The sequence below is a fragment of the Bidens hawaiensis genome, unplaced genomic scaffold (genome assembly GCF_021521415.1).
Source record: "Bidens hawaiensis isolate Kalapana, Puna unplaced genomic scaffold, B.hawaiensis_p1.1 tig00000142_1, whole genome shotgun sequence".
Classification (NCBI taxonomy): Eukaryota; Viridiplantae; Streptophyta; class Magnoliopsida; order Asterales; family Asteraceae; genus Bidens; species Bidens hawaiensis.
In genome coordinates this window covers 1,957,431-2,029,519 of record NW_027491019.1, presented here as the reverse complement: position 1 = coordinate 2,029,519, position 72,089 = coordinate 1,957,431, and the positions used below count along the sequence as shown (strand labels likewise).

General features: G+C 37.5%; 1 protein-coding gene and 1 long non-coding RNA gene across 2 annotated transcripts; both read right to left on the bottom strand.

Moving 5' to 3' along the window:
• Positions 1–42,493: 42,493 nt before the first annotated feature.
• Positions 42,494–54,619, bottom strand: LOC143574971 (ATP-dependent DNA helicase Q-like 4A). The gene is made up of 26 exons (XM_077059482.1): positions 54,614–54,619; positions 54,396–54,463; positions 54,099–54,278; positions 53,655–53,712; positions 52,941–53,348; positions 52,363–52,528; positions 52,143–52,266; positions 50,843–51,236; positions 49,742–49,873; positions 49,554–49,640; positions 49,348–49,475; positions 49,048–49,168; positions 48,804–48,955; positions 48,274–48,409; positions 47,461–47,584; positions 46,781–46,851; positions 46,624–46,692; positions 45,830–45,955; positions 45,587–45,745; positions 44,727–44,807; positions 44,488–44,649; positions 44,351–44,406; positions 43,784–43,922; positions 43,577–43,674; positions 43,226–43,303; positions 42,494–43,092 (listed from the first exon to the last, which is right to left on the bottom strand). Exons 1-26 carry the CDS (start codon positions 54,617–54,619, stop codon positions 42,699–42,701), a joined length of 3,717 nt encoding a protein of 1,238 aa, XP_076915597.1. The 3' UTR covers positions 42,494–42,698.
• Positions 54,620–56,472: 1,853 nt separating this feature from the next.
• Positions 56,473–63,701, bottom strand: LOC143578771 (uncharacterized). Its single transcript, XR_013143333.1, has 3 exons — positions 63,344–63,701; positions 57,160–57,253; positions 56,473–56,547 (listed from the first exon to the last, which is right to left on the bottom strand). It is a non-coding gene; the product is annotated as an uncharacterized LOC143578771 (long non-coding RNA).
• Between the last annotated feature and the right edge of the window lie 8,388 nt (positions 63,702–72,089).

Genomic DNA, 72,089 nt, shown 5'->3' with positions numbered 1-72,089 from the left:
ATGCAATGGTTATTATTGGTGGAGAGAAAGATGCCTTTGAATAAAACCAAGTCTTTCTCTTTCATTCTTTCATAACACACATAATTTCCAAGTAAACTTTTCTCTCTTCCTCTCTTGGGTATTTTCATCCAACATAAGAAAAGAAGAAGAAAATTTCAAGTGCAAATCCTAGCTAGAAGTGGTGTGTTGTTGAAGCTTGGGGTATGCTAGCTTGAGGAGCTTCCATATTCAAGTTTTTACCTTTCAATCATCATCTCTTTCACCTGGTTTTGTCATATTGAAAGGTAGTAGTAACATGCATGGACTTATAGTGACATGTATGTATTTGATAGTGTGTAATTCGTATTTGGATCCGGGTTTGGGTTTTGCATGTTTAAAATTGGTTTTATACATATCATATTAACAAGATTTAAAACTTTTATATCCGCTGCGTTTTTGGTAAAATAGGGATTTTATCACTTTGATAATCTTGTTAAAACCCAACAATGGCATCAATAGCCGCTTATACGAATGCATGCTTCATTAGACCCAAAATTTTTCGGGTTTATGGTGGGTTTCACCATTTGGCCGAAAATTTTTGGGGTTTTGGTTACCCCATGGTTTTTCAAGGTTATACTTTACATGCATGTGGTAATCTTGAAAAACCAAGTCATTTGGATGATTGTTTAGTTTGTTTGGACAAAACCTGAAACTTTCGGTTTGCTTAAGCTTTGGCCGAAAGTTTTGAGGCAAAAAGGGGAACCATTTTGGTCTTGTATTATTGCATATTTGGATGTGTAATAGATGTTCATAACCTAGCCATAGCCTTGTGTTTGGTTGAATGATTGTGTTGGTTGTTTGTTCATTCGATTTGGTTGTAATATTTATTTGGGTTTGTAATCTATTTATTCATTCATTTGGTTTGTAATAATAAGTAGATTAGATGTATTTCTTTTACTAGAAAAACGTATTAGGATATATTTTTTAAAAGAAGATGCATGGATGGAAGCCCAAATAAAATGTTGGAGACCACAACACCGGGGTAAACACTTGGATCATATGGATGCGGAATCAAGTGGGAGTTCACCGACACAAGTGCATGTTCTTTTGGGTCCCTTAGGAGAGACTTTTTGACACACTTGTCCTCGGTCAACAAGTGTGGTCAACATTAGGAGGCTATGGTTATGAACTTGTGGTTGTGTATATTTTATGCTTGCATGGTTGATTTACTTATGTTTGTATTATTTGCAATATGGTTTTCTTAAAATCAACTAGCATAAAATTGGTTCCTTAGAAATCGTTAGGTAATAAAAAAATGGTTTTATTAATAACTAATAATTTCATATAAAATGTGTTTTATTAATAGGAACTTTGAAAATGGGTTTTTCAACTAAGTACCATACATTTGAATGCATGCAAATGAAAGGTACAATAAATAGTTTTCCAATCTAGAATTTAGAAAATTTAAATCCCTTTTTAAAACAAGTTAAACACCATCTTTTTATACGACACTTAAGTCACTTGTAGACTTGAAAGTGAGTTAGGATCACCTAAGCACTTTTAAGAAAACTTGTGATCTTAAGGTGATTTTACAAGTACTTTTGGCATTAGGATCACCTAACCACTTGTATGAATAAACTCACACGTGTGTATAAGTAGGACGACTTGATTTGAAACCATGACTATAGGATCACCTTAACATGGCGTTCAAAGGTGTTGATGGGATTAAACGTACCAACTAAACATATGATGTTTAACCGATCCCATAAAACTAGAAGTTGCAAAGGGTTGCAATCGTCAAACGTTGACTACCTTGTTAATTTGAATAGTAGGATAAAGGTCACCTAACTATTATTTGAATGAAACGTTGGGTTCTAGATTTTAATCAATAATTGTCTTGGAGACATTAAAGGGTATTAAAATTTTATTAATATCGAAAATACTAATTTGAACTTTGTTAAAATTTCTTTTAGATGGCCGCAAACAATGCACCAAACGCTATTATCCCACCCGTGCATAACTTATCACTAAGATCCATTTTGGATAAGGATCGTCTAAACTATAAAAACTTCATGGATTGGTATCGAAACTTGAGAATTGTTCTCAAGCAAGAAAAGAAGTCTTATATTTTAGATGATCCTATTCCCGATGAACCAAACATTGACGATTTAGATGCCTACGCGAATTGGTTAAAATACACCGAGGATTCGGTGCAAGTTTGTTGCCTCATGTTGGGAACAATGATTCCTGAGATCCAAAAGGATTTCGAGAATCATGGGGCGTATGACATGATTACCCAGCTTAAGGAAATGTTCCTTACTCAAGCTCGGGTTGAGCGATTCGAAACGGTTCGAGCGCTTCATGCATGTCATATGGAAGAAACCCAATCTGTTTCATCTTATGTACTTAAGATGAAGAGCCACATTGATCGGCTTGAACGGCTTAACTGTCCCGTCTCAAAAGAGTTAGCCACGGATTTGATCCTAAATGGCTTAACTAAACGGTTTGAGACATTCGTCATGAACTACAACATGAACGGATGGGACAAAAGCATTGGTGAGCTTCACGCAATGCTTAAGACAGCTGAAGCCGGCATGGGTAAAAAGGTTTTACCCGTTCTTGCGATCAATGAGGGTGGCTCAAAGAAAAGGCATCACCCGGAACCAAAGGCAAGGGTTGCCGTTGGCAAGGGGCAAGTCAAGAAGGGGTTCAAGGGAAAGGCAAAGGCGGAACCAAAACCAAAGAAGCTAAAGGTTAGCGCTGAGGATCCGTGCTTTGGTTGTGGTGAGATAGGTCATTGGATGAGAAACTATCCAACCTATCTCAAGGAGTTGAAAGCTAAGAGGGATGCGGGGCAAACCTCAGGTACAACTTTCATGATTCACATTGATCTTAATATTATTTCTTCTAACACATGGGTATTGGATATTGGATGTGGAACTCATATATGCAATTCATTGCATGGGTTCAAAAGAAGAAATGAAGTGAAGAAAGGAGATATAAATCTTTTCATGGGCAATGGAGCAAAGGTTGACGTCCAAGCCCGAGGAGATTATGTTTTAAAACTTCCAAATGGTTTGGAAATTATTTTGAAAAACATTTTATATTCCCCTAGTTTGACTAGGAATATTATCTATGTTTCTGTATTAAGACAATCTGGTTATGACTTTAAGTTTGTTGATAATGGTTGGATAATGTTTTTTTATTTTAAAGCGATGCCATTTAATGGCATTTATGAATTAATTCATGATGACTCATACATTGATAACTCGTTGTACCAAGCTAACACCAAAAGACTCAAAATGGATTTGAGTAATACTTTTCTTTGGCATTGTCGTCTTGGTCACATAAACAAGAATCGTATTCATACACTTCGAAAGAATGGTCTTTTGAAATCAAATGTTGATTCATTTGATGAATGTGAATCAAATTTATTGGTAAAGATGACCAAAGAGCCCTTTAATGGAACAAATGAGGGGGCGAAAAACTTATTAGGTATCATACATTCGGATCTATGTGGACCTTTTAGGACAATGACAAGAAATGGTGAAAGATACTTCATTACCTTTACCGATGATTATAGTCTCTATGGGTATGTGTTCTTGTTAAGACACAAAAATGAGGCCTTTGAAATGTTCAAAGTCTTCCAAAATGAAGTACAAAATCAACTCAACAAAACAATCAAAGTACTACGTTCTGATAGAGGATGTGAATACCTCAATGATGCATTTCTAGAACATCTTAGGAGTTGTGGGATTGTCTCATAACTTACTCCACCTGGAACACCACAACATAATGGTGTGTCCGAGAGGAGGAATCGAACTTTATTGGACATGGTTCGATCCATGATGGCTAGAAGCTCATTACCTCTATCATTTTGGGGTTTCACTGTGATCTCCGCTGCCCGTATTTTAAATATGGCACCAACCAAGAAAGTGGACAGGACACCTTTTGAAATATGGCATGGAAAGGCTCCAAAATTTTCATATTTAAAGGTATGGGGTTGTGAGGCTTATGTTAAGATCTACACCCCTGACAAACTTGAATGTCGATCCACTAAGTGTATATTTGTAGGATATCCCACGGATTCGATGAGATATTATTTCTACAATCCAAGCGAGCATAAAGTGTTTATAGCTCAAAAGGCTAAGTTCTTGGAAAGAAGGTTCCTTATGGAAGGAACTGATAGAACTGTAGAACTCGAAGAGGATCGAGAACTACAAGCCGATACACGTTTGGTTGACGCTAGCAATCAACAAGAGGTTGTTGAGGATGATCAAATGGTTGATCAAAACACACAAAACATTCACAAATCTGGTAGAGTTATGTTTGATCCCGTACTTGAACAATAACCAACAATCAATAACGATTAACACATATCTCAGATCTGTCAGTTATAATATTATAGATCTATCTCATAATCTACCTTGATTCGGTGTTATACGTATGTATATATATTAAATAAGTTTAACGTGAAGCTTGAAAGAGAGTATAAACTTTAAACTTTTCTGAATAATATTAATTCTCTCAAAACTTCCACTTTTTACAAGTGAACAGTGGTTCACTATTTATAGAAGACGATCTGGTTCGCTAACATCCCCTAGCGAACCAGCATCCCCTTCGTTAAATAAATTAACTTAACGAACCACCCCCGGATTCGTTAACATCCCCTAACGAATCAGGAGGGAATACATTATAATGTCCTAGTTCGCTAACATCCCTAGCGAACTAGACTTAACCTTAATGAACTAGTCTTAGTTCGCTAACATTCCTAGCGAACTAGACTTAAACATAACGAATTAGACTAAAATAAACATTAAATATTACATTTAAATATCAAATAAACATTAATGATAATTACAAAGACTCTAGACGCAAAACTGTGCACTAACAGACACCCCCTCGTCTTGAGCTCTTTGTCTTTAACTTATTTGAAACGCTTTGTCTGCCAATCTCTGCAACTATGAATCCCATGTTCATGGCATACACGAACGACACGTTGGAATTGCATAGCCAGGTCGTAATCTTCTTGGCGTTCAAACAAAATCTGCTTCCTGTGTAGCACGTCATGGTCTGTCTCTGATAAATTAACCAACCACATCGGATCGATTATCTTGATGAGCTCAGTCTATAGTCCTCGACCACGAACAATAACGGCCTCGCCAGTACGATTGTCATAGTACCAACGGTTGAAAGACAGATGAATATCTTGAGGCATTGTCTTCACAGGAACCCTTCTCATTGTCTTTGGTGGCTTCACTTTCAAAACAAGTTTCTTCCAGCCGGTCCTTGGATCAATCTCATCAGTACATTTACGTCTTGGGATCTGAGGCTTGAAGAATTTGAAGCCATGATTGACCTCGAACAGTAAGTGTTGATGAAACCACTCAGCAGTTCGGTTACCCCCACGATTGATAAATGGACGTCTCGCGAGGGTGCGTACGTCCCAACGCGGTAATGTTAAACATCCATTATCCTCTCGTAATATTGGACACCTTTTTCCCATTTAACAATACATACCTTAAGGTCTGAATCGTAGAGCCAGGAGACAATATCACCATGTACCTTAGAAACAGTCTTGAAGGTAGTCATCTGATTTGCCTCAATCCAAGCAGCAGCTGTATCCTTTCTTTCTTTATCTACATACCGATAAGCACTGATGATCTTACCCACTTTCTGGCGTTTGAACCATCTTTCAATGTCATCATCGGTCACTTCTTTGAGTGAAGGAACAATCCGTTGCACAATCTTCTCCAGTTCATTCTCAGTCTCCTTAATTACATCTTCATTAAATACCGGAGCACCTTGATCAACATTTGCGTGTTGATACAAGTCCGGGTACTCTTCAGCTGTCACATCCTCCATTTCAATCTCCTCGTTCTCATAAATAAAATCTGTATTCATAAATAATGAATCAACCTCCATTTCTTCCTCATTGATCACTTCGACATCGGGTCCAGTCTCTAACTCAGTCAACTGATCGTCATTCAGCCCAAGCAGAATCGAAATCTGCTCCCGTGTCAAAGATCTAACCACAAACTCACCAATCTGTATCTCATCTTTGTTCACCATACTTCTAACCATTCCCAATTCATCAATAAATATCACCGTGTTAGCCTCAATCATTTCTATTGGCTTGGCTGCTGTTGGATCTTGATATGAAATTATCTGCTTGTTCGAATCATCAGCGCCACTGACATCAGCACCAGAGGATGAACCGTGCGATTGTTTAGGCTCACCTCCTGCATCAGACTCGTCAGGATCATCATCATCATTTTTGAGTTTCTTGAGGGCATCTTCTTTACAAGTTAATTGTAAAATTAACTCATCTTGTTCTTTTAATTTCACCCCCTGAGACTCAACAATCGCACGCAACGACTTGGTCTCTTTCTGACAGAACGAAATATAGCTCATCATTTTTCGTTGATTCTCCATGAGTCATTCTTGATTGAGTCGGTCAGCTGCCATTTGATTTTCATATAAATGTAGCAGATTAAGCAACATTTCCATTTGACGTCCAGGTGACAAATTGTATACAGAGGGATGAACTGGTTGAATAGGTCCCTGAGGCCGAGTGATTCTCATGAAAGAGACATCACTAGGCGGAGGCGGAGGAAAAGTAGTTGTGCCTCGTATATATATTAAATAAGTTTAACGTGAAGCTTGAGAGAGAGTATAAACTTTAAACTTTTCTGAATAATATTAATTCTCTTAAAACTTCCATTTTTTACAAGTGAACAGTGGTTCACTATTTATAGAAGACGATCTGGTTCGCTAACATCCCCTAGCGAACCAGCATCCCCTTCGTTAAATAAATTAACTTAACGAACCACCCCCTGATTCGTTAACATCCCCTAACGAATCAGGAGGGAATACATTATAATGTCCTAGTTCGCTAACATCCCTAGCGAACTAGACTTAACCTTAACGAACTAGTCTTAGTTCGCTAACATTCCTAGCGAACTAGACTTAAACATAACGAATTAGACTAAAATAAACATTAAATATTACATTTAAATATCAAATAAACATTAATGATAATTACAAAGACTCTAGACGCAAAACCGTGCACTAACAAGTTAGCACCGCACCTGAGAGATATGGATTTTTCATGGATGGATGCTACGTGGTAAATTCGGATGATTCCACCACATACCGAGATGCAATGTCGCAATCTGATTGTGACAAATGGCTAGAAGCCATGAATGTTGAGATGCAATCCATGCATGACAATCAAGTATGGGACTTGGTTGCTCCACCTCTAAATTCCAAACTCGTTGGAAGTAAGTGGGTTTTCAAGAAGAAAACTGATATGCATGGAAACTTGGATACTTATAAAGCTAGACTTGTAGCAAAGGGTTTCACTCAAACTCAAGGGGTTGATTATGATGAAACTTTCTCGCCCGTAGCGATGCTAAAGTCTATTAGGATATTGTTTGCCATAGCCGCATATTATGACTATGAGATATGGCAAATGGATGTCAAAACTGCTTTTCTAAATGGGCATCTTAATGAAGATGTTTATATGGTTCAGCCTGAAGGTTTTGTCGATCCACAACATCCTAACAAAATATTCAAGTTGAAGAAATCAATCTATGGATTGAAACAAGCATCTAGAAGTTGGAATCACCGTTTTGATGATGAAGTTAAGAAATTTGGATTCATCAAAAACGCTGATGAAGCTTGTGTGTATAAGAAAGCTAGTGGGAGCATCATAACCTTTCTGGTATTATAGGTCGATGACATATTACTGTTTGGAAATGACATTCCAACCTTGGAAGGTGTAAAAGCCTGGCTTGGAAGCTGTTTTTCCATTAAGGATCTTGGTGAAGCCGCCTATATTCTGGGAATAAGGATCTATAGGGATAGATCAAGGCGGTTGATAGGTTTGAATCAAAGTGCATACATAGACAAGATCTTGAAAATGTTCAAGATGGAAAACTCTAAGAAAGGTTTGGTACCTATTCAAAGAGGAACGATGTTGAGTGCTTCTCAATGTCCAAGCTCAAAGGATGCGCAAGACAAAATGAGTGGTATCCCATATGCATCTGCTATAGGATCCATCATGTATGCCATGATTTGCACTAGACCGGATGTGTCATGCGCCTTGAGCATGACAAGTCGATACCAACAAAATCCGGGAACTAGCCATTGGATGGCTGTTAAGAGCATATTGAAATACCTTAGAAGGACTAAGGATATGTTTCTAATATATCGCTCTGGTGAGGAGGAACTCGTTGTAAAGGGTTACACTGATGCGAGTTTCCAAACTGATCGAGATGATTCTCGATCACAATCGGGATATGTTTTCGTTCTCAATGGTGGTGCTGTCTCATGGAAGAGTGCAAAACAAGATGTAGAAGCCTTATCCACCACTGAATCTGAATACATCGCCGCCTCCCTGGCAGCTCAAGAAGCTGCATGGATTAGAAAGTTCATTGCTGATCTAGGAGTGGTTCGTACCATTCAGGACCCTCTAGAGATCTTTTGTGACAACGAGGGTGCGATTGCTCAAATCAAAGAACCTCGTGCTCATCAAAAGACGAGGCACATTTAGCGGAGATTCAACTACATAAGGGATGAAGTTGAAAAAGGAAAGATATATTCGCAAAGTTCACACTGATCAAAACATTGCGGACCCACTCACGAAACTCCTTGAAAGGCCGAAGCATGAGATTCATACTTGCGCCTTAGGACTTCGATATTCTAGTGATTGGATTTGATCAAAATTTGTATTTGGATATTGGAACAATTTTATTTTAACTCAATCATATGGTCATGTTCTTAAGTTATGTTCCATTTTTGTATGTTTAAATCCGTGAATAATTTGTATTATTCTAAACGTCCGTAGTCGTTCATAGTTGTGGGAACAAATGTGAAAGTAAGACTATTATGAACTTGGATTGGTAGATATTCATGAGGTATGAATATAGCAAAGGGTTGCTGCCAAGGTTCATAGATATTTATGGGACAAATATTGGACTGACCCGCCCTCAATTTTACTGCATGGAATCCTTGGGATTTGTGATCATAAGTAAATTGAGTAAAGGCGAACTTCATAGTATCCTCCGACCTGAGATACATATTGGGTCTTGATATTCATCGACTATTATACTTTGACTTAGTTCTTCGCTGCTCTGAAATATGTCAGTACATAAGGCTAAGCTCAAGTATAGTACAAGGTGATAGTGAGAGACGTATGTAGTCAATATGGGATTTGTCCCTCTTATTCGTTGAGAGTTAAATGTCTAAGGCCTGACAAGTTAAATCAACAGAGAATGATCACTCTGTGTCTCTGGATTTAACATGACATTTGTGGCAAAAGGATAAATGATAGTTTCACCTAAATCATTTTCAAGTATGGGACTTGAAAGGGATGATGTTATTGAATGGCACTTCGTCATGCGTATTAGGGGTAGTAAACCGTAGTTAGGCGGTATTTGCTACTTGCATCAATCTTCTATGTATCTTGTGCAAGTGGGAGATTGTTGGACTCGGTCTGCCCAAGAGACATATTATAATTGATGTGGCTAGTACGTTATGATCCAAGTCTGGTCATACCCAATAACAAGCTAGACAAACACCGATAATATTTGTTTACATATGATGTGATCATAACAAATGAATATTAACACTTGAGTTATTTGGAAAGAGGTTTCTAAATAAAATGTACTTGTGTAATAAACAAATCATATGGATGATTTATGTTTTATGAGAGAACATTACATAGTGTTATTTAAGTTGGTTGAATAACAATATGTGAATAATAATAACCAAGCATGTATCTTAACATATAATAAGTTTTATAAGTTATAAGTTATAAACTTATAAATATATATATATATATATATATATATATAAAACTTTATAAAAAAAGGAAAAGGAATAATACTCTTTCAAATGTAATATTATTATATGTTTGAGTGGAGACATGCAAGGTGAGTGGAGACATGCAATGGTTATTATTGGTGGAGAGAAAGATGCCTTTGAATAAAACCAAGTCTTTCTCTTTCATTCTTTCATAACACACATAATTTCCAAGTAAACTTTTCTCTCTTCCTCTCTTGGGTATTTTCATCCAACATAAGAAAAGAAGAAGAAACGTTCAAGTGCAAATCCTAGCTAGAAGTGGTGTGTTGTTGAAGCTTGGGTATGCTAGCTTGAGGAGCTTCCATATTCAAGTTCTTACCTTTCAATCATCATCTCTTTCACCCGGTTTTGTCATATTGAAAGGTAGTAGTAACATGCATGGACTTATAGTGACATGTATGTATTTGATAGTGTGTAATTCGTATTTGGATCCGGGTTTGGGTTTTGCATGTTTAAAATTGGTTTTATACATATCATATTAACAAGATTTAAAACTTTTATATCCGCTGCATTTTTGGTAAAATAGGGATTTTATCACTTTGATAATCTTGTTAAAACCCAACATTAAATGTTGAAATAAGAAAAGGAATGGGCCTTAGGTCCATGGGCTTAAGGGAGTATAAATACCTCTTAAACCCTAAACCTTTCCATTTTCTATCCATCTCTACACCATAGCCTACACCTTGGAAAACACACACAAACCCGAACCAAGATCCGAAGGCGAAAACCCAAGCTTGTTGGTGCTGGAACGTCGTGACGGACCAAAACAACATCAAGGCTTAACGGTGTTCGTAGTTCGGCTCGTATAACTTGCTCATATAGGTTCGAAATCGTTTAGAAGTCATAGATCTGTGTTAGTATGGTAAAAACGAATCCAACGAAGCTAAACCTACTGAAATTGATTACAGTTTGATAGGTTAATTGTTAGTGTGAAGAACCCGTAACCTATATGCCTAAAGCTCACCCCATAAACGTGAATAATTGGACGAACAAAGGGTTAGGGTTTGTAGGCGCTTGGATTCCAATCCATTGATACCTAAATCGTGTTATTTGGTTAAGGAACGAAGGTTTAATTGCAGATCTAAGATCTGTTGACTGCTATTGTTCTTGGTGATTTTGAATTTGACCCAGGAGTCAAAGTCTGGATAAGGTTGATCCATTCGTTATGAAAAGGTAACGAATTAGTTAATCAATTCGTTATAGCAAGATAACGAATCAGCTCTCCAGTTCGTTAAGCTCAGGTAACGAATCAAGTACCTAATTCGTTAGCGAATCAGCCAGCGAACCAGATCTTGAAAGATAGCGAATTAAGTTAGCGAGTCAGATAACGAATCAGGTGATTCGTTTCCCATCAATTAGTTAAGTTCTGATAACGAATTAGACCACGAACCAGGCTGTGTTCAGGTAACAATTTAGGCTTAATTCGTCATAACGAATTAGCTAACGAATTAAAATAATAATTTAAATCCTAATGAAAAATGTGTTAAGACAGCTTAACCCCAGCCAGGGGCTCTGCCCCTTGGACCCCGCAGCCAGGGGCGCTGCCCACGGACCCCCGTTCGTTGTGGGTAATAATTAAGCTAGAAAGATTATATGGATAGTGATAGTTAATTGATGCGTGTAATTGTTATACAGTTAGTCGTGCACAACTCAAGAAGAGAATAACGATAAACGGTGAACGTAACCGAATTCAGGTGAGTTTCTAGCCCCATTTCCTTGTTATGTTTTCGGGTTGTGTGCATACTCGATGTGAATGTTAATACACTTACCTTAAATGGTTGGTAAGTGTATGTCTAGATGATGATTGTGATAGTTATGTATGTATGCTTGACAGTACGTGAACGACCTTCGGGTATTGCACGTATTGTTAAGGCAAGTATAGTGTAGTATGTACGATATGTGTATGTGAATAAGGAAGTATGTACGACTATGATATGTATGATATTAAATGTATGGATATGATAATGAAAGGTAAGGTAAGGTTAAAGGGTTGCATACCCTAATAATATATGCGAAGGTTAAAGGGTTGCATACCCTAATAATTTATGCGAAGGAAAAAAGGGTTGCATACCCTAATAATATATGCGAAGGTTAAAGGGTTGCATACCATAATAATATATGCGAAGGTTATAGGGCGAAATGCTCTTTAAAACGTAAGGTACGAATATATTATAAAAGAAAGAAGGAAGGTAAGCAAGTATGAAAGTATGAAAGTATGAATGAAAGTATGTATGTGTGTATGTAGTGTATGTTATGTGATTAACTAGAACTCATTCAGCGTAGCTGACTTTTAGTATGCACGCAGGTGAGTAGAATGAGGCAGCTCGCTTGAGGGGAACACATGGCATGGAATTGAAGAACTGGCATCTCAAGGAAGTGTTATGTTATTATAAAGACAATGTTTTTTGTTTAAACTACTTTAAATGTTTACGCTGATAAGATTTGGAAGCTATGTATTATATTTTGGTTGAAGTTTTAATATTCCGCGAATGTTTTTGTTAACTCTGATATTTTGAACTGTGTTTATGAGTAAATCCAATGTCCAAATGTGAGGCACCGGTAACGGGGCCTTACAATCCTTCTTCTCCAAATTCTCTCAAACTAAGATCCAAGTATCCATTATTCAAGTTCTTATAGTTTGACTCTTCAAGGTCAAAGTAATGCTGATCTTTGTTTCTAACTAACTTTTGTTACTTAAAGCTTGATGTTGCAACATATATATAATACGCACCTCTTGTTTTCCTTCGGCTTTCACTTCTCGGTCACGGTCGGTTGAAGTGTTGTGCTACAAGGCAAGGCTACATGGAGGACTATTATAGTCCTTGATTTATGCTTTAATGCATACTTTAGTTTATGCTTTAATTTTGTTTATACTTATCAATATTGTTTATTCCTTACTTAATTTTAGTTTCCAAATCATTTTTAAAAGTTCAATGGTATTGGGTATGTGGCCACCATTTTCGGTTTCATCCCGAGTCAAGAGCCGAACCAAAATCGAACTTTTGTTTAATACTTTATTGTTAACATATTGTATGAAAGAGTTGAGTATTATTACTTTTAAGTTTATCTTAATGAGTTCTACGGTATTGGATATGTGACAACCATCCTCGGTTTTATTCTGAGTCAAGGACCGAACCAAAGCCGAACTCTTGTTTAAATGCTTTATATTTAAAATGAATTATTAATATGTAACAAGCAATATTTGTGTATTATAATTTTCTAAGTTCATTTTAATAAGTTCTATGGTATTGGGTATGTGGCAACCATCCTCGGTCTTATTCCGAGTCAAAGACCGAACCAAGACCGAACTAAACCGACTTCACTCACTTAAGACACACTAGTGTGTTTTGAGCCACCGAATCTCATATTTTCTCTAAAACTATTCTATAAACTAATTTTAAATTGTTTACTCAGAACACTTGGTATGTTGGATCTAACTTGATCTTATAACAAATTTGGACCGAGAAAACCAAACACTCGCTTAACGGACGTCGAGGTTCTTCTTAATAGAACTACACACTTGGTTAAGCTTCTTTTGATTTCATTGAGTTATCTCATAATATTTCGTAATCTCGGCTTCGAGCTTGACCAATTATCAAGACTCGAACCGGCAAATCCGAACACTCGTAAAATCTCGTTAAGGTATCTACTTAACTTTGCAATATTGCAATTATACCCAAATATTTACTTAACAAAGGTTAAGTAAAAAGCTAATAAATAGAATACCGAGACCCAACTTTGAGTAAACTTACTTTTCAAAAATCATTACTTTGATTCCTTATGTATTTACATTTTAGCCTTCAAACTTTAGTTATTTATGTTACTTGTCAAGTTATTTTACTTTAAAGCTCTTAAAAACCATCTACTAACTCAAGACCCTTTTTAATCTAGGTCTTGCCCGTTGAACTTACTCTTCCCTCGTTTTATCGCAAACTATTCTTCAAGTTACTTAATTCACGTGTGTACATTTCTTCCCCATTTTCACTTTTACACTTTGGGGTAACATGCATATTTAAAACAAGAATGATTTATAATACTCGATCCTCAAACCACAAACGTTAGGGTGTATGATGCTAGAATACTTGCTCTATTGTGTGTTATATGCTTCGTATGCTTTACGTGCACGAGTGTTTATTTTTATGTTGTTGTTGAGCCTCAATAAGTATGATCATACACTCCCCTAACTACTTTAGCCTTGTGCTAGTAGAATAGGGCCTCATTATCCGAGTATGTCGGTTGTTACCTATTAGAAAGGATCCTCATTTACTTATGATTTATATACCTTCAATTGTTGCTTTTATTTATACTTTCATATACGATTTGTGTATTTTGTTTCATATTTTATATACACAAAACTATAAAATTGCTCACCAACATGCGTGTTGACAAATATTATTTTATGCATTGTTACAGGTTTGATTATTACTTGAGTTGGAGTTTGAAGACGTCATTCAATTTGATACCGCTAGGCTATTAGAAGAATGAACAATATTTATTTCTTGTATTTGATGTTTATTTGATAGAACGAGATGTGCTACTTTTGTAATTGAATGAAACTAATGAGTTGTTTAAACATTGTCACTTTAATAGTGTCTTGTGTTCATGGGCAATTCGTTGCCTCCTAGTGTAACGCCCTGGAATTTGACTGGTAAACTAAAATCAAGAAATCATCGGAAACTATACACTTTGGGTTCTGGATGATAAGTTCGGAATCCATATCATTGGAAAATCTGTTTATTTCAGCTAAAAATGTTTATTTCATAAAAAGAACTTTTATGTTTGAAAAATATTAATTTTGTGTTTTCGAAAAATAAAAGGTTTTTATTAAAAAAAAAGATTTCAAGCGATTACTTGAAAAATGATTTTTATAAAATTTTTACTGAAAAGTTCTAGCTCGTTAAAACTTATGAACTCAGCTAGCCTTGACCCGTAGGTAACCGAAACCCGAACCCGATAGAACCGAGTATATAAGCGTAGTGCAAGAATAAACTCCGCCATTTTCTTTCATCTCTTCCACACCCACACCCAAACACCCCAATTCTAGAGAGAGAGTAGTGAGAGAAAGTTGTTCAATCCAAAATTCGAGTTCACCAATCTGTTTATTGTTGTTTTTGGTAAGATCTTCTTGAAAATCATACGTTTTTATCATCAAATCCGGCCCCGAATCGAGCAAAAACCCCAACTTTTGTTTCAAGTGTGTTCTTGGTCAAAAATCGTCATTTTTGGTGTCAAAAAGCATACTTTTGTTGTTATAAACGTTAGGAATCAATAGCCCTATGAATTCCGAGCATTTCCATGTATAAAACATTGATTTTGGGCGAAAAATCATGAAAATCGTCAAAATCCCGTAGGTTTCTCCGTCATCCGGCTTGAAGGAGTCGAATAGGCCCTATTCGGTCGAATAGACCAATCGAACCTGACCCTTATTCGGTCGAACAATCTCCTATTCGGTCGAACAAGAGACCATTCGGTCGAACCAGTGGGCAAACGAACAGACTAACCGAATCAGAATACACATTCGACCGAATACGATTGTATTCGACCGAATGTACATCCTACTCGACCGAACGAGTCCTCAATCTACTGAACGTGTTCTTCCCAGCCCCTTTGACCGAACCAGTACCATATTCGACCGAACAAGTAGCTGGTTCGATCGAACCTGCCCTTATTCGACCGAATGTGCCAGAATCAGCTTGTTTTCAACTTTAAATCTTGGTTTTTGCTCGAGGTCGCGTAGGCTTATACTCTTAGACTTAAAGCGTGTTGTTAACCTATTATGTCCTTGTCTAGACTTAGAGGATCGACGTTTGGCAGCACTCGACCACCCTAGCAACCATACTTAGCCAACAAGGTGAGTTCATAGCCCCCTTTTTCTTTTAAGCTTTTCAAATCATTGGGGTGGAAACATGGTAACTGTACACGTTTTGACAAAACTCATTTATTCAAACATTCTTTATCATAGACATTCTTGGCAAATCTTTTGCAAACAATGAACATTGGGGAAACAAGTAATCATGGCAGGTTACTCATACCTTAACTTTCTCGGAAGTTGTGTATGTCTAATCAGTTATTCAGGAGTAAACATGGGAATCATTGATCGCTTAGGGAACATTGGACGTTTGGAAATCAAAGTCATGTGCCCGTTATACATTATCATGAAAACACATCATTCATTGGACAGTCTAGTGGTCGTGTGAACATAGGCAGTATAGGTCACACTAGTGCATATGTTTGGTCTCCAAGTGGTCGATTGGTAGACAGGCCGTCACTAGATGTGGGATTCTAAAGTGTTCGATTTAGAATACACGTGACCTATGGGGTTCTTAAGTGTTCGATTAAGAATCCGAAGGATTTCCTAAGTGATCGATTAGGAATCCAAGAGATACTAAATTGGACGCTTTAGAATTCTCTCATGGTATCCAAAGTGATCGATTTGGGTTACCATCATGGAAATCAAGTAGCATCGTGTGGTCTTGTGTGGGTTGATGTCTGGTCTCGTGTGATCATTATGCATTATCATCATTATCATCAAGACATGGTTACATATGATTCTTTGGTATCTTTATACATATATCCTTGCTATCATTACACCTGTATGCATGGGAACAATACTTGGGATCATTATACATAACTCTTGCAGTCTTGGTTGAGTTGATAAGCATACCCAAGCATAGTAGGATATGTTGTAGGAGTGGTGGGTTAGCCGATGGTACACCCTATACATAAACCCCTACAACTTAGTCTAGTATGCTTGTGTAGGGCTTATCACTACATTATTAGTTGACCTATCTTTATACCTTGGATTTACAAATATAAACAAGCTTAGCAGAGTAGGTTGTAGGAGTGGAGGGTTAGCCGATGGTACACCCTATATATAAACTCCTACAACCTAGTCTGGTACGCTTATCTTGTCTTACAAACCTTTTCAAAACCGGGCTTTATACCCAAGCATGGTAGGATAAGTTGTAGGAGTGGTGGGTTAGCCGATGGTACACCCTATATATAAACCCCTACAACTTAGTCTAGTATGCTTGTGTATAATCCCTTTTTCCTTAAACCTATGAATTCACTCATCTACTTTATGTAGTTGACGTTTTTGTTACATGTTTTCAGGAAATGAAGCAGGAAGTAGCAAATAGCTGATAGAGGCCTTAGATGGAAGACATTTAGGATTGATGTTAGCATTATCCGTTGTAATGGAACGAATTTGCTACCTGTTGAATTGTTGAAATGTTGACATGTTTTAAGTTTATGCATTTAGACTTTTAAATCTATTGTGCTCAATCAATCACGACCCCGTCGCCACGCCTCGGTTTTCCGCCAATTACGACCGGGGTGTGACAGATTGGTATCAGAGCCAATGGTTATAGGGAATTAGGAAACCGACCTAGACTATAACCTAGGACCCTTGACTCTAGATAATTCATGCATCACTATCACATGCCCACACTTATATGCTTGCTATGTGCTTATGTTCTTATCATCACCCAACTAGAGAGTCGTGCCGCAAGTGCACGAATTGTGGACGATTCGGGCACCTGGTGGAGCGATGCAGGAGTCCTGGCAACCAACTGGCTGTGGGGAATGCTAACCCTCAGCCTAACCCTGCTCGAGGCTGCTTCGAGTGTGGCGCTATGGACCATTACAGAAATCGATGCCCCCGCGTCACCAACATCCCTCCGGCTCGCGGGAGGGCTTTTACCATTGGAGCTGCCGAAGCACGCCAAAACCCCGATGTTATTACTGGTACGTTTATTCTTAACAACAACTGGGTGTCTATCCTATTTGATACAGGAGCTGATAGGAGCTTTGTTTCTTGCGAATTGGTTCCTTTGCTGAAATTAAAAATTTCCGAGTTGGACCCTGCCTTTTCTGTTGAACTTGCTAGTGGAGAGTCCAAACAAGTGAAGTCTGTCATCCGAAATTGCACCCTTACTTATGTCACCACATCGTTCAGTATTGACCTTATACCTTTTCGTCTTGGAAGCTTCGATCTAGTTGTGGGAATGGACTGGCTGTCCAGCAATCACGCGGAAGTAATCTGCGCCGAGAAACTTATTCGTATCCCTTTACCTTCTGGCGAAATTCTAACTATTCAAGGCGAAAAATCGGGTGGATGCCTAAGGATCGTCTCTTGCTTAAAGGCCAGTCGGTACCTTCGAAAGAAGTATCCCGCATTTCTAGCTCATGTTACTCTCAAGGAATCCGAAGACAAGAGACTGCAGGACATTCCAGTTGTGCGTGAATTTTCTGATGTTTTTCCCGAAGATCTGCCTGGACTTCCTCCTAGCAGGCAGGTGGAATTTCGTATCGATCTTATTCCTGGTGCTCTCCCTATTGCTAAGGCACCGTATCGTCTAGCTCCGTCGGAACTTCAAGAATTATCAAATCAGCTTCAAGAACTTCTTAGCAAGGGATTCATTCGCCCTAGCTCGTCTCCATGGGGAGCCCCAGTACTCTTCGTCAAAAAGAAGGATGGGACTTTCCGTATGTTCATTGACTACCGGGAGCTTAATAAACTCACCATCAAAAATCGGTACCCGTTACCGAGAATTGATGATCTCTTTGATCAGCTCCAGGGTGCTACGTTTTTCTCTAAGATCGATCTGCGTTCTGGTTACCATCAGTTGCGTGTTCTGGAAGAGGATATCCCGAAAACTGCGTTCCGAACTCGTTATGGTCATTACGAGTTCATGGTTATGCCTTTTGGAATGACCAATGCTCCCGCCATCTTCATGGATCTGATGAATCGCGTCTGCCGTCCATATCTTGATCAGTTTGTCATTGTTTTCATAGACGATATTCTCATTTATTCTCGTTCGAGGACCGATCATGAGCTTCATCTCAGGCTTATTTTGGAGCTTCTCAGGAAAGAGCAACTATATGCCTAGTTCTCCAAGTGTGAATTTTGGCTAAGGGAAGTTCAATTCTTGGGACATGTCATCAATGTCGACGGCATTCACGTCGACCCTTCCAAGATAGAAGCCATCAGAAATTGGGTAGCGCCTAAAACACCTACCGAAATCCGTTCATTTCTTGGTCTGGCCGGTTACTACCGCCGATTTATCTCAAACTTCTCCAGGATTGCCTTGCCTTTAACCACTTTGACCCAGAAAGGGGAACCTTTCATGTGGGGACAAGATCAAGAGGAAGCTTTCCAAACTCTGAAGAATAAACTTTGCCATGCACCGATTCTATCACTTCCGGAAGGTGACGATGACTTTACCGTTTTTTGCGATGCTTCGAATCAGGGCCTCGGTTGCGTTTTAATGCAACGAGGGAAGGTCATCGCTTACGCTTCTCGACAACTCAAGGTGCACGAGAAGAACTACGCCACACATGACCTGGAGATGGGTGCAGTGGTGTTTGCCCTAAAAATCTGGAGACATTACCTGTACGGTACGAAGTGTGTCATTTATACCGATCACAAGAGCTTACAACACATCCTCAATCAGAAAGAGTTGAACATGAGGCAGCGACGCTGGGTCGAACTTCTCAGCGATTACGATTGTGAAATTCGCTACCACCCGGGAAAGGCTAATGTGGTGGCTGACGCATTGAGTCGTAAAGAAAGGACCCAGCTGTACTCTATTCGGATTCAATCCAACCTTCCTTCCTTAATTCGTGAAGCTCAGAATCAAGCGCTTGTGAATGGTGATCTCAAAGGCGTTTTGTCATGTGGAGCCGAGCAGAAATTCGAAACCAAGTCAGACGGCATCCTCTATTTTCTTGACCGAGCGTGGATCCCGAACTCTGAGCCTCTTCGGACGCTTATTCTAAATGAAGCCCACAAGTCCACATACTCGATTCATCCAGGCAGCAACAAGATGTATCAAGATCTTAAACCCCATTATTGGTGGCCCGGGATGAAGAAAGATATCGCTTCGTACGTGAGGAGATGTTTGACTTGTTAGCGAGTCAAGACAGAGCATCAAAGGCCGTCTGGGCTACTTCAACAACCTATTATTCCTCAGTGGAAGTGGGAAGAGTTAGCTATGGATTTCATCACCAAGCTACCACGGACGCCTAGCGGTCATGACTCAATTTGGGTTATTGTGGACATTCTAACAAAATCCGCCCACTTTATCCCGGTTCGTGAAGACTACACTACGGAAAAGTTGGCGCGGGTATACATTCGTGAGATCGTTTCCCGTCACGGTGTCCCTAAGGGCATCACGTCTGATCGTGACAGCAGTTTTTCTTCCAGGTTCTGGAAATCTTTGCAAAAGGCCTTTGGGACAAGTGTGAAGCTTAGCTCTTCCTATCATCCAGAAACTGATGGGCAGAGCGAGAAGACCATTCAAACCCTAGAAGACATGTTGAGAGCTTGTATCCTCGATTTCGGTAGTAGTTGGGAAGCTCATCTGCCACTGGCAGAATTTTCTTACAACAATAGTTACCACGCTACCATTAAATGCGCGCCGTTTGAAGCTCTTTACGGCCGCAAGTGTCGCTCTCCCTTGTGTTGGTCCGAGACCGGGGATTCACAGATCATCGGCCCCGAACTAATACAGGAGACAACCGATCAAATTGCTTTCATTCAGCAGCGACTCAAAGACGCTCGTTGCCGGCATAAGTACTACGCCGACAAACGACGCAAGCCACTCGAGTTTCAAGTTGGTGACCGTGTCATGCTGAAAGTTTCCCCCTGGAAGGGCATAGTCCGTTTCGGGAAGAATGGAAAGTTCGCTCCTAGGTATGTTGGACCATTCAAAATCCTTGAAAGGATCGGACCAGTTGCCTATCGTCTTGAGCTGCCACCGGAACTCAGTAGAGTTCACAACGTTTTTCATGTTTCGCAATTAAAGAAGTGTCTTGTTGACGAGGCCCTTCACATTCCCGTCGACGAGGTTCGAATTAGCGACAATCTGCTTTTCGTTGAAGAACCCGTCGAGATCATGGATCGCGAGGTCAAGAAGACCAAGCGTAGCCGCATACCGCTTGTGAAAGTTCGATGGAATAACAAACGCGGACCCGAATTTACATGGGAACGCGAAGATCAGATGAAGGAGAAATACCCTCATCTGTTCTCTTAGTCTATATTCTTGTAATCTAATTGTCTAGAAGTCAATATAAATTTGCAGCATGTATCAAATAACTGTGTTATTCAATAAATATCATGTTGCCTTGTTATGCTTATAAGTACTCTTTTATTTGCATCCACAAATTTTGGCTACTCAGGGCTCATGCTGGAAAGCACAAGTCATATCTACTCATTCATATAAACCTTGGGGAAATTTATACATCATTTAAGCCAAAATTTGTCATCATTCTAGCATTCATGGAGCATGGTTGTGTGTATGTGTGTGGTGTCGTGTCAAATTTTCTAGCCGCACGCAATAGAGTATATACATTGATACAAGGTGAGCTCGTAATTATAGTCCGGAATATAATTGCATCAAGGTCACAGGTGTATACGTGTATAAGCAATATGCTATTGTGCAACTAGGAGTCGTGAACTCAAGGTTCGTGTAAGGAATTATTCGACAAAGGTTGAAGGAGTGGTGGGTTAGCCGCTGGTACACCCTATATATAAACCCCTTCAGCACGAGTTGAATATGTCTGAAGCGAAACTTGGAATTAGGGACTTATAGTTAGCGTGGCAGCTGTGAGACATTAAATTCAAGAATTATTGAGGGAATTATTCACAGAAGATTGAAGGAGTGGTGGGTTAGCCGCTGGTACACCCTATATATAAACCCCTTCAATCCGAAATGAATATGTCTGATGTAAAGCTTGAGGGTGATGCCTTGTAGTGAAAAATAGTGTGTCGTCCTGTGTGTCATTAACCTAATAGGAGTCGAATGAGACACTCAAGTAAGGTTGAAGGAGTGGTGGGTTAGCCGCCGGTACACCCTATATATAAGCCCCTTCAGCTTGATTTGGGTGGTATCTGAGACGAATATTAGAAGTAGTGGCGCATAGTGGTCATCATGGGATCATGTAATCTTAATCATCGTTGCATCAAGTATACTAAAAATCTAAATTTCGGGACGAAATTCCTCTAAGTTGGGGAGGATGTAACGCCCTGGAATTTGACTGGTAAACTAAAATCAAGAAATCATCGGAAACTATACACTTTGGGTTCTGGATGATAAGTTCGGAATCCATATCATTGGAAAATCTGTTTATTTCAGCTAAAAATGTTTATTTCATAAAAAGAACTTTTATGTTTGAAAAATATTAATTTTGTGTTTTCGAAAAATAAAAGGTTTTTATTAAAAAAAAAGATTTCAAGCGATTACTTGAAAAATGATTTTTATAAAATTTTTACTGAAAAGTTCTAGCTCGTTAAAACTTATGAACTCAGCTAGCCTTGACCCGTAGGTAACCGAAACCCGAACCCGATAGAACCGAGTATATAAGCGTAGTGCAAGAATAAACTCCACCATTTTCTTTCATCTCTTCCACACCCACACCCAAACACCCCAATTCTAGAGAGAGAGTAGTGAGAGAAAGTTGTTCAATCCAAAATTCGAGTTCACCAATCTGTTTATTGTTGTTTTTGGTAAGATCTTCTTGAAAATCATACGTTTTTATCATCAAATCCGGCCCCGAATCGAGCAAAAACCCCAACTTTTGTTTCAAGTGTGTTCTTGGTCAAAAATCGTCATTTTTGGTGTCAAAAAGCATACTTTTGTTGTTATAAACGTTAGGAATCAATAGCCCTATGAATTCCGAGCATTTCCATGTATAAAACATTGATTTTGGGCGAAAAATCATGAAAATCGTCAAAATCCCGTAGGTTTCTCCGTCATCCGGCTTGAAGGAGTCGAATAGGCCCTATTCGGTCGAATAGACCAATCGAACCTGACCCCTATTCGGTCGAACAATCTCCTATTCGGTCGAACAAGAGACCATTCGGTCGAACCAGTGGGCAAACGAACAGACTAACCGAATCAGAATACACATTCGACCGAATACGATTGTATTCGACCGAATGTACATCCTACTCGACCGAACGAGTCCTCAATCGACTGAACGTGTTCTTCCCAGCCCCTTTGACCGAACCAGTACCATATTCGACCGAACAAGTAGCTGGTTCGATCGAACCTGCCCTTATTCGACCGAATGTGCCAGAATCAGCTTGTTTTCAACTTTAAATCTTGGTTTTTGCTCGAGGTCGCGTAGGCTTATACTCTTAGACTTAAAGCGTGTTGTTAACCTATTATGTCCTTGTCTAGACTTAGAGGATCGACGTTTGGCAGCACTCGACCACCCTAGCAACCATACTTAGCCAACAAGGTGAGTTCATAACCCCCTTTTTCTTTTAAGCTTTTCAAATCATTGGGGTGGAAACATGGTAACTGTACACGTTTTGACAAAACTCATTTATTCAAACATTCTTTATCATAGACATTCTTGGCAAATCTTTTGCAAACAATGAACATTGGGGAAACAAGTAATCATGGCAGGTTACTCATACCTTAACTTTCTCGGAAGTTGTGTATGTCTAATCAGTTATTCAGGAGTAAACATGGGAATCATTGATCGCTTAGGGAACATTGGACGTTTGGAAATCAAAGTCATGTGCCCGTTATACATTATCATGAAAACACATCATTCATTGGACAGTCTAGTGGTCGTGTGAACATAGGCAGTATAGGTCACACTAGTGCATATGTTTGGTCTCCAAGTGGTCGATTGGTAGACAGGCCGTCACTAGATGTGGGATTCTAAAGTGTTCGATTTAGAATACACGTGACCTATGGGGTTCTTAAGTGTTCGATTAAGAATCCGAAGGATTTCCTAAGTGATCGATTAGGAATCCAAGAGATACTAAAGTGGACGCTTTAGAATTCTCTCATGGTATCCAAAGTGATCGATTTGGGTTACCATCATGGAAATCAAGTAGCATCGTGTGGTCTTGTGTGGGTTGATGTCTGGTCTCGTGTGATCATTATGCATTATCATCATTATCATCAAGACATGGTTACATATGATTCTTTGGTATCTTTATACATATATCCTTGCTATCATTACACCTGTATGCATGAGAACAATACTTGGGATCATTATACATAACTCTTGCAGTCTTGGTTGAGTTGATAAGCATACCCAAGCATAGTAGGATATGTTGTAGGAGTGGTGGGTTAGCCGATGGTACACCCTATACATAAACCCCTACAACTTAGTCTAGTATGCTTGTGTAGGGCTTATCACTACATTATTAGTTGACCTATCTTTATACCTTGGATTTACAAATATAAACAAGCTTAGCAGAGTAGGTTGTAGGAGTGGAGGGTTAGCCGATGGTACACCCTATATATAAACTCCTACAACCTAGTCTGGTACGCTTGTCTTGTCTTACAAACCTTTTCAAAACCGGGCTTTATACCCAAGCATGGTAAGATAAGTTGTAGGAGTGGTGGGTTAGCCGATGGTACACCCTATATATAAACCCCTACAACTTAGTCTAGTATGCTTGTGTATAATCCCTTTTTCCTTAAACCTATGAATTCACTCATCTACTTTATGTAGTTGACGTTTTTGTTACATGTTTTCAGGAAATGAAGCAGGAAGTAGCAAATAGCTGATAGAGGCCTTACATGGAAGACATTTAGGATTGATGTTAGCATTATCCGTTGTAATGGAACGAATTTGCTACCTGTTGAATTGTTGAAATGTTGACATGTTTTAAGTTTATGCATTTAGACTTTTAAATCTATTGTGCTCAATCAATCACGACCCCATCGCCACGCCTCGGTTTTCCGCCAATTACGACCGGGGTGTGACACCCAGCATGTTCTGTTGCTTTAGCTCGGGGTGTGACAGATTGGTATCAGAGCCAAGACTATAGGATAGGCGGTTAGACGTAACGGCCTAATATGGTTTTTCTTTATGGTCCTTATACGTGATGCTTATACGTGTTACCCTACTTGATTGTTCATTACACTTATATATTTATTTGCTTATTTATTTAATTTAATCTCCAAAATATACACATGCACACACTCTCATAGTATTCCAAGGTATCCCTACCTTAACGCAAAAAGTAGATTTTTATGTTGTTTTTTTGGATCACAAACTTAATTTGGATCCTGCTATTTAAGATCCCTTAAAGGTTGAATTTATATCGGGTTTGTAGCCATCATAAAGGGTGAAACACTATGAAACGATCATTTGACAAAAAGATTCCAAGAATAGAAGGTGATTTACTTACCTGGGATGGTTGAATTGTAGTGTTCGTCTTCTAGGCCAACGAACCGTGTTATATATGTCAACACTTTAAGTTGGCGAATGCAAGCGATCCGGTTGCCTCTTTATATTTTTGTTGGAAGCATAAGAGCCACGGTGATACGTGGACTAATGTTTTCAACAACCCGATTACCTCCTCGTTTACTTTTTTATTGTTATTATTATGATATTTGGGACAAAACGTGTAAAACACGGTGATTTCGTGCACATGTTCAACTCCCCACTTTACAACGATTTTTAAGATTTAATGTTGGGACAACTATTCATGGTGGTTCATGCAAGTTTTTCCCGCTTTTAAATCCTAACACATTATTTCAAACTTCAAAGATTTAAACTATTTAACATTTTATTTATTTGATTTACTAACAAAAGAAAAAAAAAATTAAACATCCTCATCCTCGTATTTCTAGGACTCACAATCATTAAAAACCTCATACTTACTCATTTTCCTCATACTTATATCAGCTACCCCAAACTTATATCATTTCTCTTTTATTATTTTAGAATGCCTCCACTTCGTCGTCAAACTCGCAAGCCGAGCTCTGGTCGTCGGATGGCCGCTATGGTTGCTAAAGAAATCGCCGATGTGATTCCCGGACTAGTAACTCAAATTCAAGTCACCCAACCCACCGTTACTCAATCCACACCTAACCCCACACCTTTCACTTTGAAAAATTTCACCGATGCCAACCCATCTCATGAACTCCAAAAACTCAAATCCGAATTTTGGGAACTTAAGAAAGAGAGTGGTGACAACTCCGCCTCCTCCGATCGCTTTCATGAGCGTAGTCTCTTGGTCCTCCACTTGGTCACTCCTCTTGAGCGGGAGATTGACAAGTATGTCGGTGGGTTGCCTATGCAAATCAACGACTCGGTGACGAGTAGTACACAGCAAACACTCCATGATGCAATTACCTTAGCCGGTGCTCTTTCCGAAAATCATGTCAAAGCCGATACCGTCACTATCAAAAGCTCAAAGAAACCCAATGAGAAAAGTACACGTGAACCATCAACCCTCACCAAAGTTAACCCACAACCTCAATCCATCAACTACTACAACTCATCTCACCACTCCAAGAAGAAAAGCAAACCCAACTACCGAAACTATGCCGTCACCCACCCATCACAACCACAATCTCAATACCAAGCACTCCAAAACCGAAAAACATATTCCGGCTCTTATCCCTTGTGTAACACTTGCCAACGCCATCATCCCGCTTACTCCGCTTTCCGCCAAGGCACTAAGTGTAACCGCTATGGTCACCTTAGCAACGTGTGTGGGAAACCTCTCGTGGGCAACCCGCTCCACCAAGATTCGCTCCATTTAGCCAAAACCGACCCGCTTCGTTTGCTCAAAACCATCCTCCCCAACCTAGAGCTTGTTTCAATTGTGGAGATCCGAACCATTTTCGCAATGCTTGTCCTCGACTTGCATTTGTTAACCATGCCCAAATCATGCCCACACGCTACTACCAAACTCAAGACTACCAAGTTCAAACCTATCAACCTCAAATCCCGCAACTCTTGGCTCCTCCAGCTCAACCGCTCCAAGCCATTCAGGCCCTTCCTCCTCCGCCACACCCGCAAGAAATGCAAGCTCTCCCTCCTCCTCCAGCTCAACAAGTCAACCACGGCAACCAAGGGCGTGCCTTTATGATGAACGCCAACCAAGCTCAAGTTGCCAACGATGTGGTGAACAGTACGTTTTTAATAAATGAGCATTTAGCTTCAATTTTATTTGATACCAGAGCTGATAAGAGTTTTGTTACTTTTAAATTCGAATCTATTCTTGTTGTACCCCGCACTAAACTTTCTCTCCCTTTTTCTGTCGAAGTCACCAATGGTAGTTCCATCACCATCGATTCGGTCATTCGCGATTGTATCCTCACTCTTTGCAAGCACGAATTCTCAATAGACCTCATCTCGATGCAAATGGGAAGCTTCGACATCATAGTAGGTATGGATTGGTTAGCTTTGCACCGTGCCAAAGTTGTTTGTTATGAAAAATTCATTCTGATCCCGCTCATCAATGGTAAAGTCCTCAAAGTCTTTGGCAAAAAGATTCCTAAGAAACTCAACCTCATGTCTTACTCTCGATATCGTAAATACTTGTGCCAAAAGTATGTTTCGTTCCTAGCCCAAGCGGTGGTGAAAGATCCCAAAGGAAAGATAATTCAAGAAATTCCCGTTGTTTGTGAATTTCCCGGCATTTTTCCCGAAGACGTCTCTGGTCTCCCGCCCATTCGCCCTGTTGAATTCTGAATTGACCTTGTGCCCGGCACAACTCTCGTAGCCAACGCTCCTTACCGTTTAGCTCCTTCGGAACTGCAAGAGTTATCAAACCAACTTCAAGAACCCTCCGATAAGGGCTTTATCCGTCCAAGCTCTTCCCCTTGGGGGTGCTCCAATCCTCTTCTTGAAAAAAGAAAGATGGCTCATTTCGCATGTGTATCGATTACCGTGAACTCAATAAACTCACCTTTAAAATCGTTGCCCTTTGCCTCGAATCAACAACCTCTTCGATCAAATCTAAGGCGCAACTTGTTTTTCCTAAATTGATATTCGATCCGGTTATCGTCAATTGCCTGTTCATGAAGACGACATTCCATAAACCGCTTTTTATTCTCGGTATGGATATTACGAGTTCTTGGTTATGCCTTTCGGATTAACCAATGCGCCCGCGGTATTCACGGACCTCATGAACCGCATTTGCAAACCATTCTTGGATAAATTCGTAATTGTTTTTATCGATGGCATCCTTATCTTCTCCAAGACCAAAGCAGAACATGAACATCATTTACGTTCCATTCTTGACCTCCTAAGAAAAGAACAACTTTATGCCAAGTTCTCCAAATGTGAATATTGGTTAAAAGAAGTTCAATTTTTTTTGTCATGTCGTCAATGATAAAGCACCAGCATTAATGAAGTCGGTGGATGGAGAACCATTATCCTTGTACCTAGCTGTCTCTGGAAATGTAGTAAGTGGTGTCCTTGTAAAAGATCATGAAGGTGAACAACATCTTGTTTATTATGTAAGCAAAAGTCTTCTAGATGCTGAAGCCAGGTATTCTCATTTAGAAAAATTAATCCTTGCACTTATTATGGCTTCTACTAAGTTAAGGCGTTACTTTGAAACACATACATTATTTTGAGAATTAATTATCCTGTTAAGAATGTGCTTAGAAAGCCATAATTTTTAGGAAGGATGGTCAAGTAGGCTGTGAATCTGAGTGCATACGATATTGAGTATGAGACCAGAACAGCTATTAAGTCACAGGCACTCGCAGACTTTGTGGCTGATTTCAGTAGTGATATGCGGAAGGAAGCTGACTTGGAGGTTCAACAACTAGAAGAAACCAATGATCCTTGGATCCTCTTCACAGATGGAGCTTCCAACGTAAGAAGAACATGATTAGGTATCCTACTGAAATCGCCACAGGGGGACATAATACCCCAGTCTATAGCCTGTGAGTTTCAAGCCATCAATAATGAAGCAGAGTATGAAGCATTAATCGCAGGTTTGCAACTAGCTAAACACATGAGGATCAGATATCTTCAGGTGTATACAGATTCATTATTAATAGCTAACCACTTTAATGGATCATATGCTATTAAATTTGAAAAACTAACCAAATATCTAGACATTGTGAAAGAACTGTCAAAGTTCTTCGATTCTTGTAGTATTATGCAGGTACCAAGGGAAGAAAATGTTGGGGCAGATGCCTTGGAAAATTTAGTTTCATCCTTGAAGATTACAGAAGCTACGAAGATCCTGATCATCCATATACTTTCACCAGCAATAGAAGAACAAGAAGTTATGGAGATAACAACTAGCAAGAATATTGTGCTTTGGGGCATACAACAAGAGTATCAACAAATGGTAGCTGGGGCATACAACAAGAGTATCAAGATTCGAAGATTCCAAGAATGAGATCTAGTCTTGAGAAAAGCCTTCTAGAATACAACTAACCTTGCATATGGAAAGCTAGCACCTAAGTGGGAAGGCCCCTACTTGATTGAATCAGAAGCAGGAAATGGGGCATATCATTTACTTACCATGGAAGGTGACAGACTCGCAAGGGCATGGAATGCCATCCATCTCAAGAAGTACTTTTTCTAGTAATAATCAAGTATCCTCAAAGGATCAAATATCCTCATAAGGATTAAGAATCCTGAAATTGGTAATATCTATCTGATTACTTATTCATTTCAGATTCTTATTAATTTAAGGATAATATATTCTTAACGTTTGTCTTTTCCAAGTTTTAAATAACAATGCAGAATTCTAGTAAGAGGATCAATGACTAAGAGGTTGGCCCACCTCTCCCTTAAGCTTAAGTTACATTACTATTTTCCTTAGCCTAGCCCACGATTAAGGCGTCGCCCCCGATGGACATATCTTTTAAGGTTTAAAGGTTTTCACATTTCTTATAAATTAGAGTTTCTACACTCTCGTCTAGAGTGCACGTTATCCAACGTATAGTTCGGGGCAGCGGGACCAGTACACGCTTAGTGGCTGACAATTTCGTTGCTTTCGGCTATATGGAGGATCCTACGATTTATGGTAGACGTACCATACCACCGGTTTATAACATTTTCATGTTATCTCAAGACAAAGGTTTCTAACATTTTCATGTTAGCTAAGGTTTTGGCGTTTTCACGTCACTTATGTTTGGGCAAATCCCCAGTTGATATCTGTATCTTTGGGCCAGTCCCCGGTTTGAGCTTGTCCCCGGTTTAACACCAGTTTATTTGGGCTTGTCCCCAGTTTGTTTGGGATTGTCCCCAGTTTGTTAGGTTTAATCCCAGTTAATGTTATAAGTTATTTGCATCAGGTATCCCAAGTTCAATTACAAGGATCACAGAAACATCAATACTTATGGATTCAAGTTCCTTAATTTGTTTCTACAAGGATCAAATAGACATCAACTATTATGGTAACTTATGTCTAATCAGACCTTATGGTATGATTTCAGTCTCTCAGTTTATACTTGTTTGATTTCAATTTATATATTTATGGATATAAGGATCTAGTATTCTCAATTTGTCTTTGTAAGGATAATGTATCCTTGAAACTTTGTTTCAAAACTACCAATAATTCTAAAACTATAACAGACATGCTTAAATAATATATAAACAATCAGCCAATAGTTAAAAGATACTATTTATTAAACTCACTTGCAATTACCAAAAGTTTTAACCCGGACTTCACCATTTAAACATGGGCCACCCGCCCGGGTTAAAGTAAGTTACTACTAATTGTTCATAAGTGCAAGAAAATAAAGACAGAGGCATCAAAGCCTTCATCCCCACAAACAGAGGATCCCTCCACCTTTGCTACCCCTAGAAATTGTCTTAAAGGTCATGGATCCTTTATCTTAATTACTATTGTTCAGTACAAACCATTATCAAATATTCTTAAAAAAATCAGCAAAATAACAAAAAACGGGCTCAGGATTTGTCTTTATTATCCTTCATCGCCCGCTTAAGCAGCTTCCTCATCACCTGCTGCTACTTCCTTTCCTTTATTTGTCTCACCCGCGTCCTTCATACCACTCGTTCCAGCTCCACTCCCATCAACCATCTCGGCATCTTCTTCTTCGTCTCCTGCACCAAGTGCAATCACAGCCTGCCTCCACTTTTCCACATCCCAGGTTGACTTGTCAAAAGCAGGATCACCAGCTTCCATAGCCATCTTGATCCTAGCTTATAACACTAACCTAGCAGCCCACATTTTTGCCTCCTCGGTAGCTTGCTTCATCTCCTCTTGATGCTGGGACTCTGTTGTGGATAACAAATCCTCCAAGCTTTTCTTTTCGTTGGTGAGATTGGCTAGAGATTTGTCCTTCGCTACTGCTGCACTTCCCATTCCAGTAAGGCTCTCCCCCAGTTGGCCCACGATCTTTTCATGATAATCTATGGAAGAGTTCACAGCCTGTACCAAACAATTATGCAAAGCTGGAAGGATTATTGGTTCATAAATAAGGGATATCAGGATCAAGGATACTTAAAACAATGATCATGTCAAAAGGACTCTCTGGCTCCGAAGATCTTTTCCTCTTGGATGCTCCCGATTTGGCTCGAGTAGTGGCAGTTCTCGGCTCGGAGACAGCAGTCGCCTTCAGGGCTTCCTTCTTAACAACTTGTGGGGTTATGAGGTTGCTAATGTCCTCCTAGGAGAACTTGCTGACGGACTTTCTAGACTTCTGAGCGCCTACAAAACACAATAAACAGATAAGTCTTCTATCTAATTTACTTTATTATGCAATTTTAAGTCTTACTTGACATATTACTGGTGGATTCTGAAGATATTTCACAAAAAGCCTCAATGAATTTGGCCGGGAAAGTACAGACTTCAGGATCCAGGGCAATAAACTTTCTTATTTTCTCTCTTGTTCCAGGTAGGTTCGCCAATGAAGCAAAATTGTCCACTGCAAGATGAAAAAACATAATAAAATAGCTAAAAGAAGAATCGATTATCCTAAGCAGCTTCTTCAAGGATCCAGAATCCTACCCTTTTTCACCTATTTTAATGGTAAATCAGCTCCACCTTAAATGGAGCTTCGATTCACAAAAAAAGAATTGATTCCTCCAAAGGGAACCATTCTGGGTTACTTTGAAAATCGGAGTAGGCTATCGGGGTTTTGACTTTAGAACAAAACGGTTTGATCCTTGAGTGGTTAAGGTGTAAAGGTGTGATAGCTCCTGAACACTGAAATTAATCTTCTCTTCCTCTATGATTCTTTCGATAGTACGCAAGACCCTGCAGATCATTGGCATGGCTTGAATGTAACACATTCTCGTTGCATCGAAGAAGCTTTGGTTGAAAACGGGAAAGGGTATGAGTAACCAATAAGGAAAGGACAGGCCAGGAACCATACCCACGTTTTCGAGTAAGCATCACATCGGATTAATGAGTCGAAAGGTCGGAAAATGGTTTCTGATGGGAACAGTGGTCGAAGATCATCGATTTCGGGATCAGTAAACTTACAGATCTCAAAGGATGGGTTAGTGAGAAGGTTTTGGGATTGCAGTTCTGATAACTCGGATTGATCGGAGTGATCGGAAGAAGAAGCGGTAGACATGCTTCTAGAGTAAATACTATTCAAAGAAAACGAAAAGGGAAGAAAAGAGGATACCTGAAGAGACTACTGAGATATGTGGTTATAAAGTGTATAACAATAACATATATAGGCGGCCGAAAATAATAAGGGTTAGGGATAACTATTGCATCTGTCACAGGTCTAATCAAATTATCTTTTGCAGGGGATTCAAAATTCAAAATGACAGTTGTAATACATAAACACCCGCCATTTTGGGGATAATTGTTAGGGCATAGAATTTATGCTGAGAATACTCTATCCTTAAGTGACTTGTGGATCAATTATCCTTGAGATATGTTCTAGGTTGCAAAGAATAAAGGATCCCCGGTATTATTTGTTTACTAACGATTGTGTTTGAATGGTGTTGTGATAAATATGTATAACGGCTCAATGACCAAGTCTACCTGATATCTCGCTATCATACTCCTTCCACACATGATCAAAGAGATGGGAACGGCTAGTGGGAAGAGTGGCGCAATAATAGGACACTTTGTTATTTGTTATTTTTGTATATATTAAGAGATATGATCAACTAGGTCACACACTTGTTTTACTTCGTACATACCAGATACATTGTGAACTCTCTCTAGCAGTACACACACACATAGTTGTAATACTGATCATATTCTACAAACCAAGTATCCTCATTTTTTATATTAATAAAGTGGTGATAGACAATTGCCATCACCCGGGATTTTTGTGTCGACAATCCGAACAAGATCAAGGATTTTTCCTCGTAACAAATCTTTGTGTTTGTGTTTGCAACTGCTTCATAATCGTTATAATCAACTTAGCACTAAGCCTCACCTTACAAATTTAGTTACTTGATCCTTAAACGATTTTTGACCAAAAAGATAGTATGTTATATTTTGATTTGTATTATATGAATAAAGGTATAAATAATTATTATAATGGAAAAAAGTATATTTGAAAATCCCAACAGACATACCCAATAGAGGTTTCCACCCGGAACCGGACCCCGACCCTACCCGCAAGACCCTACCCGGTTTTGACTATTTTTTACCATCCCCGGTTCTGATTCCTAAGAATATCCGATTTGTGCACCTCTAATACCCAATACCCGCAGGTGTGCCCGATAGCTGACGAGCAACTACCCTAAAAATACATGACGCCTAACGAGCAATGGGCCAGGCATGGGACTTGGTTTTACAAACGGACATGGGATTAGGACTACCAATTCCCGGCCTATTGCCTTCCCTGTTAACTGGCCTATACACCAACAATCGTATACCATCACGTTTGCTACCCGTATACCATCATCAAATACACCTGTATACTATCAAGCTACATCATATCTATAGAAAGAAGGGGTCGCATTTTTTCTTATGTCCCCTCCCTTTGTATTGTGATTTCTTAATATTCGCAGTAGAGGTGGACAACAAAACCGGTTCCTGGAACCGGTTCGGTGGAACCGAACCGGAACCGAACCGGTTCCTACCCGTTTTTCGTAGGAACCGGTTCGGTTCCGTTTCAACCCGACGATCCGGGACCGGTTTGACATTTTTGGAGGTGGACCGGGTAGGAACCGGAACCGAACCGGAACCGGTTCTGGAACCGGTTCGACCGGAACCGGTTCGGAACCGGTTCTAGCCGTTGGAGTAGTTCTAGCCGTTGGGAAACGGTTTTATGGCCGTTTTTTGACCGTTGGGGTCAAAAATGGCCGTTTTTTGGCTCCCCAAACACCCCACTACTAGTATAAATAGGTATTTGGTGTAATGGGTTCATCACAACACTCAAAACGCAAACCCGAACGCAAAAAAATACAAAAAAACGCTATTACAACGTTCTGAGTTCTCTAATCTCTTGTTTTCTCTTCTTATATATTCATATTTGTTGTTATGGCTGCCTCACAATCATCGGTTGGTCAAGGTTCCACCGCCGGACCAAGTTTCATTCGTATTGTACCTCATAATCGTAATCAAGAGATTTGGTGCAATTGGGATTTGGTTGAATTGAGTGACCATTCATTGAAGGCTCGGTGCAAGTTTTGTGGGATTTATTTAAACCCACTTTCGAATTCAAATTTGAAGAAACACATCGAAAGACCGTATTGCAGGGCGTTGAAACAGAACGTCGAGTCGCAACAAACGCAAATGGATAGTGAAGGCGGAATATTTACATACCAAATTGATCGAGTTCAAGATCGTATGGCGAAGTTTGTGATTCAAGAAGCTTTGCCGTTTAGCCACTTCGACAACCCTCGCTTAACCGCCATGATTCGAGATACGCTTCAACCACAATACACTCACGTAAGTCGTTATACTCTTAAACGTTATTGTTTAAAATTGTGGAAGAAGGCCAAAGAGGTACTAATTGCATATTTTGAAAATATAAATACGGGAATAAACTTAACTAGTGATGTTTGGTCGGCTCCACATGGTCTACCCGAATCTTATCTTTGTGTCACCGCTCATTGGGTAGACCCGTCATCGTGGGAAATGATGAAACGCACCATTGCTTTCGAACTCTTTGAGTATCCACATACGGGAGATAATTTGTTTGAAATTTTAGATTATGTTATAAAAACTTATAAACTAGAAAATAAAATATTTTCAATTGCATTTGATAACGCGTCGAATAATACATCGGCGGTTGATAAATTAAAATTAAAATATACGCCGATTTGCAATGGTGTATTTTTTCACTCAAGGTGTGTTGCACATATCATTAATTTAATCGTGCAAGACGGACTTGCTTCGGATGAGGTTACATCGGTTATAAACGATTTTAGAGTAATGCTACATGAAGTTTTTAAGAAAAGTAAAAAAAGAAATGGATTATAGAAAATTTTGTAAAGATACGGGAAGAAAAGCTTTGGGAGCTAATTGGGATGTACCTCATCGATGGAATTCCACTTGCATAATGTTTCAAAGTGCTTTGAAACAAAGAGAAACTTTACAAATGTTTCATTCTAGTCTTGCCGAGAATGATTTGGCAATCCCCTTTTCAAATGAGAAATGGGAAATTATCAATGACTTATCGACTTTTCTTGAAGTTTTTAAAACATCAACTACGAAACTATCGGGAACGTATTATCCGACAAGTCCCTTGGTTCTTTCGGAGTTATTTTTAATCGTTAACAATCTTAAAGAATTTGAAAATAAAAGTCCAATGTTTTCAAACATCATATTACCAATGAAGTTTAAATTAAAAAAATACTTTCTTGAATTGCCACCGATTTTTACTTGCGCCGCCGCTTTAAACCCAATGTTAAATGTTACGGGGGTTGAATGTGTGATAGACGAAATTTTTTCAGCCTTAGATATGCATGAAGTTGACCCAAACTTTTCAACAGAGGCACAAAATGATTTTAACTTGAATTTTAAATTTATGTATGACTTTTATATAAATAAATATGGGTCAAACATACACATGCCTACGCCGGGGGGGTCTTCATCAAGTTCAAGTGCTACTAGAGTACGAGACCCCATGATTAGCCTTATGAACACCGTTCGCAACGTAACGGCTAAAAAACAAAGGGGTAACACCCCTTCAAGCGAACTAGGAAGGTATAGTGCATATGATTTCTATACCGGTTTATCCGAAGAGGAATATGGCACTTTTGATGTTTTGGCTTGGTGGAAGGTAAAGGAAACCGAGTTTCCGATTCTTGCCACCATGGCCCGTGATTTACTAACCGTGTAGGTTCCCGGACGGATCTTACACGGGATATCGCTATCTACGCAGGTGCGGAATCCCTGCGTAGGTAGTTACGAGCGTAGAATACGTAAAACACGAACACACGATACAAACGAAACCACGTTATATTATAACTCGAACCACGTCTATTACAGACACTTGACACGTGAAATGATCACAACTATCATGAACTCTAAAACGAACTCTCAAAAACCGAACCTTAAACAGTAACCCGTAGGTTACTTAAATACACGACAACTTCGCCTCAGGCGAAGTTGTCAATAACTTCGCTCGTTGAACAAGTTCGCCTAGGCGAACTTGTCAACAACTTCGCTTGTTCAACAAGTTCGCCTAAGCGAACTTGTTGACAACTTCGCTTACATACATAAAGATAAACTTAAACACAATTACATTACAGACTCGATTACAAACGCTAGACTATGAACTACTGACATCTATGTACCAACAGACTCCCCCTTGGCAGTAGCTTCATATCTTGATCTTCATAGCTTGTGTCTTGTAATCTCTCGTCTTCTCTCTGCATCCCCTCAAGCATGCACTCCCTGTCTAACACATACAGAGACCAGCTTCTGGTACTTCTTAGCTTCCTCTTTCCAAGCAGGAATGTAGAAAATCTTCTTAGCATGTAGTACCTGCAAGTCAGCTTGAGACAGATTGACTAAGTGCATAGGATCATACACCCTCATAATCTCTTGCTCATCTTCATCCTCCATGACTGCTTCAGCAGTCTCACAGTCCACGTACCACCATTTCAAATCTTTTAAGACATTCTTGGGCATCACCTTCATCGGCACTTCTTTTAAATTACGGACTGGTTTATACTTCATAACCATCCATGGTTTGCCGTCTGCCCTCATCCCTCTATCTTTATCTTCCACTAACTTCCCTTTCTGAGGCTTCAGAAGTTCAAACTTTTTATCTTTGATGGCCTCCTTCCAAACAATTTTCCCAATCATCCTCGCCATATTATCATTACTTCTGTTTATCAGCCCCAGTCTCGCTAAGTCTTTCACCTCACACTCCGGTAAGGTATTCAGGGATCTTAACATCCTCTTGAAGTACTGAATGCCGTCGTAAAGTTTGATCACAAATAATCTCAACTCTTCATCGTACAACCAGCATATGATTCCTTTCTTCGACTCTGCATATCCCTTTATATTGTACGACTTTTTGAACATCATCGGTACTGCTGGCTTCTTCGTCTTTACAAACCACTGAGCGCAGCCTTCCTTCCAGTTAGGCTGATCTTCCCACTCAGTGTTGTCAACCTCAGCAGCTTCACATATAGTCGACTGTTCAACCACAGGGATCTCATGCTCGACATTTTCTTCAACAATCTCTCCTTCCTCTATCACATTCTCAACCACAATTTCTGCACCAATCTTTTCAATCTCACTGATTGGCAGAACATCTTCATCAAATAACACATCGTCGCTGAACATGTCATCATCAAGTTCCTTCAGCGCATCGATCATATCATCAACAACTTCAACATCATCACCAGATGCAGACTCCCCCTCAGCTGTGGAAGCCCCAAGAGCTATAGAAGTTCTTGGCAACTCACCACCTGCACCTTCCGGTGCATTGGGATCATCGTCTTGATCGTTTCGGCGCTTGGTCCTCAACTCATCTCCTCTACAGCTCATCTCCCCCTGAGATGCCAAGAACACCTTCAAGGCATCTATTATTTTCCCGTGCTCAGCCAGGAGGGATGCCTGCAGTTGATTTGCTTCCACTAGGCGTTGAATGGTCTTGGACTGCTCAGCTACAATCCACTCTAGTGAAGCTATACGTTCCGAGTCTGAGGTGGGCATGTCCGCAGGTGGTACCGTACCCGATACTCCTGCAGTAGTGGTGACCGTAGACTCAACAAATCGTGCTACTACCACCGATGGAGTAAGCGTTGGAGGTGGTAGAGACACAATTGCTGGAGCCGACGTCTGGACGGCCGTGACCGATGGAATGTCAGCCGACGATGTAGCCACTACGGGAACAACCGTAGCGCTTGTACTCGATACCTGCACAGAGGTAGGAACAAGGGACATACCAGACAAGGCAGGTGGAGCAAAACGTGCAAACCTTGAAGTCTCTCCGGCTCCTACACCCATACCTGTCGTTTCCCTACGTGAACGCTTTCTTACCAGCTGCACAGCTTCTTCTTCATCATCGTCCTCGTCGTCGTTGTCAACAATTCTCTTCTGCTTACCCACCGTTCTCTCATGCCTCACCATCATCCGTCTGGCCTCTTCCATCACATCATCAAAATCAGCTTGTGGACCCGAGACTTGAATATTCTCATGTGGATCAACTCGGTCCATATCAAACAACCCTTGCCCGCCGAACATGGCGTCAAGATCAATCTCAGAAGCTGGCACAGCAGCAGATACAGCAGGCGCAGCTGATACAGCCTGGGGTGCTGCCGCCTGTTGTGGTCTTGGGTCTCTGAACTCGTCCCCCGCCGCAGGCACATACTCCGGGTTTATAAGATACCCAAAAAGCGGAGTATGCCTGGGACGCAGCTCAGGCTTGCTTCGTGAGCTAGAAGTGCGACACTGTGCAAAGATACGTTTTGTCACACTTTCAACGTATCGTATAGGGCGTCGTTGAGGCAGCGTCGGAGCCACATGATTGAAAATCATCTGTAGAAATCGAGGATACATTGTAAACCGCTCACGCGCCACAGCCCTCCTTTGCCTGTCGATCTCGTAAAAGATCATTTGGCTGAACGAATATCTTTTATTATAAGTCAATGCAGTCATAGCAGACTGCATTGTCGCACCCATTCCATCAGTGCCTGCCTGCCTTCCGTCCTGACATACATACGATCATGACGTGCATAAGGAAGCGCCACTGATCTAAGAGGAACCCCTTCCTCCGTTGAGTGTCTCCTAAGAGACCCGAATATCCCATCCTGAGGAACGCCCCATCACGGAATGGCGCAACAAACTCCGTTGGGTCATCCCTCGTTTCTTCACCAAACTGCAACGCCACCCGTATATGTTCAGAAGAAAACTGAACGACTTGACCGTTAACGGTGGCTCGCATAACCAGGGGCTCAACCCGGCAATCATACTCTACCGTCTGCCAAAAGTCTTCAATATTCGGCAGCGAAATAGGCAGGGTAGTTGTTATTGCATGATAAATCCTTGAGCGCAGGAGAAAAGTAATTATCTCCCTGTAGTCTTCCACGCCCTTTGCATCTGGGTCAAGTGTTATGAACTGGTTATGAGCTGGGAAGAATTGTCTTTGATCATCACCGTCATCACCTGCACCTCCAACAGCAGCCATATCTGCACTAAACGAACCAATTTAGATAAGCGTTAAAGTGTTAGACAAGTTCGCTTGATTCAACAGGAGCGAAGTTGTGTTCAAACCTGTATAGGCGAAGTTAAAAGGTGAAGCGAAGTTGGTAACAACTTCGCTTCATCTATAAGTTCGTCTAATTTATTTTAAAAAAGATGGTCTGGGCGAAGTTAGTGGTAACTTCGCCTCTTCACAACATCGCCCCAGGCGAAGATAAGGGTTAGGCGAAATTAAGCCCTAGGCGAAGTTGCGGATAACTTCGCCTCAGGCGAAATTAAGCCCCAGGCCAAGTTGCGGATAACTTCGTCTAAACCCTAACTTCGCCTGAACTGAATCGGCGACTGTTAGGATTCCAATCATCCGGAAATCCGATGTTTCGGTAAAAATTGACGATGAATAACTGAATAACACTTGGTATTTAAGGTTATGAGGACGTAAAGTTTGTCCATGAACACGTAACATGAGGTTTGAAAATCGGTTTCAAAAACCCGATGGTTCGAGGTTAAAAACCGGGTCGAAACGACCCTTGATTTGCGTGAACGAACTAGTAATACATGATAAAATAACACCTCGGACCTTTGATCGGAATGAAAATCGAAGTAAAATAACACGAGATCGATCGAAAGAACAAGTTCGCCGGATTTTCTGGTGTGTTACAAGTTCGCTGTAAATAATGAATAAATTTACTGTTTGAAACCTTTTATAGGGTCAGAGTTGGTCAGGCGAAGTTACGGATAACTTCGCCTAGGCGAAGTTATCCACAAGTTCGCCTGATTCAACTACTTCGCCTATATTTTCAAAACCAACCCTTGTAATTTTGAACAATTTGAATTAACTCTTTAAAATTTTCTTTTAAGAATTAAACGTCGTGATCAATTCTAAGTAACCAGTTAAAATCAAAACAACTACAAAACTAAGAAAAACTTATAAAAATTTAACGAATAAGGGATCAAATTTCAGTCTCGATAGGGACTGCTACGTTTTAGAAAAGATCCGAACAGGAATCATACTAGCTACGTGACTGTCACATAGATTCGTGTTTAGCTGTATTATGACATATAGAGACAGGTTGTAGGCAGGTAAATATACTTAAGATGGTTTTCATCGTTTCTGTGATACGAGTTAGGTTCAATTAATCCTTAAAATTTAAGTGGGTAACAACTCAGAAATATTGATGCCTCCTATCTATCCTCAAAGCGTATTTGGCTTTCCCCAAGTCACCCCGAATTGACTTCGACCCATAGTGTCTGATTAACTTGTAAGTATTCTTTGTCTGCTTCCCGTACTCATTCTTCCATGATTGAGAAGTCTCGATATCTTGAACTCTCGAATGTTACAATAACTTCATAAGTACTAATAATTTTTTTTTTTTTTTTAACGTACTTATAGACTTCAGAGTAATAAGCAACTGCAAGTCCCGAATCTGGATCACTGCAGTGTCTTGAAACGCCTTCTTCACGTGAATCAGAACACTTACGGGCTCGTGTATGACTGGGTAATCACTTTTCTGCCTATCATTCGGAAAGATATACATGAAGACACGCAAAACTCTTAAGGAGTTTCCACATAAAATCAAGTAAACTTTAATTTGTATCACATCTACTTTTACGCACCATAAAAAGTTACCATGACATACAATGATTGTCCTAAAGCCTTTTAAGCCTAATAACTTCACTAGTTAAGCACACAAAGTTAGTATATATATCATTTTCCAAGGTTGGATCAATTTTCTGTTAAACATAGCAAAGAACTTCTTACGAAGTATTAGACTTGAAAAGTAATTTCATTTCCCGGACGGATCTTACACGGGATCTTACACGGGATATCGCTATCTACGCAGGTGCGGAATCCCTGCGTAGGTAGTTACGAGCGTAGAATACGTAAAACACGAACACACGATACAAACGAAACCACGTTATATTATAACTCGAACCACGTCTATTACAGACACTTGACACGTGAAATGATCACAACTATCACGAACTCTAAAACGAACTCTCAAAAACCGAACCTTAAACAGTAACCCGTAGGTTACTTAAATACACGACAACTTCGCCTCAGGCGAAGTTGTCAATAACTTCGCTCGTTGAACAAGTTCGCCTAGGCGAACTTGCCAACAACTTCGCTTGTTCAACAAGTTCGCCTAAGCGAACTTGTTGACAACTTCGCTTACATACATAAAGATAAACTTAAACACAATTACATTACAGACTCGATTACAAACGCTAGACTATGAACTACTGACATCTATGTACCAACAAACCGCCCAAGCTTCTACGGTAGCTTCGGAATCTGCTTTTTCTCTTAGTGGCAAGGTAATATCGGTGAGAAGAACTAGACTGAATTCGGAGTCGGTGGAGATGTGCATTTGCTTGAAGGATCACTTGGACTCAATCGATCGTGTTCAACACGTAACCACTCTGGAAGACGAAACACCACTTGATGTTCGAGTGCACGACGAACAAGAAAGCGTTTCTACAAGTAATTCTGATAAATAAGTCGCCACTCAATAATTACGACGAACAAGAAGGCTTTTCTAGAAATAATATGTCACAACTTTATATTTATAAGTTTAATGTTTTGTTAGTTTGTTTTTAAATATTTTAAAACATGTAACCTTTTTTTTTGAACTTCTTAAAGTAAATAAAATGAATTTTATGTTAATTGTTTTTTTTATTTAACATGTTATACAAATACGAATCGTATAACACCGCTCTTGATTATAATTCAGCATTTGACTTGCGTAAGCCAAAAGACTATAATACATAGCAAACTCAACAAATGTAACACGATACAGATTTAAGTTCACCATTACACGATACACGATACAGACTAATCAATTCAAACACGCTGACACTCATAGCATTAAGTTCAATATGTTGTTTACCATTGCTCTGTGGGTGAACAACAAAAGTAGCATGAGCCTCTTCAGAAATCAGAAGAACACAAATCATCACCTACACAAGCAGCGGAAACGAAAAACGAAAAAAAAATAATATTTTACACTGTAACCGGTTGGAACCGGTTACAGTGTAAGAACCGGTTTAGGAACCGGTCAGAACCGGTTCCACCGGTTCCGGGTCCGAGGGTTGGGGAACCGGTTCGGTTCCCTAACCGGTTCGACCATGGAACCGGTTTAAACAGTGATGTTGACTAATGGAACCGGTTCTGAACCGGTTCCGGTTCCTTTGACCAACCCGATTTGATCACCTATAATACTCGGGTCTCATTTTCAATCTTCATCATAAAGTGTCATGATGGTTTTCCTCAACTAAAAAACGGTAATCATTCACTTGATTACCACTCAATTTACAACATAAATAAATATAACTTCGTATCACCCAATCTGAACCGACCCAACCCGACCCAACTCGACCCACTATAAAGAGAAAATACATTTCTAAATAGAACGCCTTGATCAACTGTACAAAACCCCTAACCAAACCCAACAAAACTTTTCTTACAACTTGAAAGCTGCAGATTCACATACCCTTCTATCTATCGCAATTCGGTCAACGTTTGACCCGAAACTAAATAACATCAGCACACCAACATTTCACATTTTCACCAAGAAGGCAATACTCTTCCCCCAGCATTTTGCTCACCCTTTTGACTTGACCCCACATTATCAAAAGAATCACAAAACTCAAGAACCTCATCAGGTATATCATCATCATCATCAAAAATGTCAATCGGGTCAACGCTCAGTTTGGGTTTCACCAACACCCGCTTCTTTGACCGTGCAGTACTCACAACAAAATCATCGTCGTCGTCGTCGTCTTCTCTTGAAGCATCATAAGTATTTATAACCGTGTTTCTTTTTCTCTTAACAGAACCGGAACTAGTGGCACTGCTGCATGTGCCACCTGTCAACGAATGCCCGGTCCCACCATAGTGTTCTTTTATGGTAGCCTCAATGGTTTCCAAAACTTTATCACCATACTTCATTACTTTCGCCCTGTGTTAAGTTTGTGATTAGGATTTGCATTTTTTGGTTAACTTTATAATAGCTTTGTTTTAAATATGATTACTAAGACAATAATAATAATAGTAGTAACAACTGAATAATCTAGATCTTTGAAGAAACTTACTTGCCAATGCCGTTGACTTCTAGAAGCTCTTCTTTCGTTCTGGGGATCCTTTTGCAGATATTGTGCAGTGTTGTGTCCCTAAATCAAGAGCATTTGACTATAAGGATAGTTTCTTAGTAATCAAAGTTACTTTACTGGTACTAAATCACGATCCAGTTACGTTATAATCTAACAGTTGCTTTTTTTGAAAACATTTTAAAGTTCTAATCACTTCATGTGTACAAGCAAAGGGTGTTAAATTATTTGATTTTGAATTACCTAATTTATGTTTGGTTCAGGTTTCGGTTTCGGATGAAAAAACCTTCAAACCGAACCTATGTAGGATTAGTCGAGTATGGAATGTTAACTTACGCAAATATGTGGTACGCGCAGACCCCATTGTTTTCTGCTATCTTAACAAGATTTGTTCGCATAACTCGCAAAGCTGGAAATAACTTGGCTGCAAGATCCTGTGAAAGATGAAGCAGATAAAGTAGTTAGACTGCATTTTTATTTTAAGAAATATACAGATAGATAATTAACTAAAAAAGGGAAACTTTGGCACCAAAATTAACCTACCGAGTCTACTGTTGGTTGAGGTTGAGCAGAAGGAGGAGTATCTACTTGTATAGGAGTTTTCTTTGATAATGTAAGCGGGCCTTTTGATGGGGCTGCATCATTTGTATGAGTCTTGGATGCTTTAACAGCAGAAGGGACTCTACAAGTTAACAGAACCACAAACATGAGAATGGTTTTCTTGTTATAAGTTATAACACTATTAGAGGTTGCATTTTTAACCCATGAATCTCTAACGGGTTAAATGATAAAAATAAAATGGCTCAAAAATCACTCAAGGTGAGGTATTAAGGGGTGTCGGTTGCACGTTGGCGGGCTGAATTGTTCAACCCCAACACAATTCATGTTTTAATCTGTGTCAAAAGCACCCACTTGAGCTCGCACTCACTTAAAACCATGTAACTCGAACACGACCTGTGTAACCCATTCATCTAAATGGGTCGAACGGGTTGATGGATGATAACCAAGTTGTAAGCGTGTTAATCGAGTTGGTAGGCTTTTAAACAAAAACTACTAGAACAAAAAACATGTTTAAAAACAATGTCATGAGTGTGAATGAAAGAAATGAACCTTAAAGTTATGGTCTGCCGACCCGCAAGTAAATTATCAGCATTTCTTTCATTTACCTACAGAAAACACGGAACAAATTACATCTGAACTGAACCATATTAAAACAATTGATTATGATTTTAATAAACAAACCTTACTTTCAAAACCGATGATGTGGATCCATAAAGATCACTTTTCTTTACATCCTCTACAAGGATCTCTTCAATAACAAGATGACGAAGAACACGTGATGCTTCCCCTTTAGCTATATGTTTCCCAGCACTGTGTAAGCTTAATAAATTGTGTTTGTTTCTTTTAACCTGCATTTTCATATGTATTTAGTTGACAAGATGATTTAAGCACATGAAATTGAAGTATAATAACAAGTGAGGATTACAATTTGGCTCATGGAGCCTCTGTAGACATCCAAAATGTGAGATGATGAGAATTGCTGTTTGACTGATTTCACTAATTCAACCTGCATATGAATAGGTTGATTAAAGTTATTTAAAACTCAACGCATCAAGCAGTAGCTTCAAAGAAAAAAGGTCAAATGGGTCAAAAGTAGCCAAAGTGTACTTTGATGCATAAAACCTTCCACATCCTTCTATTTAAAAAAAATTATTTTTGAAACAATAAAGAATTTTTCATGCTAACTACTTACAAAAATTGAGAAGAAAATGTCTTTGGATTCACCCAATTACCCAACCCGCATGAACAGATGTAAATAAGCCAAGCCGCTCGTAAGCTACTCAAAATCGGCTTGCTAAACGCACAGTTTGAGCCAAGCTTAAACGAGCCCCAAGCTTGAGCCTAAAAATAAGCTTGTTTAATGAACGAGCACAAGCTCGAGCTACACTTATTGAGCTCTGAATGGCTAGTGATTCCATTATTTATATGATATATTAAATACTAATGTAACTAAAGTATATGATAAAAATAACTATATAATATATATTATGCTACATATAAAACTAATAACTAATACACATACATATGATACTATCGTAAATGTACACAAATTAATTAATAAATAACAAATATGTCGAGCGAGAGCCAAGCTTCAGCTTGAAGTACTACTCACGAGTCAAGCTCGGGCTTTAGAAATAGAGCTCGAAACGAGCAAGGCTCGAGCTCTAGTAAGTTAAATGAGAGCTCGGGGCTCGGCTCGGCTTGTTTACACCCCTACCCGAATGGCCCACCAAGCTTCTAATGTTGCATAATAAAGTTAAAGATAAAACAACATATGATCCTAACCAATTGTTTTGCTATCAGAGTAACATCCTTATCCACAAGAGTCCGAGCGTTCATACAATTGTCACATGTTTTTTTACAGTTGAAGGAATCGAACTTTTCCCCAAAATGAACAAGTTGTAAAAAGCGTCTGCAGTCAACATCATTTTCACAGTAACTGACCTGTAAGAAAAGTATTAATTGTCCATACGCAAATAATACAAATACCATTTATTAATATATGTTACAATGACAATAACTTAGTACCATTCTTAAAAGGTTTTCAGAATTTGTTTCCACCCTTCCTGAATTTGAAGAACCCCTACGAGGTTGACCATATGTAAAGGAGCTTTGTTCTCCAACTCCATTACTAAGCATATACTTGACCCGAATCTTCAATACAAAAAAAAATACCCCCGTCATTAATAGTACATATAAAAACTTATATGTACTATCACTATATAATATATGTATTATAAACAAACTGAACGTTCAGTGAACTAGTTGTGAACTGTTTGGCGAAAAGTATGTCTATGTTCATTTAGTTAATAAACAACTGAGCATGAACACATTGTCTTGTTCATTCATTTAAACTCATTTATGCTTGTTTGTTTACGTTCATTTAATTTACGCTTGTTTAAATTCGTTAATATATTAATTTAAATTTCTTGGCCCATTACAGCTTAATATAGTTTTAAAACTTTTTAGCCCCAACGCATTGTTGTTCACATTTACTTTTAGTTGCTTTTAACTCACTTATGTTCATTTATCTATGTTCACTTATGTTTGTTCACAGTTAACAAAGAAACATAAATGAACACAAACATGTTCATTTCTTCACAGACGAACACGAACACAAAACCCTGTTCAATTGCATATTCGTCATTCGTGTTTGATCGTCCGTCTGTTCAAGTTAAATAAAGGAACACGAGCATGATCCATTCGTGTTCGTCTGGTTCACTTATAAGCCTATTTGCATTACCAAATAACTGACAGCTGACTTTAAACTCTGGACTATACAAAAGATGAACAGGCAAATTATATTTTTAGATATAACTTACATAATCGCTATAACTGTAATACAACACACATGAAGCAATTTGACCATCTCTGCCTGCACGCCCACACTCCTACAATACAGTCAAAGAGTATATAGTTCATTGTTAAATTAACACATGACTTCAGTATATGAAAAAAATTAAAATTTATAAAGAATACTTGGTGGTAGCCCTCGATTGATTTAGGAAGAGAATGATGAATGACAAATCGAACATCCGGTTTGTTGATTCCTGAAATAATTTATGAATGGGTCGACACAGCAAATTTGTCACATTCATTTATAAATGATATAATTTTTTGAGAAAACTAGTTTCCTAGCTGACTTAACCTATTTTTACATGTACCTAGGCCTGTAAACAAACTGAACATTCACTGAACTATTCGAAAACCGTTTGGCAGGAAGTTCGTTCATGTTTGTTTATTTAATTAATGAACATACATGAACAAAATATTTTAATTCATTTTATTAAAAGAACAAACAAGATTTATGTTCGTCTACATATTAATAGAAATTTGCACATATATATACATATATGTTATGTTTTTAATTTAGATTTTAAATTAAAAGCCTTTTCGTTTGTTCAACTATGTTCGCTTGCGTTACTTTGTTTTCGTTTACATCCGTGAACTGTTCGTTTAGGTTTTTAACGAACGAACATGGACAAAAAAAATATGTTCGAGTATTCGCGTTCAGTTAAAGTTGAATACACATAAACATGCCCCCATTCATGTTCGTTTACACGCCCTACTTGTACAAAAGAATTGCCTATTTTGACTGGTTACCCAGCCCGCTCATTTTTCTATTACGCATCTAACTAGTAAATAAATCTGCATCATACCCATTCCAAATGCCACAGTAGCACATATTATATTGATCTCATCTTTACTCCACTGCTGTTGAACCCATGCACGTTCCTCAGGGTCCATAGAAGCATGGTAAAATGCTGCTTTATGTCCACACTTCTGCAAAATTGTATCTCTAAATATAAAATCTAGATTGAATCAATTCACATTTATACCCATTTTCCTTTTATTGTATCTTTTAGCTTAAACAGTTTGACCTGTTAAAAAGCATAGCCCATATCAACCCATTTATAGGTAAACCATAGTTATCAAATGCGATAAGCGCTCGAAATCGTTGAGGCTGGGTCTAGCGCCCAGGCGATAAGCGCAAAAAAAGCGCCCGATTAAAAAAAAAGCGCACATTAAAAAAACAAAAAATTTAACTTAAATAGAACATCTTATGAAGAACAAATACATTCATTCTTCAAAATAATTTATAAAAACAACCAAAAAGTTCATAGTAAATAAAGAAATCCGAAATTAGGGAAATAAGAACAAAACTAACATGTAATTTTTAATTTCTTGATGATTTTGTGTGATATAATATAACCCCTTAAATAGTGGAGTGTTAGGGGACTCCTAGAGAATAGAAACAAATAATTAAAGAGAATTTATTACGCATGGGAGGTTTGGGATCTGCTGCATGCTAGTCGCACTTAATGCGCCTGGCGCTTTAAATGCGCTTAAGCGCAAAAAGCGTGCGCTTTTAATAACTATGAGGTAAACATGTAGAGACTGCCACCTCAAATATAAACTTTATTGGCAAAATAATGTTAAATCTATGATCAAAATAATGTAAAACACGGAACCTGCAACCACTCAGCCACTTTTTCACAGTCCATCCTCGAAAGACAATAGATGATTCCACATTGATCAAAATGGAATTTCTTGATATAGCCATCAATATCCTCCAGACATTTTTTCGTTTTAGCGAAAACTAAAAACCTGCAATATCAGCATAATTAGAAAGTTAAAACGTTGTACACAAACTGGCAAAATGGATGAGTCAGGTTGGGCCCTTGGGCCGACCCACAAACACTTTTGTATTTATAAATTACTAAAGCATTAAACTAATAAATCTTACTATATATATATATTAGAAAAAAAGTATCTACAGTTCTTTTGGTAAAACACTTTAGAAGATTATTTGAACTTCAATAAATTGTGGATGACTTGTTGGACCGGCTCACGCCTTTTGGTTAAATATTTTAGTTTAACTCCTTTGAACCATTAGAGATACAACATAACCAAAATCAGCCCAATTGTAAATGGGTTGAAGTACCACCTTGACATCGATTATCGACTTAATAATAATACATTATCTAGACTTAAATCCTACCTTAGATTTGGACGGTTAAAACTCTGCCTAAAAATAATACAGTCAACCAGACCAAGAGCCTGCACAACATCTTCCTTAACACTAGCTGTAGCAGTTGCAGTTAAAGCCAAAACTGGTACTTTTGGAAACTTTTGCTTCAAAATACCAAGACCCTGTAAATAGCCAAAACTGGTATTATTGTTTAAAAACTTATAAATACTTCAAAGTTTGGTGTAAATAATATAGAGCAGCCAAATGGCGTCACCTGATAATCTGGCCTGAAATCATGTCCCCATTGGCTCACACAATGTGCTTCATCAATGACAATTCTATTTAGCAATTCTCGTGCATGCAAGTTTTCCAATTGTCGCAGCAAAAAATCACTTCTGCACTCACGTACGGATTAATTTTATAGTTAGAAACATATAAAAATCTTTAAATTATATCTATGTTTTCGCTTACAGTTGTAATATGGTATATAATTATGAATTTAGTAAAATTTGCATAGTATAACCGACTTAATGAGTGAAATTTCATTAACAATTTATTGAAAACAAGAACTCACTTTGCAATTTTCTCTGGAGTGACATATAGCAGCCTGTAATTACAGTATTCTGAAGCAAGCTCTCTTAGAATCTCTTGCTGCTCAGTCCACTCCATATTTGCACTTAAGTAAGCAGCAGGAATGTTTGCCTACATTATCTTTTGCATTTAATACCCAAGAGAGATATATTAAAAAGAAATGCTTACAGAAATAAATTAAACGCAAACCTGCAAGAGATGCATTATTTGATCTTGGATGAGTGAAACAAGTGGTGAGATTACTAATGTTATACCGGGATAGATAAGAGCAGGGAGCTGAAATAAAACCAGCATTGTTCAAATGTTCAAAACAAAGAATACAAACTCCGAAAACAAAAAGATTTAATCATTATAAGAAACTAATTAGCAAAAACTACCTGATAGGTCAAACTTTTTCCACCACCAGTTGGCATTAAAACAAAAACATCATGTCCACTCATTGTTGCATTAATGATCTCTCTTTGGTTAGGTCTGAATGAGTGATTACCAAACACCTTCTTGTTGTTAACCTGAGGTGAACCAAGTGATGATTATCAGTTTATCACCCAAAAATATAACTATATCTATATGTTTAAATAGAAGTTTGTAGGACTGTAAACAAACCGAAGCACCGAACCAAACGAGACCTTGTTTGTGTTCGTTCGTTTAGCTTTCATTGGACAAAGAAACAGTTCACAAACATATAATCGAACGAAATTTCGCGTTCATGTTTGTCAAGAAAATAATTTTGTTTGTGTGTGTTCATCAACTCTATAAATAATAAATGAACGTTAACAAACGCAAACGCATGTAAATGAAAAGGAGGAAGCATCCAGGGAGTTTAAGTGAGTTCTAGGGTTTACTATTTAAATGTTATACTAATAACTAGAAAATACAAAAATATAAAGCATAATAATTTAAATGTGAAATACTGAAATAAAAATTTAAAAATATAAAAAAAACTTATATAAAACAAAAAAACATGAATGAGCTTAAAGAACAAACACATATGAACGTAAACGAATGAAATATCGAACGTTCCCGAAAACATTTAAACAAACTAGACCTTTATTGATGTTCGTTCATTTAACACGAACGTAAACAAACTTCCTATCAAACGGTTCAGATTTGTTTAACGGGCATTACTTTTGTTTGTTAAGTCCAGTCACGCGCCTTACACATGAGAGCATTTTGATCATGTGCCTTACAAAAACAAATTTAAAAAAGTGAAACTAAAGTGAATTTTGCAAAAACTAAAATTTGTCTTTCTAAAGCAAATGACCAAAAATCCCTCATGTGCAAGACACTTGACTAGACTTTACGGAAAAAATGAACACCCATTATTGAAAAAGACGAAACGTGTAAACAAATTTGAACAAAGAACAATTTCTGTCATATCCTTAGTTTAAGGACGAAACCTGAAACTTGTTATATACCTAAAGACAAAAAGCGTAACTTGCTCTATTCTCAAATTCCAGTTCCAGTTTAGTACCACATACCTCCAACTCTTTGGTCCATGAAAAATCCCGCTTGCTCCAGTTTTTGTTATCTGAACCTTCAATGTAATTGACTTCCACATACTTTGGGATGTATGGTTCTCTCTCCACAGGAGCTGAAGATATATTAATATTAATGTTAATGTTACCAGCTGAGGAATACGATACCGATGGTGAATTCCATCTATTAGGCCCGTCTGCGTCATTATTCATGTAAAACTGATTATCAAGTCTGATGGGATCAACCCTAGAAGCGAGTGTAGGAGGACTTTCATACTGAAAAGCTCTTGTGGTGGTAGTGTGAGCAGAAGTTAAGGTTGATTTGGATCCTTTCTCTGTAACTGAACTAGATTGAAGATATTTCTCAAGCTGCTGAATTTGTTTATTCAACATTAACCTATGATTAAAGCAATCAAACAATTATCAGATAGCATGTCTTGTAATCTTGTCAACTCAGATGCACCTAATAATTTAAGCAAATACAGAGCAGAAAAGAAAAAATTGAATGCAAATATTTGGGCATCATGTTGTCATTTTATATGACTCTAATATAAAAGGGTCATTTTCCCACTGCCACTTTTTGAGTTAAATATGATTGCAAATATCATTACTGCCTTTCGTATTGAAAGGTGCACATCAGGAGCGCATAATGCGCACCTCACATGATATGGTCTGATGTGATCTTATGCGTGATGCAGTAGCTTTGCAGTTGACCAGTATTCAAATAAATTGGACTGCCAATTGCAGTGGGTTTGAGTTTTTCAATCTGATTGAACAAATTTGATCATCAACTATGCAATAAGTTTTAGCATCTGAACAATTTAGACCATTTATTGAACAAATATGACCAAAGATGATGAGAATATCTTATGTTTTTAGTTTTTAAAGTTTAACAGGTTCAAATGTTATCTATATAAAACTTTAGTATTTTTTTAATAACGAGCTCCTTGCATACATTCATGCACCGGCTTTTGGGATCAAAACGCATCGGATCGTATGGGCTTTTAAAACCAAGTTATAGGTATTAACTAAATCTTGAAATAAAACAAGTTAGAAAGTTGTAACCAATGAAAACCGACTTAATGTGACTGTCAGCCCGTTTAAGATAAAACACAACCAAATCAACCAATTCATAGGTAAACGGGTCAAAATTGCCACCTTTAACTCTATCGAAAACCTGCTGCCTATTAATTATTCATATAATGGTGCCAAAAATACCCGATTTCTCATTGATCAGGAATATAAAACTGAAAATACGACTTTATCTTCCTTTTTAAAATATAGACTAGTGAGGAAAAGATACCTATCTTGACGAAGCTTTTCTATTTGACCAGAGTCCAGGTCAGCATTGTCAAGCAAATCATTTGATATGGAAATGAGCATGTCCTTCATTATTTGCAAATGATCTGAAGCTTCAGGACAAAGTCCTAGCTGAACCAATTTCAGAAGTTATTCATAAGGTATGCCACAAAATTAACATGATACTAAATATTTAATGGCTAGAGTAAGTAGTAAGTATTGACTTGCCTTAAGACCATGAGTGCATTCCACACACAGTTCTGAAGGCAAACTTATGCCATCAGGTCTTGCATTGTTATTGTTTACAGCTGGAGTGACAGGAATTGATGAAGAATGTGGTGTGCCAGCTGATTGGTAGTGTTGGGAAACTATTTGATCCAAATCAATATTCTGAAATTTGAAGTTAATTCATGATGAAAGAAAGCTATTATTAGATACTTAGAATGTAAACAAGCCCTTAAACAGATTATGAATGGGCCAATTTGAGTTGTGTTTTATCTCAAACAGATCAAATAAAACAAATAGCTACAAAAGAACGAATCACATGGCCTAAGAGTATCCATATGTCTGTATTTAATGGATACAACCCCATGTGTCGTTCTATTCAAAGTTTAGATTATCAATGTAACAATATTGTTTTCACAAATCATAATTAACGCTTAATTATTTACAAATAAGACAAATTTGGACCAACAGACTTTTTGCAGTTCAACCCAGGCACCCAGCCCTCCATTTTCCCATCTCTACTTTCGAGTGCAAAAGTGTCCAATTCAAGAATTATTAATCTGGTAGCACAAATTACCTGGAGAATATCATCATCATCATCATCAATACCAATAGAATGAGTCTCCTCAAACCCTTTAAAGTGGCTTGCATTTGTGGTGTAACTGTGGCCTGAATTTATGGCATTGTTGCATGAGCTGTTCATATTTCTATAACCAGAACCAGTGGAACTTGATGCATAAGTGGCAGCTGGTGCAAACCGACTGGGCATAGGCCTTGGCTCACTGTGCAGAATATTGATCTCATTAGAATGTTCTGCTTGATTTTGCCAAAATGTTTTGTTATTTACAGAGGAAAACTGTTGAGTAGGTCTTCTACCATCTTTAAAAACAGCAGTACCACCATTATTGTTAGCTACTGGTCGGCTTTTACCAGGTTTGATATAGTTTCTTGAAGATAATTTGAGGTTGGAAAAAGCTTGCCAGGCCTGTCAAAAGCTTATATATTAGAACGCTCCAGCTCTACATCATAAGTTAATCTATAGATACAATGAGAACAATTTCCAACTATTAAAGAGCAGAAGATTAAATGAAACCAAATCTTAAAAAACATAGTTCTTTCTTAATGTGGCAATCAAATTTTTTTAAGAATAACATGAACAGAAATGCAACACTTAAAATATCTTTGAAGTTCAGTATGAATTACTAATCTACTGGACTTAATAGAGAAAAGAAAACATAAAGGCATCAAAGAATGAGTGCTAAAGGATGTGCGTTTTGGAAACATGTTTTACCTTGTCAGCAAGTGGACTTTGTGAGTTTGTAACATTTTGAAACTGGCAAGACAACAATCTGCAACAAAGGAAACAAAAAGTAAAACACTCCATTCTAAAATAAATGAAATGCTCAACTTTCTAAAGAGATGATGAGTCTATGCCTGTAAATAGCTCATAAAACTAACAAATATGTGAAACAGATGGATATCCAAGATATTGTACAGATTATAAAATGTAGTAAATTAAAAAATTGGGTGTGAAAAGACCAAAGTACAACCAATAGCAGGAACCATTTGAAGCCACTAGAAGTGAGCAAAAAGTGTAGATCAAAGTGCACAATACAAAATTGTTTCTGCAAATAAATTATGTATGCAGTTTGTAAAACTTAGAGTCCAGAGGTCCCAACAAAACCTAACATATGCAACAAAATTAACTTGAGTAAATAACAAAAAATAAACATACCTTAAAGATGCTGCCATTGCTCCTTCAACACAAGGTTTTTGTGTTGGCAGTGAGAAAACAAAACTGGAGTTGAAGAATTTATCTTGGTTTGAAAAATTATGATGCGTTTTGGCATGTTGAGACCAATTATCCCTCTTCAACTTGTCCACGTGTTTAGAAGCGCCACCAAAATTGTTATTGCTGAAAATTCAAGAAACAATTGAGAAGAGAAAAATAAACAGAGTTACAAATATGAAAGCAAGAAGAAATCTTGCCTCATGTGGTTTGCCTCTGTCAATTGCTAACATGTTCATCTACTGAATTTCAGTAAGTTCCACCATCTCAACAATAGACAATCTTTGATGCCAATTGCTTGCGAAGGAAGCCTATAAGTACAAGATGCATATCCCATTAAATAAAGTAAGCAGTGCGCTGGTGATGCTCTAACAAGTATTGTATTGTAATGATGTTGAAAGCAAATTAAGCCTTGCATTTAAAATCCTAGTAATTTCTATATCAAAGCCCTAATTAATCACCTCCATCAATAACTTCCAGCGGTTAAAGTAGCAAATTAGCATCTAAACCTAAACGTAACAACAACAGCTATAATAATCATTTCTACAATAATCATTCACAAAATATGACCTAATAACAGAAAGAAAATAAATAGGATTTGAGAGAAGAAATGAAACGCTGTAAGATCAAAATGGACGGCGAAGATAACGATAGTCCTGCGATTGAAATGGAAGAAGATTGGTGTTGAATGGCGGGATATTAAGCGCGATTTTTACGAATTTGTATTGTGTAAGCTTTGGTGTAGGTTTAAAATCATTTGAATTTTCAACGTTTTCTTTTTATGGATGTCTAATGTCACATTCAATAAGGGGCCTGATAATAACAAGACACCGGCTTCAAATTCATACATTCTCGGTATGACTCGTATAGCTTATACGAGTCTTTAGTTCAGTGTACCATGTCTAGGAAGACCCGTGAATGACCAGTTTTATACGAGTCGTATAGTTTATACGACTCGTACAGGCAGGGTAATTATTTGACACGATATAATATTCGGTAAATAATTTGACGCGAAAACAAGATTCCACCGTTAATTATATGACACGACATAATATTCTAACCAATCAATATATATATAAAGCTTATATAGTTTCACTGCGTAGTATTCTAACATATCAAAAAATTAAATAATAAAAAAAACGAGTTAGATATGTCATTTTCTGATGATGACAATCAAGACGATTGTGTTGGTGAAACTTCCGACAATGTCTCACCATTTTCAACCAACGAGCTATAAAATAATTTTATAAAGTATGTTTCTATTATTTTATATTTGACAATATTGTTTTTAACAGAATGTTAAATTTGTTTTCAGTTGTTTTCGTCTGTCGACAAACTTAAGGACTGGGCGAAAACGATAGGTCGTGAAGTTGGTGTTGTCGTAGTAACCCAACGGTCGAAGACAAACGCTGGCGGAGAAGTCGTTAAAGTTTGGCTAAAGTGTGATCATGGCGGTTCATACAATTGTACTGCGACAGTTAGGCGTTCAGGTACAATTAAAACCGGTTGCAATTTTAGCTTAATTGGCAACTATTTACGACAATACAATGGTTGGAGGTTGCGGGTGGTTGATGATACACACAACCATGAACTCGTTCAACATTTCGAGTGTAACACCCCGGCTTTAAGCGGAATACGCCTGGGTGCAACGTACAGATTAATCATAAGCTCGTAACACTATTAATGGTGGCAATATATTTATTTTATTATATAATTTCGCAAGTACACAAATAGTTTGATAATGAGACAAACAACATTACATCTAAATGAAACAAATATTATTCATTAAAATAATCGTAAGGCATAACTAGTTTTCTTGTCTTTGCACTTCATCGTATCAACCTGCAGCACGTTTCAAATAATATATTTTGTCAACAACACATGTTGGTGAGTTTTCATAAGTTTTTGCGTATATAAATATATATATATAAAATGCGCGATTCAACGATCGTCATGCAATAAATATTCAAACATAATGTAAATGAAAGAAAGTAGTGTCGTCCTCCCGTTCCTTTAGCCGAAGCTGTAGTAACAGGGGAAATGAGAACCACTAAGCATAACAACCGAAGTTGAAAGCATTAAGCGGCGCGGGTACGTTCCGTCGGACCCTCCCTCTATGTGTATGGGTTTGAGTAACTTCCACTGTAAAACAGTAAACAAGTTGCACATAATTCACGTATAATCATAAACAATATGCGGGAATAATATTAACACGAACGATAAATGTGAATCGGTTTGTAAACAAGCGTATAACTAAGGAGATAAAATTGGTGACGCGCTACACCCCAAAATATTAAAACACGTTAAAAAGGGGTTATGAAAAACTCATCTCGAAAATGAGTGTGATAGCTTGAACGAGTCAAACAAGCGAGACGGAGAATCATGACGGAATATCCTAAACAAGTAAATAGACATGCTATAAACAATTAGTCTATATGACGCAAAAAGTCTACGATAAATTGAGATTTAGAGTTTATTTATGAATTTGGGGCATTTGATTTGAAAATATTTAAAACGTAAATATCTATCAAAACGTATTAAAACTAATGTATTATGTTGATATAAATAAGGAATAAATAAATAATTAAAACTTACGTAAACCATATGATAGTAGTCGGAGTTAGGTTTCGAAATTCTTGGTGGAAACTATTCTTTTTATTTACTTAGTTAAAATAAATGTAATATTGTACAAAAATTATTTTTATATTATTATTAGTATTATAATTGTACAAAAATATGCATACCAAAAAGCAAGTGGAAGAGGAGTCGAACTTGGGTGACCTTGACCACATCAACAACACACAAACCAACTGGACTAGCCTCCAAATTTGATTAAAACACCACAATACACACTTATAACTTAAACTTAGCAAAAAGCCCCAATTATCTATAAACCGAAAAATTAGTAATATCAAAATTTAACAAGAACAAACCCTCTATCAATCAAAATTGAAAAGAGGGCTTTGACTCCAAATGTAAAACGAACAAAAAAATATGTTTCAATTACCCGGAAAGGTGAAGATTCGACGTAGATTAACCATGGCCGGAGTTCAGTTCGTTGATGCGAGTTGAAATTGATTCCATAGATCAATTTGAACGAACTTGAAGCTATGATTATAAGATTAAATATATAATTATATATATTTATATATGGCCATTATAATCATTTATATTATAATAGATCAATATATTAACTATACCTTATTATATATTAGTTTGGTAATTGTTGATGGACGGACCATATTACCTATAATTAACTAATAAAGGGTTCCTTTTGGGTGTATATAAAGAGAGATTAATATTAACATCATAACCTAATCACACACACATAACAATTTTGTGTGCCTCCTCTCTCATAAAACCGGGTTCCTCTCAAGAAGCCTAACATCATCCTTAACTATACATCCTAAAGGGGAACTCGACCAAGCTAACAACCATATCGTCTATATCCTTCTCTGTTGCGGTTACTACTCTCACTGCTGTAACAGGTTCATAGGTTTAATATTTATCATGTTTTATATTACTTACATGAAGAACTGATCAACATGTGGCATCAGAGTGATGTTGATTAATCAGTTCTTCACGTTTCCTTAAATCTGGAATTGAATCAGAAGACATGGACTAAAACTTGATAAACCCTAATTTTTCGGTTTCTTTTTCATGTTCTATTACGAAAACAATATATGAAACTGTTTAAAATCGCTAAAATTCATATTTAATAAACCCTAATATTTTCGAAATCTGTTAAAATCATGTTTAAAGATTTCGATTCCAGTTTTTGTATATGTTTAATAATTATAATTTTCAACGATGTTCTTCGTGTTCATCATAATTTTTTGAAAATTATAACATATTTTGGTTCAAATCTGGATTAAAATCTGTTAAAGTTAATTTAGGGATATAATTTTTCTAATCTTGAATTAATTAAAAGTTTTGGTATTTTCTTAAAAGATTTGAATCCCATTAAAATAGGAAATAGATATAATTATTAATCCTTAAAAGATTTGAACCAAATCTTATTATTATCCTTTTAGTTTTCGAAATCTGTTTAGGGATCAACTAGTTTACGGAATTATTTGTATGGGTTTTATTATTTTTTGTGTTTTCAGTTTAATTAGGATAATATTAATTTTTTGGACTTTAGAGTTCTTGGATTTTAAATTATATCGCCTTGTACGGGTTTTTTTTGGAATGGTTTTCCAATCTTCTTCCCGCAAACACGCTAATTTTCCGAAAACTCATTACTTTACCCAAAAACCCATAATGCTCGAAAACATATTAACCAAGAACCCATGTCATCCGAAAACTATAATTTACCCGAAAACGTTATTTCTCGAAATCCTTAATTTTACCCAGAAAGTTTTTACTATTAACTCATTAAAATGTTTTGTAGATACATAAATATTATAAAATTTTACAAAACATAAAGGCTTAACTTGAATGAACTTTTGATGCATCACTTCTGCCCAAAGGTGATGAGTTACATTTACCATATCATTCAAGTATAACTGAAAGCTTTTTTTAGTTTTTGCCTAACATAATATAAATGTCTCACTTCTGCCCAAAGGTGATGTGTTACATTTTTATTCAGCAAAACTAGCATGTGCATAATTAAAATAATTGTCTCATTTCTGCCCAAAGGTGATGTGTTAAAATTATTTTGCACACATATTTAAATAAAATTTAATTATGCCCAAAGGTGATTTATTTTTTGTTTAAGTAGAACTTTTAATTATAGTCTATTAGTTTGATGTTAATAATAGACATATCACATCTTCAATAAAATATAATGATCCTCACATTAATGATCCTTCATTAATCTAATGATCATAAATTTTAATATGTATTATCTTAATATCACATAACACAACTCTCTATAATTTCTTCTATAAATAGCTATCTCATCCAAATCATCCACTCTAATCTCAAAACACAATTGAGTTTTGTCTCATAAAGAGTTTTAATAACATTTAACTCTTCTCAACTTTAATTATCCATTAAGACATGATATGACTATCCTACTACTCTTTTTAATAACAATTATTCCATTGAAAACTAGAGCCTAACAAATGGAATGAGTCAACCATAATGTCTATTACGATAATGATAATCAAGAACTTATATAAATAAATGTTATCACTAGAGTTATTATAGATTTAGTTTTTCTTAAAACTAATCAAAATAACTCCCAAGATTCATGCACTCCTTAAGAATTCTAACTATAAGGTTAGATGGTATTATTGAATATATCATAATGTACAATCATGACCTATAAAATTAAGGGCTCACACATGATATTAAGTACAATATTCTAGCACATTGCATACTCAAATTTTCAATAGTATAATTTGGTGCCTTAAAAATCAATACTCAGAAGTACCAAAGGAAAATGAGTGTGTTGATCAACAACATATGTACAAGAAAAGAAGCATTCGGTACTGGAAAATAAGATGTTATTCAACTCACTACCACTAAAACCTAAAAGAGGATTTTTTTTAAGGTTCATAGACAAAATACAAGTATTACTTCTAGCTTTAAGTTCTCTAAGGAGAAGTCTCATTGCAGAAATATGCCATTAGATTAGGCATAGGCATTACAAGATTATCCATAATTCGAAATAACAACTGGCTAAAATTGATAGTTATATATTAATGATATTTAAGTCTGCTAACCTAATATTCTTATTAACACGTGATTGGTTGAGTCTAGTTCTATATGTTTACCCAAAAATCAACAAATAGCTAGCATGAGGGTTAGTGACAAATTTAAATGTTAAGGTTATTAGAACCATGATACACTGTCTTAAAATTACGCTTTATGATACCTTAAATTTTCTAGAAATTAATCAGAATTTAGTATCAATACTTAAGCTACATTATGACAGTTATAAGGTTTGCATAGCCAACATAAAGTCACTATTACATTAAACTTTCATATAATTTGTTATCAATATTTGGATTGAAACATTTATAAAATACAACTAGATGATACTATATATTTTCACAACTTTTGTTATCATGCAAATAAAAATGTAACAAAAGACAAATGGGACATATAAAATTCATCCATTAAAACCAAATTTCATGAGAAATCATGACATGGTTAATGAGGGTAATTTTTCATATAATCTCATTCTCAGTGATTTTAAATCATGCGTCAGATGCCCTAAACATTGTTTGGCTTAAGAAATAAGTATGGGTCAACCAGAAGTTATATTTCACTTACATTAGTGGAACTTATTCACACTGAATATCCAGACATAATTATTTTATCATTTAAAAAGCTATTTACTCTCTATCTTCTATCATTCATGATCTTAAAGAGATCCCTTCATATATAGTTATATGATTTCTTCTAAATATGTCCCTAAGTTTCTTATAACACATAAAAGAAATCAAATTAAGTCTAACGTATGTATGACAAATTCCCAAATCACGTACATCATTGAAACTTCTCATGTAGTTTTTCCTAGAGATAACGAATATTAGTGGGAGCCTTAAGTGTCTCAATCATAACTTACAAGATTTGCAAGAGGTGGGTGAGTGAAAACTTGATATATCTCAATTGCACCTCTTGTACAAGACACTGCTCCATCACAACACTATTTTATCAAAACTTATCTCTTTAGAAGTTACTACTACTACTCTTACAAAAGTTTCATTGTTGCTTAAACGTGGGCATATTCAAATTTCTTAATAAACTAATCCTCACCAAGAGAAACTACAATTTATATTATTAACTTGTTTCTCTATTAGAATATATTGGTCTTTAAATATTGGCCATAAGCATGTAAATTTCCTAAAGGTTTCTAAGGTCAGTGGGAGCAGTAAAAGTCTTTACAATGACTTGTTAGAAGTACAATAGGCGGGGGGAAGAGAGTTATTAAATTTTACTCCAAATTTAACTCCAATTACACCTCTTGTACACCATACTGCACCAACTCTTACATACTTAGAATCCTGAAAATGATAGCAACCTAACCAAGAGCTAATCCATAAAACCGAGACTCTTAAAATTACCCAATAATCAACTCAGGAGGCCATCTAGGTTTTAAACCTACTAACATTGATGATTATGTAACCTCTCTAACTAAAGTTGAAATGGATGTTGGAAAGTTTAATGATCTTACCCCTTATAATTAAACCATTAGCATCAATCATAATTGACTCCATAAGTCAGGATAACGTTTTGAGTTTTGGTTGAATCACCTTAGAGTGTTCATGACTAAACTAAATCCCAATACGAAACGTTAAGACTATAAGAAGCACGATTGATTGTTAAAGGTTGTATTCAAGGATAAACCAATTATCAAAGAATCTTCTTACCTATATTACAAAAGTTTTCTTTAAGGATCGTTATTGTTCTAGTAGCTTACAATAGTTAAGAGCTACATTAGATGAACATTAAAACAACTTTCCCTAACAATCGGCTTACATATTTATTTGTTCATAAAACAACTTAAAAGTTATAAACTGAAGGTCAAAGAACATTTAGTTTATAAGTCAATAAAATCCATATATGGGTTAATGCAATCATCAAAATATGATGAAATATTTATACAATTATTTTCATCAAAAACAAGTGGATTAATTTACCTACCTCAAGATGATTGGGAGCAACTAAAAACAAACTTGTCTTTATATAGATGACATTCTTCTGACAATTATATGTTACATGAGTCAAAGCATTTTCACACATACTTTGATATTATAGATCTCAGAGATATTCCTTACACATGTAACAAACAGTATTGCTCTACTTTAGAGGATAATAGGAACACATAGATTATTTCCTTATGCTTCATTAAGTATAAGCCTTATATAAGTTAACGTCTATACTCGTTTAGATATTACTCAAAGTTGCAACACACTAGATATGTCTAGATTAATGTGAAGCATCTAAAAAAGTACTAAGATATCTTTAAAAGAAACGAAAGACTTAATTTAAAAGAAGAAGTGAGAATTCAAACCGGTAGATTACTCTAAACTTTGTCTTATTCAAAGATAAAAAAATGTAATTTTCAGGATATATTCTTTTGTCAGTAGACAAATCTATCTCATGGAGGAGTCATAATGAACTGATAACAACAATCTAAGTCATAATGATATAATATGTTGATTAATTAGAACGTTGTTGTCAATAAATGTTGTTGAACATTTATTAGTGGACTCATAAGTTTATTAAACTCTATATAAATTATATATAGAAGACTTATTGTGATAAAGTTAGCTACCATGTTTTCTCAAACAGTATCAGTTTGAGAGGTGCTGCATTAACTTTTGATATGAAATTAATTATTCGCTTATGAACGAATTGAGGAATCTAAATTTTCGTATCGAATACATTCATGATATGCTTAAGAATCCGATAAATAAAAGTCTCACCCATAAATATTATGAAAGCGCTTATAATAATGACGGGTTATTGATGACTATGCGCAACTGCATATCATACTATGAATGATTAACTATTAAATTTCCTCATCAGTTTTGATTTGTATGTCTCTTAATATGTTCTGCATGCATAATGACATATAGACAAATTATTATACAAATCAAACGTTTGAAGGGCTTACTTGAAAATTTTGATCATAACTACTTAGGTTTTAAATAAGGACTGCAGTATGATTAATGGGGTCTTGAGCTGATGTTCAATTCAATGACTGTATTTCTCTGCTCCAGTTCAAGTTTAATGCTAAAATGAGTGGTAACTCCTGATCAAGCTTATCTAATACTCATAATAAATGATTACTCGACCAAGTGGGAGAATGTAATATTAAATATATAATTATATATATTTATATATGGCCATTATAATCATTTATATTATAATAGATCAAAATATTAACTATACCTTATTATATATTAGTTTGGTAATTGTTGATGGACGGACCATATTACCTATAATTAACTAATAAAGGGTTTCCCCTTGGGTGTATATAAAGAGAGATTAATATTAACATCATAACCTAATCACACACACATAACAATTTTGTGTGCCTCCTCTCTCATAAAACCGGGTTCCTCTCAAGAACACTAACATCATCCTTAACTATACATCCTAAAGGGGAACTCGACCAAGCTAACAACCATGTCGTCTATATCCTTCTCTGTTGCTGTTACTACTCTCACTGCTGTAACAGGTTCATAGGTTTAATATTTATCATGTTTTATATTACTTACATGAAGAACTGATCAACAATGATTAGATGCGACCCGGTCTGAGGACTGTTTCCATGCTGCTAATAGAGATAATCCGTAGTATACGAGAATTGCGAATTTATGGCCGGTTATGAGATTATATGGAATGTCAAATTGTTTGTCATAACACCAAATTGATTGTGGCAATCATGGGGTTTAATGCAGTAACGGTATTAGTCAACGACTAAACTTAGCAAGCGGGTTTGATTGTAACAGTTTTGGATGATTGATTTTAGGGAAAAGGAAACAAAATGATAAATAAATAAATAAATATAAAATAAATCAAGCAAAAGAAAAGGAAGCCATTGCTGACTAACAGGAATAGAAAAAGGAAATGGAAGATGGTTTGGTCTTTTGGCAAAAATGACCCTTCTAATAAGATAGATGTTTAAAACTATTGAAATTTTATTAACTAAAAAAATAATTTAATGCTTCTTTTCAAACATATACAATTATATATATGCTTCGTAAGGTTTACCAATTTAAAAGTCTTGCATGTTTATGGTTCTAACGACACATGCAAATAAACGACAAAGTATAAAAATAAAAATCGTTCTAATAAATAATGATTCGGACTATATTGAAAAACAATACGGGTCGGGTTTTGGGTTTGAAAATTGACGAATGTTACATCGAGGGTCACGCGTACGCAGGGAGACTTACTCCTGCTCAAAAGGTTATGGTACATGATATGTATTTAAAACCGAGCGCCACCACGTGACATTCTATGTAATTTAAAGTCTAAGGATGAAAGAAATGTGACCTGCATCAAAATCGTGTACAATGAAGGGCAAAAGATCCGTAAAGAGGACCGCCGAGGAAGAAGCCCGATGGAGGTTCTTTTTAATTTGTTACAAGACACGACTTATATACACAACCATCGCACAAATCCTTCCACAAATGCCCTGGAGGACTTATTCTTCGTTCATCCAACGTCGTATATGATATATCGTGCATTCCCACATATGTTGGTGATAGACACAACATACAGTACAAACGTATACAAGATGCCGTTTGTACAAACCGTTGGTGTAACTTCAACTAGCAAGACCTTTCATATAGCAATGACAGCTATATCTAATGAAAAGGAGGATAATTTCACGTGGGTACTAACGATGCTGAAGACGACGTTAGACAACTACATGATGCCACGTGTGATATTAATAGATTGTGATCTTGCCCTGATGAATGCCTGCGAGACTGTCTTCTCGAATGCTGCCAAACTACTATGTAGATGGCACATCAATGAGAACGTATAAAAGCATTGCAGGCAAAGCTTCACTACTGTTGAAGAATACGAACAATTTCTTGGTCGATGGAACTGGTTGGTTTTACGTTTCCCTGTGGTGCCTGAAGTTGTTTGGCAGCCTCAACATCATGAGCATGTTCAGGACCAGCCCCCCCATTACCATCACGTTCAGGACCAACACAATGACCCCGCTCAACAACATCATCAATATCACCACAGGCATGTTGTTAGAGGTCCGGCAGTGTCACACCAACTTATTCAGGATATCCAACATATTCAGGCGAGTCATGTTTGGTTTCAAGAATGGATAGTTGAATGGGTCAGATCACAGGGTTTTAACCCCCCCCCCACCTACTCCTCAGCACCCGAGTCAGCAGCACCATCCCGCTCAACAACATCATCAAATCACCACAGGCATGTTGTTAGAGGTCCGGCAGTGTCACACCAACTTATTCAGGACATCCAACATATTCAAGCGAGTCATGTTTGGTTTCAAGAATGGATAGTTGAATGGGTCAGATCCCAGGGTTTTAACCCCCCACCTACTCCTCAGCACCCGAGTCAGCAGCACCATCCCGCTGGGCACCCACCTCCACCAGCATAGGGTTTTCATTGGGCAACTTGTTTGTTTATGTGGACTTGTTTTTGTGTTCTCGATTATGTTTTTATGGTTGTGATGTACTTGATTATGGATGTTCGTAGGGTGAACTCTTATTTTGTATTTATGTGGTATGCTATGTTATGTGGTATTGTTACTTCTATTACTATGTGATTTGTATGTGTAATTATAGATTTAAAATAATATAGTTAAACATGATAGCATAATATAAATTAAAAATTAACATTACAAGTAACACAATCAAATGACACAACTTACAACTAATTTTGGATAACATAAAATAAATAGAGGTACAATATGATGCCAATACAACAAACGCTAAACAAGGTCGGGTATTTATCTCGTACAAATTAATACCACATATCTACATATTTATCTCGTATAGTTCGTGTAACTGGTATGAGACATGGTCGTATAGGCATTCTAAAAAAACGTGTGATGGCAGAAAGTAGGAAGCTGTCATGTCAGATGAAATTTAAATTATCTCGTATGGCCCATACTACTCATATGGGGGGGGGGGGGGGTTACTCGTATAGACCTTCTCGTATTGTATGGTCAACGAGTTCTGACATAAAGCTGACATCTATACTACTCGTATAGCCTATACGAGTAGTATAGGTAGGGCAGGGTGTCTGAATAGAAAATTGGATGTCTGGATAGAGAAGGCCTTCGTAAGGGGAAAATACATTTAGTTACAAAAATTATACTTATGGTTCTCAAGTTTAGCAAAGATAAAATACTTTTTATCCTCAATTTAATAATAATAGGATTTGATCTATCCTGTCAGTTACCAACCTATTTAGCTTTCGTGATAGTGTTGGATTTATATAAGTTATCGTTGCTATTTGTTTGATTGAGAGTTGGTGGGTGTGGAGAAGGAGGAATGCGTTAGTACGCTCCGGAATTTCGGTTTGACTTGCAGTCTTAGTGGTGAAGATAAAGGTGTTGGATTTTTTTTGGATTGAGAACATGGGAGAAATGTGAGCTCTCTTGGAAGAGGTGGTGTAGATTTCAACTACGACGGTTGTTGTAGGATGGGGTTCGGGTTGTATTTTTGGTTTTGTTTTCTTTGGTGGCGTTTGATATACGCTTTGGTGATTGTATCGGTGTGTCTAGCGGTTGCAAGTGTTTTGATAGATTTTTTTTGTTGTATTTAGAAAAAAAAAGTTCACATTAGCAAAACTTACCTGAAACCAAGAATTTTAGACTATGATGGTAGCTAGACTTTGAGAACACATCTTGCTTGTGTTCAAGCACTTTTTAAAACACATAAATGAAGAGTGGGATTGAACGAAAACTTAAATTATTATGTTTTGATTATGAAACTGGTGATTTGAGTTTAGTTATGTTAACTTTAACTTAACATTTTTCAAGCGATGTAGCAACCCTCTAAACGTGTTTATGAAACTAATATAATGTTATAGGTGGACCTTATGTTAGAACATGACATTAGATAATCTTTATTCACAACCCAACATTTCAATAAAATTTTTTTTCTCTCTTTTATATACACAACTCAACTTAATCCAAATTTTCATTCTCCTTCTTAACCCAACCTAAACCAACTTTTTATTAAACAACTGTTTTGTAATCCTATAAAGTATATAAATGTTTATAAATAGTAAGTATATGAACCAATAATATACTTCATCCGTCCCATTAAAAGTGTCTATATTTTCTTTTTTATTTGTCTCATTACTAATGCTCACTTTCAAATTTTTTAGCCAATTTTCAAGTTTACCCTTAAGCACATACAACTAACATTAATAAATAATATTGATAGACTCAATTTTCAATGACATTATTGTCATTTGGTTAACAAAATAGTAATTATTCAATCTATCTTAAACTTTGTGTTTTTTAAATTATGACATTTTCAATAGGACAGAGGTAGTAACTATCAAACCCATTTAAAAAAAGCGTGTTTTAAGCTATATTTACTTATAAATTTTATGTCGGAATGTCCTAAAAAAACAATACTAAACAATATTGTGTTCTTACATATTTTTAAAATGTTAAATGTTTTAAATTATTAAAAAAAATTCAAATTATATGTTGAATAAATTTTAAGAAAAGAAAAAAAGGAGGTTGCAACCTAGGTTGTGAAAGGTTGTTAAAATTAATTGATTTTACATTTTTTTTAAATCCACATGGCAACCCAAGCAACATTGGGTCACCAATAAAACTGGTCTAAAGCCCTCAAATGTCATGACCCGTTAGTTTGCTCATTATTATCATCTTCGGGTTGGGTTATTTGGATTTTAAAGTTTTAAATTTTAACATGAAATCCAACGCAAATATCTCCAGGGTTTGGGTAATTCGGGTTCGGGTTTTTTTTCGGGTTGGGTTAATCGGGTTTCGAATATCCTAGAAAACAAAACAAAAAAAAAACAATTAAAAAACTTCAATGCTAAGATTTGTTAGTGCACGAAAATTTGACACTGTGGATATGTTATCCTGACATACAATATGGATCAATTATTCTTAGAATATGTTGCAGATCCTGTCACGATCAATGATCCTCGGTACTTATTATTTATTAACGATTTTCCTTTGTTATCTTGATATTTTGGGCAGGTATAACGGCTAGTTACTAATTCCAACCTATAATCTCGCAATCAAGTCAACGAACCGCGTGGATAATTAAGGAAACAATTACAATAAAGAAATGGAAGGAATGGCTTGATTAGTGGCTAAAAAAATATGAGTTTACTTATTGTATTTCATGTATATATAGAGGCTATGATCAGCTAGGAAAAACACACACAATACACTGCGAATACAATAGCAATACACACACACACACTTAGAAATCTTTGTATCACTGATCATAATCTCCAACCTTGTATCCTCATTTTTCATATTAATAAACTTGACGGTGATAGTTTTCACCATCCGAGGGTTTTTTGTGCCGGAGATTACTATAATCACGTACTATCCGACCAAAGGTTACCTCGTTAATCCTTGACCGAAGTGATTCGACAAAAGATTACCTTGTTAAGTTTTGACCGAAGGAAAATCATAGTAATCAAGGGTTTTTTCCCTCGTGATCAAATCACGGTGTTCTTCATTATTTCGTTCATACAATCGCTGTTAATATCATAGCACTATACCTCACATTTACAGATTTGGATACATTATCCTTGAGTGATTTTTATCCAAAACAATTTGGCGCCCACCGTGGGGCAATTGGTGATATAATCCAGATTATTTCCTATCAATTTTCAACTTTTCATACCCATATCACCATCAATGGACTCTCAATCAACCTCTGCTTCATCAACCATGCCATTCTCGGTTTCTCTCTCATCAAGGACTTTGCCTCCGATGCCTCCTCCAATCACGGGAGCATCACGGGCTGCTGCTGCTGGAAACAAGACACAAATTCCAGTCTTCTAGAGCTCAAAGACCACTGCTGCCACATCAGTGGTTAACTCTAACAATGATGTTTCTGCTATGTTTTCACAGGTTAAAGCATACATGGAGCAGCAGAACAAGACTAATCAGAAGATCCTTCATGAAATTGAAGATCTCAAGAAAAGAAAGAGACCAGCGGAGGATCAGACTCCCTTGATGCCTAGGGTGCTGGATTTCACTACTCCAGGATCTGCAGCTCAACATGCTCAAGGATCCTCTATCCTTCAGCAAGGATCATCCATCCTTCAACCAGGGTCCCTGGGTTAGCAAACTCAAGGATCCTCGTTCCTTCAACAAGGATCATCTATCCTTCAACAGGGATCCATGGGTCAGCAACTCAAGGATCCTTGTTACTTCAACCAGGTTCCTCTGGGATGTATCACCAAGGATCCTTCAGCTCCCAACCTCAAGGATCTTTATGGCAGAATCAAGGATCCTCAGGGGTGCAACATCAAAGATCCTCAGAGGTTCATGAAGGAGACATAATCCCCATGCAAACCATTGCCTATGGTGGACCAACTCCTATAGCAGATGCTTCTTATCTTGACTACACTTCTGGGATACCAACGTTCAATCAACCGAGAGGTAACACGTATAATCATATATCCTTAGACACTAACCTTGGCTCTATACAGGATACAGGTATCAACCAGGCTATGGCTAAGGAACTTCAGAAGCTTAAGGATATGATATCCAGCGTGCCAAGAGTGGTCCGTCCAATCCCTGAAATACCAGAAGGATGGCACAAGTTGTCCAGATTTGCTCTACCTATTTGTGATGCTGAAGTCCCAAAACGATTTCAGACCCCCAACATGAAGGTGTATGATGGGACAACTGATCCCGAAGAGCATGTGGCTCAATACAGGGAGAGAATGGAAATTAAATCCAATTCCCGAAAAACTTAAGGAGGCTTGTCTATGCAAGGGTTTTGGATCCACACTAACAGGATCTGCATTAAAATGGCTGCTAAGTCTTCCTCCCTTTTCTGTTACTTCTTTTTCGCATTTAGTTAACTTGTTCAACAACCAATTTTCTTGTAGTAGGAAATTTGAGAAGTTAACTAGTGATTTGTATAGAGTTGTCCAACCTTATAATGAATCCCTTAGGGATATTGTTACTAGGTTTGGCAGGGAGGCCCTAGAGATCCCTAGTCTTGATATGGCTACGGCTGTTGAAACATTCAAGATGGGAATTCAAAGGGGCTCCTCATTTTATGACGATCTTGTGATGACTCCATGCAGGACTTTAGATGAAGTCAGAAATAGGGCACTCAGATTTATAAGACTAGAAGATGACAAAAAGATCCAAGAGCGGTTAGGAGCTCCAACGAAACAAGAGTCACCTAACCAGAAACAAGGATCCTCATTCAGGAACAACGAATCAAAGATGTACTCCAAATTCAACAATCAAAATGTTCGGGCAGTTGAAGAAGGAGAAGATGATGAGGACTACCCAAGTATATCCGAGTATTTCTTCTCTGTTGATACCCATGGTTTGATTTGTGCCATGAAGGATCTTGGAGAGAAATCAATGTGGCCTCGAAAAAATGAGAAAACAACATCCTTCAAAGACAAGTCCAAGTGGTGTGCATTCCATGAAGACTTTGGCCATCAGACAGAAGGTTGTATTGGATTAAGGAGGGAAATTGGATACTTCCTGAGTAAGGGTCATTTCAAAGAGCTCTTGGGAAGAAAAAAGTCTAGGATCCAGGATCCTGAAGATGTACCACAGAAAGCAACTCTGCCCACACCAGACGCACAAGTAATCAACTTCATCTCCGGTGGCTCAGATATATGCGGTACTTCTTTCTCCTCAGCATAATGACACGCCAAAGAAACAAAGTTGGAGAACGAAGACCGACCAGTCATATCCACTACTTTGACGACTGACAAAAGAATCTTCTTTGATGAAGAAGATAAGACAAGCATCCAGGATCCTCACCACGACGGTTTGATTGTAACTTTATTTATTGCTAACCATTATGTGCGCAGGATCCTAGTCGATGGTGGAAGCTCGGTCAACATCATCCAATATGAGTACTACATAAAATGAACATCCCGGACTCGGAAATCATCCCGAGAACGTCGGTGCTAGTGGGTTTCAGTGGTGAAACTAAGAAAACATTAGGGGACATCAAACTCCCAATATACATCGAAGGGTTAAACTCTTACCAAAAGTTTTGTGTTATTGACAGTCTTTCTTGTTGCAACATTATTCTTGGCAGGCCTTGGATACATGGAATGAAGGATGTAGCCTCTACTTACCATCAGTGCATCAAACTACCAACTCCTTGGGGAGTAGTAAGGATAGATGGTGACCAAGTGGAAGCCAAGAATTATTATTCTTCATCAATGAAGCCGACAACTAAACAAACGATAGCATAGCAATTACAGCAACATCCTAGGGATGTGCTGGAAGCTTGGGAGCGAGATGTAAAAGAAGTATCTTTAGATCCTGAAGATCCAGACATGAAAGTGTTCCTAGGATCCCTGACGAGATCGAGGAGGATATAGTATCCTTCCTAAAGCAACGAAAATCCACGTTTGCCTTCAGACATTCAGACATGAAAGGGGCAATACATCAAAGATTGGTCAACATTATGTTCAAGGATCAGTTAGGGGGAAGTCTACATAGATGACATGGTAGTGAAGTCGAAGAGGGCTGAGGATCATCTTAGAGATCTTGAAGAAGCATTCAATATCCTTGATCAGTACAATATGAAACTGAACCCGTCAAAATGCCATTTTGGTGTTAAGGCTGGATATTTTCTATGATACATGGTGACCAAAAGGGGAATAGAAGCGAGCCCCGAGCAGATAGAAGCCATCATTAATTTAAAGTCTCCTGTGAATGCTAAAGATGTCCAGAGACTGACGGGAAGAATAGCTGCTCTCAACAGATTCATTTCCAGATCCTCAGAGAAGTGCAAAGACATCTATGATATCTTGAGGAAAAATAAAAAGTTTGAATGGACTCAAAGGCATGAAGATGCACTAAAGGCTCTCAAGGATTATCTATCCTCGACGCCTGCTTTGATGAAGCCAATAGATGGTGAGCCGCTGTCTCTGTACTTAGCTGTGTCAGGTAATGCAATCAGTGCTGTTCTGGCCAAGGATCATGAAGGACAACAGCACCCGGTATATTATGTAAGTAAAAGCCTGTTAGACGCAGAGGTCAGGTATTCTCACTTTGAAAAATTAATTCTTGCTTTGATTATGGCCTCAACCAAGTTGAGATACTACTTTGAAACACATAATATTATTTTAAGAACTAATTATCCTGTTAAGAATGTGCTTAGAAAACTAGAATTGTCAGGAAGGATGGCCAAATGGGATGTGAAATTGAGTGCATATGATATTCAGTATGAGCCCAGAACAGCCATTAAGTCACAAGCGCTTGCAACTTTGTGGCTGATTTCAGTAGTGACATGCAAAAGGAAGCCGATTTGGAGG

What these genes read in the sequence shown, in the direction of transcription:
- LOC143574971 (XM_077059482.1), bottom strand. An exon ending in CTGAAAACCTTTTAAGAATG is followed by an intron (nt 45,746 to 45,829) that starts GTACTAAGTTAT and finishes CTTTTCTTACAG; the next exon opens with GTCAGTTACTGTGAAAATGA. An exon ending in GAAGTCAACGGCATTGGCAA is followed by an intron (nt 43,093 to 43,225) that starts GTAAGTTTCTTC and finishes AACTTAACACAG; the next exon opens with GGCGAAAGTAATGAAGTATG.